Below are 72,089 nucleotides of genomic sequence, written 5' to 3'. Positions count from 1 at the left end.
CAGAACATCCAATTGTGTTGTTACTCTATGAACAATTGTAATTTTTAGATTGAAAAACAAAAACAAATCTAAAACAAGAAAAAATAAAACAGAGAAAACAATTAGGGATATAATCACACACACACATATATATATATATATTTTACCATCTTTGTCACGTTCTGACCATAGTTCTTTTGTGTTTTCCTTGTTTTAGTGTTGGTCAGGACGTGAGCTGGGTGGGCATTCTATGTTGTGTGTCTAGTTTGTCTATTTCTATGTTTGGCCTGATATGGTTCTCAATCAGAGGCAGGTGTTAGTCATTGTCTCTGATTGGGAACCATATTTAGGTAGCCTGTTTTGTGGGTGGTTGTTTCACAACACAGGACTGTTTCGGTTTTCACATTTATTGGGTTGTATTTTTGTAGTGTTCTCGTCTATATTAAAGATGTTTAACACTAACCACGCTGCATTTTGGTCCTCATCTCCTTCAGCGGAAGAAAACCGTTACAATCTTAGATGACAGATCACACAATCTCACAGTCTCTGGAAGAGTAGCAAGCCACAGAGCATTCCAAGATGGTGTAGCAGTCAGACGTCTTTGTCTTGTTTCGTCCCATGTATATATGTTTTTGTATCTTTTTCGTCGCATTCTTTTTAATATTTTGGCAACTTCAAAAGACTCTCCTGCAACCCGCCTTACCCAATGTGGCATGGATCTGTTTTTTTTCTAAAGTATTTCTATTTACCTCTGAATCTGGAATACCTCAACTGAAGCTAGCTAGCTAACTAGCTACCAGCTATCAGTCAGCTAACCTTTAGCTCGGAAAGCTCTCGCCAGTTCGTAGAACGCATTTCAAACCAGAGCATACCGGATGTATTTTTCTCTCCATATCCCCAGATTCCTATCGCAAACTCTGTACCCTTTCATCGGGATCATGGCAGCTAGCTAACCGCAAGCCAGGTTGACTACTCCTGGCAAACGTTTCCATCCTGGAGCAAGCACCAACTAGCCTGGGGCTAGCCCATGCTAGACCCATCTCCCGGCTAGGGCTCCTGGGCTACTCCTGTAGCCCACTCCTCAGCTACAATATCCGGACCCCTTCTACTGCCGGTACGGGGCACGGAACCCCGCCGATCCTTCAGGACTGGAATACCGACATAATCTGCCCGAGGATCCCAACAGGCCCCTCAGGTGCGACGTCCCCTGAAGGCTCATTCTGCTAACCCCGGCCTGCTAGCTATCTATAGCATATTGGACTTTTAGCTGATCCACTGGCCAGTTTCTTGGACCACTATACCCATTTTTCCAATTGGACCCCTCTGCTACTTGGAACCCTACTATTTCCATGACTTGTCTAACGACTTCACCGCACGAGGAGGCAAAAACAGACTTTTCCCCCATCGCGACGTCCCTCTAAGACCCTCATGCTAGCTTGCTAGCCCCAGCCTGCTAACTGCTAGCTTGCTAGCCCCAGCCTGCTAACTGCTAGCTTGCTTGCCCCGGCCTGCTAACTGTCTGAATCGCCGTGTCCCCAGCCAGCCCAACCACTGACTTAACCCATACAATCACTTTGCTACTCATGCCTTGTCCATTACTGTACTGGTTAGTGATTACTGTCTTCTTTCACTGTAGAGCCTATAGCCCTGCTCAATATGCCTTATGTTGTTCCACCTCCCACATATGCAATGACATCACCTGGTTTAAATGTCTCTAGAGACTATATCTCTCTTCATTACTCAATGCCTAGGTTTACCTCCAATGTACTCTCTTCCTACCATACCTTTGTCTGTACATTATGCCTTGAATCTATGCTGTCGTGCCCAGAAACCTGCTCATTTTACGCTCTGTTCCGAACGTGCTAGACAGCCAGTACTTATAGCCTTTAGCCGTAACCTTATCCTACTTCTCCTCTGTTCCTCTGGTGATGTGGAGGTTAATCCAGGACCTGCAGTGCCTAGCTTCACTCCTACTCCCCAGGTGCTCTCGTTTGCTGACTTCTGTAACCTTAACAGCCTTGGTTTCATGCATGTTAACACTAGAAGCCTACTCCCTAAGTTGGCTTTTTTCACTGCTTTAGCACATTCTGCCAACCCGGATGTCTTAGCCGTGTCTGAATCCTGGCTTAGAAAAAACACCAAAAACCCTGAGATTTCCATCCCTAACTATAACATTTTCTGACAAGATAGAACTGCTAAAGGGGGCGGTGTTGCAATCTACTACTACAGAGATAGAACTCTGCAGGTTATCTTACTATCCAGGTCTGTACAAAAACAATTTGAGCTTCTACTTCTAAAAATTCACCTTTCCAGAAACAAGTCTCTCACCATTGCCACTTGCTATAGACCACCCTCTGCCCTCAGCTGTGCCCTGGACACCATATGTGAATTGATTGCCCCCCATCTATCTTCTGAGCTTGTGCTGCTAGGTGACCTAAACTGGGACATGCTTAAAGTAGATAAGACACTTGACAGAGAATTGGTACAGGATTGATATGAATGGACACCCAAGGGAGAATTGGACATGTGGAGAATGAAAGGGGCGCTCCTACATGATGATGTCAGACATAAGGATAATTTACTAATCTTACCTAAGTCATTGTTTAGAGTAGGCAAGGTTGTTACCTGGGCAGAGTCAGGTATCAAAGGGGGGATGGGTAAATTATGGTCTAGGATAGGATGTGGCCTATTGGATAACAAACTAATACAAAAAATTTAGCTAACAAGTAGGCACAGACATTAATGTGTGAAAGTTAAATATTTAAAAAATATATTTTTGAATTTCCCGCGCCACCTTTTCAGCTGAATGGGGGGGGGGGGGGGGGGTTCCGTTAGAAAATTAACACCCCGGCCATCCTACAATCTAAGCTTGATGCACTCAATCTCACACAAATGATCAATTAATCTACCAGATACAACCATCCTAACTAACTCCCCTCCAAATACACCTCTGCCATTTTCAACCAAGGTCTCAGCGATCACTGCCTCATTGGCTGCATCCGTAATGGGTCTGTGGTCAAACGACCACTCCTCATCACTGTCAAACGCTCCCTAAAACACTTCTGCGAACAGGCGATTCTAATTGACCTGGCCGGGGTATCCTGGAATGACATTGACCTCATCCCGTCAGTAGAGGATGCCTGGTTATTCTTTAAAAGTGCCTTTCTCACCATCTTAAATAAGCATGCTCCATTCAAAACATTTAGAACTAGGAATAGATATGGCCCTTGGTTCACTCCAGACCTGTCTGCCCTTGACCAGCACAAAAAACATCCTGTGGCGTTCTGCAATAGCATCGAATAGCCCCCATGATATGCACCTTTTCAGGGAAATTAGGAACCAATATGCACAGGCAGTTAGGAAAGCTAAGGCTAGCTTTTTCGAACAGAAGTGTGCATCCTGTAGTACAAACTCAAAAAAGTTCTGAGACACTGTAAAGTCCGTGGAGAATAAGAGCACCTCCTCCCAGCTGCCCACTGTGCTGAGGCTAGGAAACACTGTCACTACCGATAAATCCACAATAATTTAGAATTTTAATAAACATTTTTCTATGGATGGCCATGCTTTCCATCTGGCTACCCCTACCCCGGCCAACAGCCCTGCGCTCCCCACAGCAACTTGCCCAAACCTCCCCAGCTTCTCCTTCACCCAAATCCAGATAACTGATGTTCTGAAAGAGCTGCAAAATCTGGACCCCTATAAATCAGCTGGGCTAGACAATCTGGACCCTCTCTTTCTAAAATGATCTGCCGAAATTATTGTAACCCCTATTACTAGCCTGTTCAACCTCTCTTTCGTATCGTCTGAGATTCCCATAGATTGGAAAGCTGCCACGGTTATCCCCCTCTTCAAAGGGGGAGACACTCTAGACCCAAACTGCTACAGACCTATATCTATTCTACCCTGCCTTTCTAAGGTCTTTGAAAACCAAGTTAACAAACAGATTACCGACCATTTCGAATCTCACCGTACCTTCTCTGCTCTGCAATCTGGTTTCAGAGCTGGTCATGGGTGCACCTCACAGACGACACCATTCTGTATATCTCTGGCCCTTCGTTGGACACTGTTAACTAACCTCCAGATGAGCTTCAATGCCATACAAATCTCCTTCCGTGGCCATCGACTGCTCTTAAATGCAAGTAAAACTAAATGCATGGTCTTCAACCGATCGCTGCCCGCACCTGGCCGCCCGTCCAGCATCACTAATCTGGACGGTTCTGACTTAGAATATGTGGACAAATACAAATACCTAGGTGTCTGGTTAGACTGTAATATCTCTCTCCAGACTCACATTAAAACATCTCCAAACCAAAATTAAATCTAGAATTGGCTTCCTATTTCGCAACAATGCATCCTTCACTCATGCTGCCAAACATACCCTTGTAAAACTGACCATCCTACCGATCCTCAACTTCGGCGATGTCATTTACAAAATAGCCTCCAACACTCTGCTCAACAAATTGGATGCAGTCTATCACAGTGCCATCCATTTTGTCACCAAAGCCCCGCATACTACCCACCACTGCGACCTGTATGATCACGTTGGCTGGCCCTCGCTTCATACTCGTCGCCAAACCCACTGGCTCCAGGTCATCTACAAGTCTCTGTTAGGTAACCTTATCTCAGCTCACTGGTCACCATAGCAGCACCCACCCATAGAACGCGCTCCAGCAGGTATATCTCACTGGTCACCCCCAAAGCCAATTATTCATTTGGCTGCCTCTCCTTCCAGTTCTCTGCTGCCAATGACTGGAATGAACTATAAAAATCTCTGAAGCTGGAGACTCTTACCTCCCTCACTAGCTTTAAGCACCAGCTGTCAGAGCAGCTGACAGATCACTGCACCTGTACATAGCTCATCTCTAAATAGCCCATCCAATCTACCTCATCACCATACTGTATTGATTTATCTTGCACCTTTGCACCCCAGTATCTTGCACATTCATCTTCTGTACATCCTACCTTTCCAGTGTTTAATTGCTATATTGTAATTACTTTGCCACCATGGGCTAATTATTGCCTTACCTCTCTTATCCTACGTCATTTGCACATGCTGTATATAGATTTTCTATCTATAGATATATGTATATAGATTTTTCTGTATTATTGATTGTATGTTTGTTTATTCCATGTGTAACTCTGTGTTGTTGTATGTGTCAAACTGCTATGCTTTATCTTGGCCAGGTCGCAGTTGGAAATGAGAACTTGTTCTCAACTAGCCTACTTGGTTGAAATAAAAAATAAAAAGAGAGAGAGGTTAAATGATACAATTACAAGCCGGGAATGATTTGCTGGCCATGGTAGCCCGACTAGATCACTTACTGTACACTTCAGCATGCAAATTACTAACAAATTGTCCCTGTGAATGCCAGTGGAGCAATGGACAACAGGCTGGGCAGTGAATAATCTCAGTCTGGTGTGTGTGGAAGCAGATCTCCAAACGGAGGCCTGGTGACTGGGAAGGCAGCTGCCAGGTCAGGAAAAGAGCATGGTCCAATAGAAAAGAGAATGCATATGTAGAAAAGTTTTTTAAAGACAAATTTCCAAAGGTTATCAGTTGAAGTACTCTGTTGCTATTGCAAAACAGAAACACTAACTTGTAATGTCCCTTTGTTCTTGTGTAACATTTTATAAGAAGCCCATTTTCTTTCTTAACTAAATAGTTTATCAGCTGAGAAAAACCTTGGTATGTCATTGTATTATTGGTGCTGGACTAGATTACTTTTACTAGAGTGAAATAAAAATTTGATGCAAAGTAACATTGAGATTTAATAGCTATACTAAAAACGTATTCGGGATCGGTGTCCCGTGAGTTATTGCAGAATCCTTATAATGTATAAATCAAAGAGCAACAACACCCTCATTATGACCACCAAACACCAAATGGAAGGCATTGCTACATCTTGTAAATAAAAGAGGTACAAGCATATACCTGCCTCCTCAAATCAAAGGCATTTTTGTCGAGGTATGAACGACTGATATTTTGTAAGCTCTGAAACTCTGCAGGGTGTATATGCATGAAAGCAAACAAAATATGTTAAGTATTCAGAGTTGCCTTTAAAACCACTGGTAAATATTCCAATAATTTGAATTGCCGTGGAAAAATGCATGCAGTCAGTATGTACATGCCAATAAATCGATCTCTTTCTATTACTTGGATGACCTTGAATACAACATAATGATTTGTGAATGCCTATCTTTGTGTTGTATAACAATGGTAACAATGTTACGTAAAGAAATGTGCATAACAATTTGTAAACATGTGTATAAAACACTATATAAAATACACTGCTCCAAAAAATAAAGGGAACACTAAAATAACACATCCTAGATCTGAATGAATGAAATATTCTTATGAAATACTTTTTTCTTTACATAGTTGAATGTGCTGACAATAAAATCACACAAAAATCATCAATGGAAATCAAATGTATCAACCCATGGAGGTCTGGATTTGGAGTCACACTGTGGAAAACCACACTACAGGCTGATCCAACTTTGATGTAATATCCTTAAAACAAGTCAAAATGAGGCTCAGTAGTGTGTGTGGCCTCCACGTGCCTGTATGACCTCCCTACAACACCTGGGCATGCTCCTGATGAGGTGGCGGATGGTCTCTTGAGGGATCACCTCCCAGACCTGGACTAAAGCATCCGCCAACTCCTGGACAGTCTGTGGTGCAACGTGGCGTTGGTGGATGGAGCGAGACATGATGTCCCAGATGTGCTCAATTGGATTCAGGTCTGGGGAACGGGCGGGCCAGTCCATAGCATCAATGCCTTCCTCTTGCAGGAACTGATGACACACTCCAGCCACATGAGATCTAGCATTGTCTTGCATTAGGAGGAACCCAGGGCCAACCGCACCAGCATATGGTCTCACAAGGGGTCTGAGGATCTCATCTCGGTACCTAATGGCAGTCAGGCTACCTCTGGCGAGCACATGGAGGGCTGTGTGGCCCCCCAAAGAAATGCCACCCCACACCATGACTGACCCACCGCCAAACCGGTCATGCTGGAGGATGTTGCAGAAAGCAGAACGTTCTCCACGGCGTCTCCAGACTGTCACGTCTGTCACATGTGCTCAGTGTGAACCTGCTTTCATCTGTGAAGAGCACAGGGCGCCAGTGGCGAATTTGCCAATCTTGGTGTTCTCTGGCAAATGCCAAACGTCCTGCACGGTGTTGGGATGTAAGCACAACCCCCACCTGTGGACGTCGGGCCCTCATACCACCCTCATGGAGTCTGTTTCTGACCGTTTGAGCAGACACATGCACATTTGTGGCCTGCTGGAGGTCATTTTGCAGGGCTCTGGCAGTGCTCCTCCTGCTCCTCCTTGCACAAAGGCGGAGGTAGCGGTCCTGCTGCTGGGTTGTTGCCCTCCTACGGCCTCCTCCATGTCTCCTGATGTACTGGCCTGTCTCCTGGTAGCGCCTCCATGCCCTGGACACTACGCTGACAGACACAGCAAACCTTCTTGCCACATCTCGCATTGATGAGCCATCCTGGATGAGCTGCACTACCTGAGCCACTTGTGTGGGTTGTAGACTCCGTCTCATGCTACCACTAGAGTGAAAGCATCGCCAGCATTCAAAAGTAACCAAAACATCAGCCAGGAAGCATAGGAACTGAGAAGTGGTCTGTGGTCCCCACCTGCAGAACCACTCCTTTATTGGGGGTGTCTTGCTAAATGCCTATAATTTTCACCTGTTGTCTATTCCATTTGCACAACAGCATGTGAAATTTATTGTCAATCAGTGTTGCTTCCTAAGTGGACAGTTTGATTTCACAGAAATGTGATTGACTTGGAGTTACATTGTGTTGTTTAAGTGTTCCCTTTATTTTTTGGAGCAGTGTATATGAATATATTGCAAAGGAAATCTGTAAACTCTTTGCCAGCGGCACTAGAACTAATTAGAAATTGTGGCTATGTATTTATGAGTAAGTTGAGTGAGCCTGTCTAAGCTATGTGAAAACTAACTCTCACACCATAACACATTAAATCTGCTCTGACCTTGACTGCTCTGGCAAACGTATAAGAAGGCAGTAGTCAAAATGTTGACAATGAACATGCTGTAAACATACTACAAATATTATTGTTTATTCAGGATCTGCTCGTTTTTTTCAAATTTTTGCCTAAAATGACATATCTAACTGCCTAACTCAGGTCCTGAAGCAAGGATATGCATATTATTGGTACCATTGGAAAGGAAATACTATGAAAATTGTGGAAATGTGAAAGGAATGTAGGAGAATAACACAATAGATCGTAAAAGATAATACAGAGAAAAAACTAACTAGATGGCCTCAGTGTATGTGCAACGTTTTAGACTGATCCAAGGAACCATTGCATTTCTGTTCAAATTGTTCTATCAAGACTGCCCAAATGTGCCTGATTTGTTTATTATTAACTTTCATGTTCAAAACTGTGCACTCTCCTCAAACAATAGCATGGTATGTTTTCACTGTAAATTGGACAGTGCAGTTAGATGAATAAGAATTTAAGCTTTCAGATATGCCTATGTCCGGGGAAAATGTTACTTACAACCTCATGCTAATCATATTAGCCTAGCTCACGGGACACCGATCCTGAAGAAGCTTTAGCGTCTTAGTGTCAAATCCCTCTAGCGGGATAAAATTCGACAACATCCGGTGAAATCGGAGCACGCCAAATTCAAAATACAAAATCGTAATATTAAACATTCATGAAAATACAAGTGTCCTACATCATTTAAAAGCTTAACTTCTTGTTAATATAGCCGCGTTGTCAGATTTTTAAAAAGCTTTACGGTGAAAGCATAGCATGCAATTATCTGAGGACAGCGCCCCGCATTCAAAAGCATTACAAACATTTTCCAAACAAGCAGAGGCCTCACGAAAGTCAGAAATAGCAATAAAATAAATCACTTACCTTTGAAGAGCTTCCTCTGTTTGCAATCCCAAGGGTCCCAGCTACATAATAAATGGTCCTTTTGTTCGATAAAGTCCTTCTTTATATCCCAAAAAAGTCACCTTTACCTAACAAGTTGGATTGTTGGGATTACCCAAACATGGGTTAACTTAAGCATCAGTTGGGTATTTTTTTACTCTCATGCTGGGTTGACCTAGTAGCTTGGTCTTTTTTAATGTCATCCTTAGGTTATTTTCAGGAGGCTTTGCTTATTAGGGTCAAGGCTTTCAGTTAGGAGACCTGTGAGAGTAAATGTAATTCCGGCTCATCATGTTAAGTTTACCTACTGAAAACTCAAACTTTCATTATATGTTTTTGCATTTCCACGTTCTTCTATAATATTAAGATAATTTATTACATATTGTTATAAGGTATACCAATGTCATTGTTTGACCTAAACAACAGAACACATTCACAGGAATAACATTTACTCGTATGGGTAGCTAAAAATAACTATCTGAAAACCACTACTAGACTATGCATCCAGTCTTCTGATCTGACCCGGTGGGTCATATCTCAATAACCCAGCACCAATAACCCAGTACCCAGCAGCAATAATCCAGCAACCCAACTAAGTGACCCAACACCTGCAACCCAGCATGTTTTTGTGTTTACTCTCCTTACTTCAGCCTAATTCCCACCCCTCCTCCTCCTCATCCACACCAGCCCAAGACCTCCACATCTGGCTTCTTCACCTGTGGGATTGTCTGAGACCAGCCTCCAGACAGCTTATGAAACTGAGGAGTATTTCTGTCTGTAATAAAGCCATTTTGTTGGGAATAACTCATTCTGATTGGCTGGGCCAGGCTCCCCAGTGGGTTGGCCTGGCTCCCAAGTGGGTGGGCCTATGCCCTCCCAGGCCCATCAATTCCTGCCCCCTGCCCAGTCATGTGAAAAAGTTAGTTGAATTAGTCTAAATATATTACCATAATCACAAGGTTTGGAGTGCTATTAGATATTAATGTCATAGCCGATAGCCAAGAATCAAATACATGAGGGACATGGAATCACTCCAACATAGACCACTTTTGCAGTTTCAAAATGACAAAAAAATATATATTTCCATGAGTGGAGGCTGGTGACTTGAAAAATTGAGGAGGATGGGACACTACCTGCAGCTACCTTATATAGGCACGTAACACACAGAAACTACAAAGTGTGTCTCAAAAATCATCAAAGACTAATTATTTTAACCTAAAGAATTTAATAAAGACATTTATAGTATCATATTATGGAGAATTGGAATGAGAGGGATACTTACACCGTGTTGGAAAGGGATCACAGCAGTGAAAGGCTGTACTGTACTGGTCAGAGGCTTGACCAGTACAGGACTGGACAGGATTTGACTGGGGAGACACAAAACAATAACACAACACACTACACAGTTAGACAAAAGACCTAAGAATTAGTTATTCCAAGCAAGGAGTAAAGCCATTGATGTGTAATAACGCGATTGACTTCACATACAGGAATGAGAGAAAATACGTATATAGGGGAACTCTATAAATTCAATGTGCCAGTGAATGAGCGGGCACATGAGACATGGCTTCAGTTCATCTCAGGAGAGAGTTGAGAAAGGTAGTGGAGTGGAGTAGTCATCCCCTCTTAATTAGGGAACAGGAGGGGACTTAGCTGTAAATACAAATAGGAGATGCATTCTATTACAGCTTCGCCATCGTAGGTTTGGAAAAAGAGTTTCTCTATGAACTTAAACTCAGACATCTCAAAATTCATAAAGTTAAACATAGACTGCACATCTCGCCCACTTGACACATCAAAGTATCCCAAGAAAAGTTCCTGAATAAAGCCCTGATCTGTCACATACCTGACGATAACTGACCACCGTAGGTCCCAGAGCGGTGGGGCAATTTTTACCCACTGGGGCCTGGAGTTTTTCCTTATATGTTAACCTAACTAGGACAACTCTGGACCCTATAAGGTATGACAGTGATTATTCAGTTGTAGAAAGGTTTATATGTGCTATGATGGGACCAGTTTTTCTAAATCAGGTCACATTATTTTTTTAAACTCCTGAAAGAACTCCTGGGGCTTTAAACCCTGTCAAACTGCAGCTACCTTATATTTGTTCATATAAACTAAATTAGGAGGGGGATTTCCTCTACCCAGACACATAGACAACAACTGATAGACAATAGAACTCACAGGGCTGAGTTTGCTTTATGCATGTTTGCATCATGCAGGCCTATGCAACTGTAGGCCTTACAAAACATTTACTCACATCGTCATCACTATTATGTTGATTCATTAATTAGACTTAATCATTATGGATTAAAAACATATATGCAGTTTAGCAAGCCCAAGTTTTTATGCAAACTAAATTTGATCACATTCACATTTTCTCCAGACACACAAATGGACTTTAAATACCTAACGTTACCAATTAGTTTACCCTGACCAGGTGGACAGGGCGCATAGGCTGTATGTAATTGCTCTTATTAGTAGCGTACAACTGATCAGGCTGAAAAATAGTATAGTTTTCATCTCATACAGCATGTCAGATTTTATAATGTTTATGTGTAGCCTAGGCTGCTGCAAGATTTATGTCATGAGTTTTTGCTTGTGTTTGTCCGGAGTAATTATGTGTTATCATCTTTGCTAAATAGATACCGGAGGAAAGGGGAAAAAATGTGCTGCGTCAAACTCTCTTTAATCTTTTAATGGATGATGGGATGGAAGTTATCAAATCATTCGGAATTGTTTTCGACATCCTAGAAAAGACAGTCGAAAGTTCGATATGTTCAGCAAGTAAAGCATCGTAACGTGCGATTACCGCTGCAAGTTTGTTGTAGTTGCCCTTGTCGGTGGAATCTTCCATCTTGTCGTGTCCTCTAAAAGCAAATTCTTGCACGCACAAAAACGCAGACAAGCCAGCAATACAGGCGGCTTGATGAATGGCTCCCTGTTAACCAGCTATACATTTGATACCAGGTGATATTGAATGCCCTCACATTTTCATCCTTCTTCATGAAACTGATCTCAGGCAGAGGTCAACCCTCGCGTTTAATTCACACCTTTCCGTGGACCCCAGAGAATGAAAGGGGTTCTTCAACAAGAACCCCCAATAATGCTCGGTGGTACAATCCCAAAACAACTCAATAGGATCGTTCCCTGATCCTAATTGTATGATTGGATGGACAACATGTCAGTTCATACTGCAAAAGCTTTGATTGGTTGGAGGACGTCCTCTGGAAGTGGTCATAATTACCATGTATGTCTATGGAAGGGGGTGAGGCCTACGAGCCTCCTAGGTTTTGTATTGAAGTCAATGTAGCCAGAAAAGGACGGAAGCAAGCTGTCCTCCGGCTACACCATGTTGTTAACATTGTTGCTACATAAGACTTTGGGTATTGCTTTCTTTGTGGGCTATACTCAGCCTTGTCTCAGGATGGTAAGTTGGTGGTTGAAGATATCCCTCTAGTCCTGTGGGGGCTGTGCTTTGGCAAAGTTGGTGGGGTTATATCCTGCCTGTTTGGCACTGTCCGGGAGTATCGTCGGACGGGGTCACGGTGTCTCCTGACCCCTCCTGTCTCAGCCTCCAGTATTTATGCTGCAATAGTTTGTGTCGGGGGGGCTATGGTCAGTCTGATATATCTGGACTATTTCTCCTATCTTATCCGGTGTCCTGTGTGAATTTATGTATGCTCTCTCTAATTCTTTCTTTCTCTCTCTCGGAGGACCTGAGCCCTAGGACCATGCCTCAGGACTACCTGGCCTGATGACTCCTTGCTGTCCCCAGTCCACCTGGCCATGCTGCTGCTCTAGTTTCAACTGTTCCACCTGCGGCTATGGAACCCTGACCTGTTCACCGGACGTGCTACCTGTCTCAGACCTTCTGTTTTCAACTCTCTAGAGACAGCAGGAGCGGTAGAAATACATTGAATGATTGGCTATGAAAAGCCAACTGACATTTACTCCTGAGGTGCTGACCTGTTGCACCCTTGACAACCACTGTGATTGTTGTTATTTGACCCTGCTGGTCATCTATGAACAATTGAACATCTTGGCCATGTTCTGTTATAATCTCCACCCGGCACAGCCAGAAGAGAACTGGCCACCCCTCATGGCCTGGTTCCTCTCTAGGTTTCTTCCTATGTTCTGGCCTTTCTAGGGAGTTTTCCTAGCCACCGTGCTTCTACACCTGTATTGCTTGCTGTTTGGGGTTTTAGGCTGGGTTTTCTGTACAGCACTTTGAGATATCAGCTGATGTAAGAAGTGCTTTGTAAATAAATGTGACTTGATTTATAATTACATAATAATGAAGTTATTACATAAGTGAAATAAGTATCATTCACTATTTAGTTGAAACTCTATATAAACCTCAAGTATTTGAAAAGATGGTATTTTCAAATAAACTGCAAAATGCTACTATTTTCTGCCCAGGTCTGTACAGCAGTGAGGGTACAATTTTAAGTCCTTAGTGATTTCGACCTTTTCAAGGGCATGTTGACAGAGTCATACAATAGTTGAGCGTCACAACGTATTTATACTTATCTGTACAAAATATCATTGGTTAACTGGTTTGACTTGATCATGTACGTCTGGGTCAATGGACATTCAGGAGAAAGGCCACTTACAGAATGTTCAGATAGAAATGCATTATGTAGATCAAATATGACTGCCAGCTCAAATGGACTCCTGAGTGGCACAGCGGTCTAAGGCACTGCATCTCAGTGCAAGAGGCGTCACTACAGACCCTGGTTCGATTCCAGGCTGTATCACATCTGGCCATGATTGGAAGTCCCATTGGGCTGTGCACAATTGGGCCAGCGTTGGGTTCGGCCGGGGTTGGCCGTCATTGATCCAATTAGAAGCCGGGAATGATTTGCTGGCCATGGTAGCCCGACTAGAAACAATAACTTACACTTCAGCATGCAACTCACTGATAAATTGTCCCTGTGAATGCCAGTGGAGCAACAGACAAGCGGTTGGGCAGTGAATAACTGTCGGTCTGATATGTGTGAAAGCAGATCTCCAAACAGAGGCCTGGTGATTGAGAAAGCCAGGTCAGGTAAAGAACATGGTCCAATAGAAAAGAGAATGCATTTGTAGAAACATTTTTTTTATATTTATATATATATATATTATTGTTTTTACAGATGTTCTCAGTTGAAGTACTCTGTTGCTTCCGCAAAATAGAAACACTTTCTTGTAATATCCCTTCGTTCTTTGGAAAAATAAATTTCTTTCTTAACTAAATAGTTTATCACCTGAGAAAAACCTTGGTATTTCAATGTATTTTTGGTGCTGGACTGGATTACTTTTACAAGAGTGAAGTAAAAATGTGATACAAAGTAACATTGTGATTTAGTAGCTTTACTTACTAAACAATCATGCTTGTAGTATGTTTACTTCATGTTCATTGTCAACATTTTGACTAATGTCTTCTTACACATGTTTGCCAGTGCAGCCAAGGTCAGAGCAGCTTTAATGTGTTATGGTGTGAGAGAGTTAGTTCACATAGCTTAGACACACTCACTCAATTTACTCATAAATACAGTGGGGCAAAAAAGTATTTAGTCAGCCACCAATTGTGTAAGTTCTCCCACTTAAAAAGATGAGAGACGCCCGATATTTTCATCATAGGTACACTTCAACTATGACAGACAAAATGAGAAAAAAAATCCTGAAAATCATATTGTAGGATTTTTAATGAATTTATTTGCAAATTATGGTGGAAAATAAGTATTTGGTCAATTACAAAAGTTTATCTCTAAACTTTGTTATATGCCCTTTGTTGGCAATGACAGAGGTCAAACGTTTTCTGTAAGTCTTCACAACGTTTTCACACACTGTTGCTGGTATTTTGGCCCATTCCTCCATGCAGATCACTGCTCTAGAGGAGATTTGCATGGAGGAATGGGCCAAAATACCAGCAATAGAAAAAAATAGAAAAAAACTGTAAGTGGGAGAACTTGCACAATTGGTGGCTGACTAAATACTTTTTTGCCCCACTGTACATAGCCACAAATTGTAATGCCTTATAATGCCACTGGCAAATATGTTATACATTTCCATTGCAATATATTCATATATTTAGTGTTGTGTTTTCTACACATATTTACAACATTTTTTTGCACAATAATTAAATACATTGTTGCCATGGTTATTCTAGACAAAGAGAGGCATCCTTGAACCATATTGTTTTATTCAAGTGCATCCATTTAATAGGAAGAGATAGATTTATTGGCATTTATATACTGACTGCATGCATTTTTTCATGGCAATTAAAAGTAATGGTATATTTCCCAGTGGTTTTAAAGGCAATTGGGGATATTTAACATCTGTTGATTGCACTCATGCATACAGACCCTGCAGCGTTTCAGAGCTCACATAATATCAACAAAAATGCCTTTGATTTTAAGGAACACATTCACACTATTATGGGTGGCTAAAAAGAACTATCTGGAAACCACATCCCTACTAAACTATGCCTCCAGTCTTCTGATCTGACCCGGTGGGTCATATCTCAATAACCCAGCAGCAAACCCCAGCTGTTTTTAAAGAAAGCAACCCAACTAAGGGATCCAACACCTGCAACCCAGCTGTTGGGTCAACCAAACAACCCAGCATATTATTGTTTACTCTCCTTTCTTCAGTCTAATTAATGTCCTCCTACTCCTCCTCCTCCGCCTCCTCCATGACCTTAGTCCCTCACTCCTTTTCTTGACCTCTCTCTACTTTCCCTTAACTCCTCTCTTTCTTTATCTTTGCCTGTGCCCGCCTGTAAAAAACACTTAGCAGAGGAATGTGTGAAGGAAGATAACAGAGCTTAATTGGTACATGGAGTGAAAAGAGTGAGCGAGAAAGAGAGAGCTTGTGTGTGTGTGTGTGTGTGTGTGTGTGTGTGTGTGTGTGTGTGTGTGTTTTCATGTGTATGTGCGCGTGTGTAGGAGCTAAGCCTGAAGCTTCTTTAGTCATACGAGTCCCATTTAGTATACAGATATTTATGACACCTCATGAGCTGTCCTAACCAGTTAAGAGTTACCAGCAGGTGTCTTGATAATAAGACGAGTCAGTTGTTCATGCTCCAATAGTTATGTTTTCATCCAATTGGTGACAGAATTTCATGTGAATATTCTAAAATCCTCATTAAGAAAATGTGCACATTTTTCCACCAGTGGTGTTTCCACCAAACAGACTTGTTGTGGATAAAATTCTTACTTCCGGCGCCGACAGAGATGGCCGCCTCGCTTCGCGTTCCTAGGAAACTATGCAGTTTTTTGTTTTTTTACGTGTTATTTCTTACATTAGTACCCCAGGTCATCTTAGGTTTCATTACATACAGTCGAGAAGAACTACTGAATATAAGATCAGCGTCAACTCACCATCAGTACGACCAAGAATATGTTTTTCGCGACGCGGATCCTGTGTTCTGCCTTACAAACAGGACAACGGAGTGGACCCTATGCAGCGACCCAAAAAAACGACTCAGAAAAAGAGGGAAACGAGGCGGTCTTCTGGTCAGACTCCGGAGACGGGCACATCGTGCACCACTCCCTAGCATTCTTCTTGCCAATGTCCAGTCTCTTGACAACAAGGTTGATGAAATCCGAGCAAGGGTAGCATTCCAGAGGGACATCAGAGACTGTAACGTCCTTTGCTTCACTGAAACATGGCTCACTTGGGAGACTATCCGAAGCGGTGCAGCCAACGGGTTTCTCCACGCATCGCGCTGACAGAAACAAACATCTTTCTGGTAAGAAGAGGGGCGGGGGCGTATGCCTCATGGCCAACGTGACATGGTGTGATGAAAGAAACATACAGGAACTCAAATCCTTCTGTTCACCTGATTTAGAATTCCTCACAATCAAATGTAGACCGCATTATCTACCAAGAGAATTCTCTTTGATTATAATCACAGCTGTATATATCCCCCCCCCCCCCAAGCAGACACATCGATGGCTCTGAACGAACTTTATTTAACTCTCTGCAAACTGGAAACGATTTATCCGGAGGCTGCATTCATTGTAGCTGGGGATTTTAACAAGGCTAATCTGAAAACAAGACTCCCTAAATTTTATCAGCATATCGATTGCGCAACCAGGGGTGGAAAGACCTTGGATCATTGTTACTCTAACTTCCGCGACGCATATAAGGCCCTGCCCCGCCCCCCTTTCGGAAAAGCTGACCACGACTCCATTTTGTTGATCCCTGCCTACAGACAGAAACTAAAACAAGAGGCTCCCAGGCTGAGGTCTGTCCAACGCTGGTCCGACCAAGCTGACTCCACACTCCAAGACTGCTACCATCACGTGGACTGGGAGATGTTTCGTATTGCGTCAGATAACATTGACGAATACGCTGATTCGGTGTGCGAGTTCATTAGAACGTGCGTTGAAGATGTCGTTCCCATAGCAACGATTAAAACATTCCGTAACCAGAAACCGTGGATTGATGGCAGCATTCGTGTGAAACTGAAAGCGCGAACCACTGCTTTTAATCAGGGCAAGGTGTCTGGTAACATGACCGAATACAAACAGTGCATTTATTCCCTCCGCAAGGCTATCAAACAAGCTAAGCGCCAGTACAGAGACAAAGTAGAATCTCAATTCAACGGCTCAGACACAAGAGGCATGTGGCAGGGTCTACAGTCAATCACGGACTACAGGAAGAAATCCAGCCCAGTCACGGACCAGGATGTCTTGCTCCCAGGCAGACTAAATGACTTTTTTGCCCGCTTTGAGGACAATACAGTGCCACTGACACGGCCTGCTACGAAAACATGCGGTCTCTCCTTCACTGCAGCCGAGGTGAGTAAGACATTTAAACGTGTTAACCCTCGCAAGGCTGCAGGCCCAGACGGCATCCCCAGCCGCGCCCTCAGAGCATGCGCAGACCAGCTGGCCGGTGTGTTTACGGACATATTCAATCAATCCCTATACCAGTCTGCTGTTCCCACATGCTTCAAGAGGGCCACCATTGTTCCTGTTCCCAAGAAAGCTAAGGTAACTGAGCTAAACGACTACCGCCCCGTAGCACACACATCCGTCATCATGAAGTGCTTTGAGAGACTAGTCAAGGACCATATAACCTCCACCCTACCTGACACCCTAGACCCACTCCAATTTGCTTACCGCCCAAATAGGTCCACAGACGATGCAATCTCAACCACACTGCACACTGCCCTAACCCATCTGGACAAGAGGAATACCTATGTGAGAATGCTGTTCATCGACTACAGCTTGGCATTCAACACCATAGTACCCTCCAAGCTCGTCATCAAGCTCGAGACCCTGGGTCTCGACCCCGCCCTGTGCAACTGGGTACTGGACTTCCTGACGGGCCGCCCCCAGGTGGTGAGGGTAGGCAACAACATCTCCTCCCCGCTGATCCTCAACGTTCTGAGCCCTCTCCTGTACTCCCTGTTCACCCACGACTGCGTGGCCACGCACGCCTCCAACTCAATCATCAAGTTTGCGGACGACACAACAGTGGTAGGCTTGATTACCAACAACGACGAGCCGGCCTACAGGGAGGAGGTGAGGGCCCTAGGAGTGTGGTGTCAGGAAAATAACCTCACACTCAACGTCAACAAAACTAAGGAGATGATTGTGGACTTCAGGAAACAGCAGAGGGAACACCCCCCTATCCACATCGATGGAACAGTAGTGGAGAGGGTAGCAAGTTTTAAGTTCCTCGGCATACACATCACAGACAAACTGAATTGGTCCACTCACACAGACAGCATCGTGAAGAAGGCGCAGCAGCGCCTCTTCAACCTCAGGAGGCTGAAGAAATTAGGCTTGTCACCAAAAGCACTCACAAACTTCTACAGATGCACAATCGAGAGCATCCTGGCGGGCTGTATCACCGCCTGGTATGGCAACTGCACCGCCCTCAACCGTAAGGCTCTCCAGAGGGTAGTGAGGTCTGCACAACGCATCACCGGGGGCAAACTACCTGCCCTCCAGGACACCTACACCACCCGATGTCACAGGAAGGCCATAAAGATCATCAAGGACATCAACCACCCGAGCCACTGCCTGTTCACCCCGCTATCATCCAGAAGGCGAGGTCAGTACGGGTGCATCAAAGCTGGGACCGAGAGACTGAAAAACAGCTTCTATCTCAAGGCCATCAGACTGTTAAACAGCCACCACTAACACTGAGTGGCTGCTGCCAACACACTGACACTGACTCAACTCCAGCCACTTTAATAATGGGAATTGATGGGAAATGAGGTAAATATATCACTAGCCACTTTAAACAATGCTACCTTATATAATGTTACTTACCCTACATTATTCATCTCATATGCATACGTATATACTGTACTCTATATCATCGACTGTATCCTTATGTAATACATGTATCACTAGCCACTTTAAACTATGCCACTTTGTTTACATACTCATCTCATTTGTACATACTGTACTCGATACCATCTACTGTATCTTGCCTATGCTGCTCTGTACCATCACTCATTCATATATCCTTATGTACATATTCTTTATCCCCTTACACTGTGTACAAGACAGTAGTTTTGGAATTGTTAGTTAGATTACTTGTTATTACTGCATTGTCGGAACTAGAAGCACAAGCATTTCGCTACACTCGCATTAACATCTGCTAACCATGTGTATGTGACAAATAACATTTGATTTGATTTGATTTGATTTAAAATTCAGTGCGTGATGACATAGTGGACACAAAATTTAGTTTTCATGTACAGAATAAAAATCTTAAATTCACTGTGTTTCATTTTCAACTCCACAAGTAGTATTGTGACAAACTGTTGCGTTAAATAGCAAATGTTCCTACTCTGGTCTTGGCACCTGCGCTCTAGCCAACAGCTTCGCAAATACAGAATGTGTAGGCTGTAAGGGTAGGCTGCTCTACATGATGAGTTCATTATTTGTCAAAATGGCAGTCAAGCATTAATCATCAAATCAGCAGAATAAGACCCTCAATATTTATTGGACAAGAGCATCAGATCACTGTGCAGAACACCCCCCTGTGAAGTTCATCAAAAAATGTATTTCATCTATAGGTTAATAAACTACAGGGTTTTCTTGAGTTGTAGTGTGAGGAGCACACCTTTGACCATTTTACTCCGATATGATGGTTATTATATCGATATTTGAGCATAAAGGAGTTTCCACCACCGTTTCGGACACAAAAAGATTCCACCATGTCGAACAAACACAGTTTCTGTTTCCTTCAAGGCTGATTTGATATGGTATACGGTTCGTTCGGTACGACTTTACTCACAGAAAATCGTTGGATGGAAACATTTCTATATGATCAACTCATAGATAATGTAGACCTACCTGTAACAGTAGACTATATCTTGTGTTTTTGGCAAGGATTTCATGAGGCCAAATTCACATTTTATGCCTAAATATTACTAGGCTAATACATAATCAAAAACATTTTATTTTATTATTTTATTAAACTCAGATCGGCTGATCCATTTTGAGCATAGTGGGCCTGTCTAACTTGAGTCAAACTTTTAAAAAAGGGTTGTTGTGCAGATCTCAATAAAAAACATGGTCTGGTTTGTTAGAAATGGCAGGGACTATTTTTGGTCCCAGTCCGCTCCTGATTAACCAACATCATGTGATTTCAAGTTATCCCTTTGGAGCACAATATCACATTGTTAAAAATGATGCCTACATTGGTTTGAGTTTGAGTGTATTTTTATTTTTACAGGGACAGTGCACATGAATCAACATTTCGGTAAAAGTGCCGGGTTTAGCCAGCCGGTTAATTTTCAATCGCAGTCGCTGGGCAGGTTATTAAAAACAATTACAATACAGACAATCATTGAGCAGTGAGCACACACAGAGCAACATATGACAAGCAAGACATAGCATGCAGACAGAGCAACATAGGACAAGCAAGACATAGCATGCAGACAGAGCAACATAGGACAAGCAAGACATAGCATGCAGACAGAGCAACATAGCACAAAAAAGTAATGGTTATAGGTTATGCCTATACTGAAGAAATAAATCCTTTAATAGTCAAGGTAAATTACTGTTCAAGAAACCGTGACATACTGTATAAACGGAATACAGTAGAGTACCGTAAATTACATTGCACTGTTGGGGAACAAATCTAAGTCCAGGAAATCTTTGACGTATTATGGACATTACTGTAAAAAAAAACGGAAAACACAGTAGCAGTTGACTCACTTTATTTGTGAATATTCACAATAGAATGCCACAACAGACAAAAAAACACACGGGCAACACAATCAAAGCACATCTTTTGAAACAGGAGAGAAAACATTATTAGCTTATTATTTTTATGTTATATTTTATTCTTAGTTAATTGGTACCTGTTCTGTTATGTTATATGCATTACTTTGTTTGTGGCAGTACTGTTTTATGTTTTAGAAAACACAATCAGAAAGGCACCTCATACAAATAAATCATTTTCCATTATAAACCAAACACACAAAATACTTGTGGAAATTACTCAAATTGCAACATCACATCCTGAATACAAACAAGGGTCCCTCATCCCTTACAATAAATTACAGTACCAGTAAGGGTACTGTCAATGGATTACAGTAACAGCATTGGTACTGTAAAACTGTTTTATTTGTGGTAACTTACTGGCAGCAAGTTACCTGTAAGTTACTGTAAAACAATAGATTTTTTGAAATGTTTTGTAATATCTGTGTTTTGCATGTACATCGATAGACTGATTAATCTTATGATACACAAAGATATTTAACATGCATATTTCTAAACTAATCAAATCCAAAAATGTTCAATCATTGCTGATATAGTTGTTCCAGTTTTAAATGGTTAGGTAGTCACCTCACAATGTTCCTAACCCTGACAGTCTTTCTGAATGCAGCTTGTGGTTTATAAATTGGTGCCAACAGATATGGCAGCTCTGCTTCTAGCTCTTGATGCAAATTTGCAATATTTTGTTTTTTTGTGTGTTATTTCTTACATAATTAGCCCAGAATTGTTTTGTGTCATTATCTACAGCCGGAAACAACTTTATGTTATCAGAGTAGCGGTAACCAGTATTACTACCAGGAATACGACTTTCCCCAATTGTTCGTAGCCCCCAGGGCAATTGAATGTATTCCTTATTCTGTAATGTTGTTTTAGAGAATTTGGTAGTACATCCAACTGGCATCACAACCTCAGACCACGTGTATGGCGTCGTGTGGGCGAGCAATTTACTGACGTCAACGTTTTGAACAGAGTGCCCCATCAAATCAAATCAAATTTATTTATATAGCCCTTCGTACATCAGCTGATATCTCAAAGTGCTGTACAGAAACCCAGCCTAAAACCCCAAACAGCAAGCAATGCAGGTGTAGAAGCACGGTGGCTAGGAAAAACTCCCTAGAAAGGCCAAAACCTAGGAAGAAACCTAGAGAGGAACCAGGCTATGTGGGGTGGCCAGTCCTCTTCTGGCTGTGCCGGGTGGAGATTATAACAGAACATGGTCAAGATGTTCAAATGTTCATAAATGACCAGCATGGTCGAATAATAATAAGGCAGAACATTTAAAACTGGAGCAGCAGCACAGTCAGGTGGACTGGGGACAGCAAGCAGTCATCATGTCAGGTATTCCTGGGGCATGGTCCTAGGGCTCAGGTCCTCCGAGAGAGAGAAAGAAAGAGAGAATTAGAGAGAGCATATGTGGGATGGCCAGTCCTCTTCTGAATGTGCCGGGTGGAGATTTTAACAGAACATGGCCAAGATGTTCAAATGTTCATAAATGACCAGCATGGTCGAATAATAATAAGGCAGAACAGTTGAAACTGGAGCAGCAGCACGGCCAGGTGGACTGGGGACAGCAAGGAGTCATCATGTCAGGTAGTCCTGCGGCATGGTCCTAGGGCTCAGGTCCTCCGAGAGAGAGAAAGAGAGAAGGAGAGAATTAGAGAACGCACACTTAGATTCACACAGGACACCGAATAGGACAGGAGAAGTACTCCAGATATAACAAACTGACCCTAGCCCGCCGACACAAACTACTGCAGCATAAATACTGATATTTATCAGTGGCGGTGGGGTTATGGCATATGCAGGAATAAGCTACAGACAACAAACACAATGGCATTTCATCGATGGCAATTGGAATGCACAGAAATACCATGAGAACCTGAGGCCCAATGTTGTGCTATTCATCCCCTTACCATCACCTCATGTTTCAGCATGATAATGCACTGCCCCATGTGGCAAGGATCTGTACACAATTCCTGGAAGCTGAAAATGCCCCAGTTCTTCCATGGCCTGCATACTCATCAGACATGTCAGCCGTTGAGCATGTTTGGGATACTTTGGATCGACGTGTACGGCAGCGTATATTGCCGGTGACACTGTCTGTGATTTATTTAGAATTCAAGGCACACTTAACCATTATAGCTTCTGCAGCGATTCAACATCCAATCTGGTTTGCGCATAGTGGGATTATCATTGGTTTTTCAACAGGACAATGACCCAACACACCTCCAGGCTGTGTAAAGGGCTATTTGACCAAGAAGGGGAGTGATGGAGTGCTACTACAGATGACCTGGCCTCAACAATACCCAACCTCAACCCAATTGAGATGATTTGGGATGAGTTGGACTGCAGAGTGATGGAAAAGTAGCCAACAAGTGCTCAGCATATGTAGGAACTCCTTCAAGAACGTTGGAAAACCATTCCAGGTGAAGCTGGTTGAGAGAATGAAAAGAGTGTGCAAAGCTGTCATCAAGGCTACTTTTAAGAATCTGAAATATAAAATATATTTTGATTTGTTTAACAATTTTTTGGTTACATGATTTCATATGTGTTATTTCATACTGTTGAAATAACACATACATTATTCTTCAATGTAGAAAATAGTACAAATAAAGAAGACTCCTTGAATGAGTAGTTGTGTCCAAACTTTTGACTGGTACTGTATATATTTAGAAAAAATATATATTGGGGATTGTAAATTATGCAGACAATTGGAAACTACAATATATCTGCAATATTAAAGCTGATTTACCCCCTAAATAAATAAAAATACACTGACATCATGGATAGTCAGTCTTTGCATCCATAGCTCATAATGTGAATTTGAGTGGTTACATTTTCCAGGCCCATCCCTCTGCTTGTAATCAAAACAGGGGTGGGAAAATCCTATAGAGGTTAAAGAAGTTGGCAATATCTGTTGGTTTTGTGATGAATGAGCCATTTGATTCAATGAATGATAGAGCTGAGTTTGCCTTTTTTCCCAAAATGTTATTGAATGTGCTCAAAAGCTTTTTATATAATTTATCTTTGTTTCATAGTTTAGTTTCTTCTTTTAATTCAGTTTAGTCACATGATTTCCCAATTTGCAATATGTTTGCCAATCAGTTGTGCAGCCAGACTTATTTGCCATTTATTTTGCCTCATCCCTCTCAACCATACAATTGTTCAATTCCTCATTTATCCACATGGATGTAACAGTTTTTACAGTCATTTTCTTAATGGGTGCATTCTTATTAGTAACTGGAATAAGCAATTTCATAAATGTGTCAAGTGCATTGTTTGTTTGATCCTCATTACACACCACGGGCCAAGAAATATTCAACAAAATAGAAATCACTACAAAATGCATTGTAGGACCTCTTATGCACTATATTAGGCCCAGCCACTGGAACTTTGGTTTTCCTAGATGTGGCTACTATATTGTGATCACTACATCCGATGGATGTGGATACTGCTTTCAAGCTAATTTCTGCAGCATTTGTAAAGATGTGATCAATAAATGTTGATGATTTCATTCCTGTGCTGTTTGTAACTACCATGGTAGGTTGACTGATAACCTGAGCCAGGCTGCAGGCAATGGTTACAGTTTGAAGCTTTTTCTTGAGTGGGCAGCTTGATGAAAGCCAGTCAATATTTAAATCCCCCAGAAAATATACCTCTGTTGGTATCACATACATTATCAAGCATTTCACACGTTATCCAGATACTGACTGTTAGCACTTGATGGTCTATAGCAGCTTCCCACAAGAATGGGCTTTAGGTGAGGAAGATGAACCTTTGACCATGTTACTTCAAGACTATTTAACATGAGATCCTCTCTAATCTTTCTGAATATAAGCAGCAACACCTCCACCATTGGCATTTCTATCTTTTCTGTAAATGCTATAACCTTGTATTGCTACCACTGTATCCTCAACGGTTTTATCTAAGTGAGTTTCAGAGATGGCCGGAATATGAATGTCATCTGTTACTAGCAAATTATTGATTTCATTAACCTTGTATGTTAACTTAGGCTATCTTAAGCACTTTTCTTCCAGGACGGTAACTTGTTTTCAACCCTTTACTTGGAAGCTTAGCAGAAGTAGATATGCTCATGTTATTTATGAAAGTGCAGGGTGAGCTGCACACGGTGGACTTCCTCCGGGGGCACACCGCCTCAGTGATAACAGTATAAATCTGGTTCATAGGCACATGATTACTACTGTAGGATCAGCAGAGGCTTTCAGGGCAGTTCGGGGGAAATAAATTAGGTTACTTACATTGTGTCTACCAAGGCCCCTTGTGTAATTTGTTGAAGCATTATGACAACTCTGCATCACAATGGTAGGGATTAGCTGAGCTGGGCTGATAAATCATTGTCTGAGAAAGGATCCAGGAACCCAAATGATTTGGGTGGATCCCATCCTCCTTATAAAATGTGTTTTGTTTCCAAAAGAGATTGGCACTCAGCGCTGGAAGGCCCTCATCAACAATAGCTCCATTGGAACAACTTCTCTCAAAGAAGCCATCCTCCCCAGTAGGCATAGGCACTGGCGAAAACATACTGTGACGCAGCCGAAATTTGGCTAAGCAGAGCCGGAACCCAGACACCCTCCGTGGGGACAGAAAAATCGCAATCTAGCTTGAGACCCAGAAATGGAATGCGCTGAGATGGAGTCAGACAGCTCTTTTTCTGGTTTCCTATGACGCCTAGAAACATAATACGGGACACTAGCATGGATGTGTGAAACACTATCACCAGTCAATCACTGTAATAGCCCAGCAGTGTGTGAGCATTCTGAGTTTGTAAACTCTGAGGTGCTTGTTGGGGGTACGTAGGTCTAATCACTTTTCATAACCAGGAATACCGGCTGTATCAGCCGTCCTGGATCTTCGACATAGGAATAACTCAGATTGCCTGCTTCTGGAGACAGGAGGATATTTCCTGAAGCCTTGCGAACTGTCAACGCGATGATGCTGCAGAAGCATGGGGCGCAGACAACAAATTGTATCCTGTTCCCTGACATCACTGTTCACATGATCCAGGGTGACACTGCGCATGCAAGACATTGGTCGGAATAGACATCGCAACTCCTTTGAAGTGCGAGCTGAAGGGTCGGGACGCCACGTTGCGGACTGGGTGAGATTGCTTCTTTTTCCATTTCCACCACAACCGTGTGTCCGAAAATGGAAAAGGGACACTTTTAATCGAACTCTCATGCGGGAGACAACACTTTTAACGCTTGTGAACAATGTGGAACCCGGGGTTCCAAGGTTTGCCTAAAGCCAGACCAACTCTGTGTACACAGGCTCTGGCTATTTGCCGTACCCTGATTGGCCATGCCACTTGAAGTTAATGTTGTCACAACGAGTTTAGGCGGTAAGATGTGTTCCGGGAACCGATTGGCACCCAGTGCTTGCCAAACGTGTTAATGAAGGGTCCGGTTCCACCTCGGTGATCCAGTCCTTCGTGAACTTTCGAGACAGGTCTAGCTAAACATGCGCTGCATACCGTGCTAGCCAGGTTGGCTCACTCCCTGAGGTGTGCTAGCTATGGCTAACTGTTCCTGCCTCCCCAAGATGGGGTTTCTGGGTAGCTCTCTTTTTTAGTATACGTAGCGTTAAGTCCCTTGGTTATTATAAATGGAACGTGCTGCAGTTAAAGAGTCTAGCTAGCCTAGCTTAGCCTAAAAAGCATCCTGGCTAACGTCGGCCCTATGAAGTGTCTAGTGATACAGGTTATGGGTTCTATAGGCAATTAGTTGTTGATAGCGGAGTCGAGAGAATGAGCAGGGTTGGACAATAACACGCTGTGCCCCCACGCATGGCAAATGGGTTACATGTTACACAATACATGTATGTTTTGTTTGATAAAGTTCATATTTATATAAAAAAAATCTGAGTTTACATTGGCGCGTTACATTCACTAGTTCCAAAAACATCCAGTGATTTTGCATAGACACATCAATTCAACAGAAATAATCATCATAAATGTAGATGATAATACAAGTTATACACATGGAATTATAGATATACCTGTCCTTAATGCAACCGCTGTGTCAGATTTCAAAATACTTTACGGAAAAAGCTATCCATTTAATAATCTGAGATGGCACTCAAAACAATCAAGTCAAATTAGCCGCCATGTTGTAGTCAACATAAACGATAAATTACATGCTAAATATTCCCTTGCCTTTGATGATCTTCATCAGAATGCACTCCCAGGAATCCCAGGTCCACAATAAATGCTTGATTTGTTCAATAATGTCCGTTATTTATGTCCAATTAGCTAGTTTTGTTATTGCGTTTGGTATACATATCCAAACACTCGCTCAGCTTTACGTCGGACAAAAACTTTATAAAAAAGTTATATTATAGGTCGACGAAACATTTCAAACTAAGTACAGAATCAATTATTAGGATGTTTTTATCATTAATCTTCAATAAAGTTCCAACCGGAGTATTCCTTTGTGTCTTGAGGAGCCATGGAACGCAGGTCGCTATCAAGTGAAATGCGCGTGACCTGGAAATGGCTGACTGCCAGACACCTGAATCATTCTGCTGTCATTCAGTCCCACAACACAGTAGAAGCCTCATTCAAATTTCTATAGACGGTTGACATCTAGTGGAAGCCCTAGGAAGTGCAATTTCATCAATATCTCAAGGAGATTTCAATGGGAACTGTGTTGAATGCATACCAACCTCAGATTTCTCACTTCCTGTTTTGATTTCTACTCAGTGTTTACTGAGTCTGCCAGATCAGAGGCAGTAGGGATGACAACGCATTATATTGATAGGTGTGTGAATTGGACCATATTGCTGTCCTGTCTGAGCATTCAAAACGTAACGAGTACTTTTGGGTGTCATGGAAAATGTATGGGAGTAAAAAGTACATATTTTCTTTTAGAATGTAGTGGAGTAAAAGTAAAAGTACAGATACCCCCCAAAAACGATTTAAGTAGTACTTTACACCACTAGTAATCGTAATGTATTAGATACCCTCTTGAAATAGTTGATCAGTAACAGTCACATTTACTGAATCAGTATAGCCCTTGACACAGTCTCTCTCAATCTCCCTCTAATCATAATGCCATATTGGCCCATTTATATTCTACTTTGTTCCCAGCTTTCTTTGCTGCCAGGGGGCTGAGTTCATTCTTTGGCTAATCCAGCCAAACACACACGTACGCGCTCACACACGCACGCATGCATGCACCACACACAATTTCTCTATTAGAACTCGAGTCTGACAGAACTATCATGAGGAATACCTGGAATATTCTCAAGTAATCAATGTGACAGGTGAGTGCTGGATTCCTAAATAATTCAAATTTTATGGTAATCCTAATGCGATTTTGTGGGAATGCAGAGGAAGTGTATTGCGAGTTATGGCAGCCAAAACATGGAAATCAAAGAGCAATTGAAAAGTGTTGTGAAGCAGAAACTGAGACAGAAAGCTAAATGAAGTGAGTTGAAAACAATATGAAGTTCATAGAATGAAACAAATCACACATCATAGTGTCTGTCATACTTTAGTTGAATGGATTTCGAACTTAATCCTTGGGTGGTGTTCGGGTCTGTGGCACCCATTTTCAATGTTTCCTAAAAGAGAAATGATACAATGAATTTTTTTTGAACTTGAGACTCATTAACCTTGGCTCATTTTCTGTAAAGAAACATTTGCATTGTGCACATTGTGCACCCCCCTACACATTTATACTACATATGTGATGTTCGGGTCCACTATTACCCGAGGGTAATCAAATTGTGGAAAAGTGTGTGTGTGTGTGTGTGTGTAGGTGTGTGTGTGTATGTGTGTGTGTGTGTGTGTGTGTGTGTGTGTGTGTGTGTGTGTGTGTAGGTGTGTGTGTAGGTGAAGACAAGTAAAAATGAAACAAAAAGGTTTGCTGTGTGCCTTCACTCTTCACTCTGTCTTCCTCCTCCCCGGGCCCTCTGTTTCAACATAGCACGAAGAACCTGTCTGTCTCACTGCCTGTCTCCTGCTTTTCTCGCACTCTTTACCCTTTGTAGTGTGTGAAACTGTACACAATGTCTTGTGGGAACCTACACAATGTTATTACAATATATTATTTTCAACCATTGTAAAAACAAATCTGTATTTTCCCACACTGTACCCCAGTCAGGTGCCAATTGGGGGAGGGACACAACAAATAAATAGCGTTGCATGTGTGGCTCCTTACCACAATCAATTAGTATGGCAAAAAAATTATCTCTGCTCAAAGGGCCTTTTTTGCAGAGAGAAAAGTTAGTGTGGAAGGAGCGTCTTCCACTTTGGAAGATATGAGGATAATGTCACTGTCAATTTGGAGTCTGACAGTGAGTTGGTTGAAGAGGGTGAGGTTGACCCTCAGCCAGCTCCAGGACCAGCCCGTCAGCAACCAGCTCATCAGCAGCCTGCAGGAGAAATGTAGATGTAAAAAAATTGTGAAATTTAATAGTCTTCTTGCCCAAGGAATGAACCACCCCACATGGCTGCCAATGTGATAAGGATGCAACCAGGGCCAACAAGGGTGGTGGTTACTCATGTGTAGGACATAAAGTCTTCTTTTGAACTATTCAACCCAGAAACCATCCAGAAAATCAATCTGGACTGCAATAATTTGGAGGGAAGGCATGTTTTTGGAGAGAGATGGAAAGGGATGGACCAAACTCATTTACATGCATACTTTGGAGTTCTTATCCTTGCTGGTGTTTTCAGATCCAATGGGGAATCCACAGAATCCCTGTGGGATGCAGAAACTGACAGATAACTTTTCTGTGCATCAATGTCTCTGGAAAACTTCCACATTATTTCCAGGATTATCCGCCTCGATAACCGAGACACCAGACCAGCTCGGTGGCAGAGAGACAAGCTAGCTGCAATCAGGTCAGTGTGGGACAAGTAGGTGGACCAGCTTCCCCTGTTTTACAACCCTGGGCCCAATGTTACTGTTGATGAGCAGCTCATGCCATTTAGGGGCCGCTGCCCCCTCAGGCAGTACATACCGTCCAAACCCACAAAATATGGAATCAAGATCTGGGCTGCCTGTGATGCTGCTTCATCATATGCGTCGAACTTGCAAGTGTGTACGAGGAAGCAAGATGGAGGAGCCCCTGAGATGAACCAAGTGATGCGGGTTGTCCTGGACGTGAAGCAGGGACTCCGTGGCCAAGACATAACAAGCAATAACTTTTGTACTTCGCACAAGCTGGGACAGGAGCTCCTCAAGAGGAAGCTAATGATGGTAGGAACAGTACGATATAACAAGCCAGAGCTCCCAACTCAACTGTTGATTACACGGAACAGGCCTATCGATTCCACTAAGTTTCGTGTTCATGGCCAACACGTCCCTAGTGTACTATGTGCCAAAGAAAGGCAAAAATGTGGTACTCATGGGTAAGCTCCATAGGGATGGGAGAATCTGTGGCCAGGAACATAAAAAACAGAAATCATAATGGACCTCAAAAAGGAGGGTTGGACAATTTAGACAAGCTCGTGACTGGCTACAGCTGCAAAAGAAGGACCCTACACTGGACACTTGGGATATTCTTCAGCATCCTGGACATCTCGGCGTACAATGCGTTTATCATCTGGATGGCATTGAACCCAGATTGGAAAAGAGGGAAAGCTCCAGAGGTGACGGCTCTTTCTTGAGGTGCTGGGCAAGACCTCAAATTTAACATATCCCAATGACGCCAGCTTCTGCAGCCATCGTGAGGAGGATTCAGGAAGAGGATGCTGGTGCCCCATCTGCCCGACCCACAGAACCAGCAACTCCAATACCAGAAGTAAGTGTGAGTGATGTTGTTGCATGTGTGTGTGTCTGACTCTCCTACCTGCTGTGACTATATGAGTGAGTGAGTGAGCGAGATGTTTGTAAAATTCCTAAGCTAAGTGTTTTCATCCGGTATCAAAAAGAAGAAGCGCTGCAATGTGTGTGGACCCAAGAAGAACAAGAAGACACAGTACACTTGCAAGTATATTTGCAACACACACCCAGTAAAACTCTGTGGTTTATAAACTGACCTTAATTTGTTTTCAACGGTTCTCATTTATCATTTCCATAAAATACTGTATGTAAAATTTGTTCAGTTCAAAGCAAAACATCAATAGCGATGGAAACCTTGCTTCATTTATATTTGTTCAAGACAAACATGATTTATTCCACCCATGTCTTCATTATAATTTAATTTATTGTGCTTTTTAATAAATGTGATCTAGCAGAGGTAAATGGAAAATATGAACAGTTAATGGTGTCTATATTGCTTGTAATTGATGTAAGTCAACATCTATGTATTAAGAATAAAGTATTTTTACATAAACTATTATGGCTGTGTGGTTTTGAAAACCAAATAATGTTGTAGGTTCATCAGACCCGCAAACATTGGGTGAATAACAAAAACTTGAACACCACACAAGGGTTAATGTCAAGCCCTTTGACTAGTGACCACAGGAGAATCTGGGGATAAGAGAACAGGTTTAGAGTTTAGCTTGAGAGTTCAGCTTTCACAACTCCATTAGGTAAAATACATAAAGCACATGTTTTTCCTAAGAGCTCAAAGTGTGTTATATTGAGAGAGGGGGAAATCACCTCATGCACTGCCATCCACTAAACTTCCAATGCCATCCATTTGTTTTCTGAAAGAGAATGAGAGAAGGGTTCTGTTTGGGTAGAGTTCCTTGTGCTGGTGACCTGGGTCATGTTCACGGGGGGAGATGTGTTGAAACAGATTTAGGTCATTCAGTGCAACCTTAACCCTCACTCTTACCCTAGTCCTTGGGGGGGATGCCTACGGTCACAAATAAAACATTTGGAAAGATGGGACATTTAGAAAAACCTAATGTTGAATAGTACATTTGAAACCTCTTCTAACCCATTGCAACACATTTGGGGTAGATAGGACGCTTAGAATAAGTGGGCAAAAATAAAAATAAATATTCATATTCATCCAAATATTCATCCAAAAATCTCATCCAGGATTCAGAAAGTACTCATACCCTTTGACTTACTCCATATTTTGTTGTGTTACAGCCTAAATAAGAAGTGTATGAAATAGATTATTTTTCTCACCCATCTACACACAATACCCCTTAATGACTATGTGAAAACATATTTTTTGAAATGTTAGCAAATGTATTGAAAATTAAATACATATATATCTAATTTACATAAGTATTTACACCACTGAGTCAATACTTTAGAATTACCTTTGGCAGCAATTACAGTTGTGAGGCTTTCTCTATGAGCTTTGCACAACTGGATTGTACACATTGTTATTTTTAAATTCTTCAAACTCAAGTTGGTAGACAACCATTATCTAGTCTTGCCATCAATTTTCAAGTCGATTTGACTCAAAACTGTAACTAGGCTACTCAGGAGCATGCAATGTCGTCTTCGTAAGCAACTTCAGTGCATATTTGCCATTTTATTTTATGTCCTGCTGAAAGGTGAATTTGTTTGCCAGTGTCTGTTGGAAAGCAGACTGAACCAAGTTTTCCTCTAGGAGTTTGCCTGTGCTTAGCTCTATTCCATTTTGTTCATCCTGAAAAACTCCCTAGTCCTTGCTGATGACAAGTATACCCATAACATAATGCAGCCACAACCATGCTTGGAAATATGAAGACTGGTACTCACTGATGTGTTGTGTTGGATTTTCCCCAAACCTAACGCTTTGTATTCTGCATATAAATATCATTTCCTTGCCAATTTGTTTGCAGTTTTACTTTATTGCCTAATTGCAAACAGGATTCATGTTTTGGAATATTTTTGTTCTGTAAGTGCTTCCTTCTTTTCACTCTGTCATTTATATTAGTATTGTGGAGTAACTACAATGTTGTTGATCCATCCTCAGTTTTCTCCTATCAAAGCCATTAAACTCTGTAACAGTTTTAAAGTCACCATTGGCCTTGTGGTGAAATCACTGAGCGGTTTCCTTCCTCTCCGGCAACTGAGTTAGGAAGGACGCCTGTGTCTTTCTAGTGACTTGGTGTATTGATACACCATCCAAAGTGTAATTAATAACTTCACCATGCTCAAATGGATATTCAATGTCTGCTTTTTACATTTTTACCCATTTAGGTGCCTTTTGCGAGGCCTTGGAAAACCTCCCTGGTCTTGAATCTGTGTTTGAAATTCACTGTTCGACTGAGGGACCTTACAGATAATTGTATGTGTGGGGTACAAAGAGGTAGTCGTTCAAAAATCATGTTTAGCACTATTGTTGCACACAGAGTTTGTCTACTCAACGTATTATGTGACTTGTTAAGGTCATTTGTACTCCTGAAATGATTTAGGCTTGTCATAACAAAGGGTTTCGATACTTATTGACTCAAGACATTTCAGCTTTTCATTTTAATTAATTTGTAAAATTTTATAAACACATAATTACACTTTGACATTATGGGTTATTGTGTGTAAGGCAGTTGCACAAAATATTAATTTAATCAATTTTAAATTCAGGCTGTAACACAACCAAAAGTTGAAAAAGTCAAGGGTTGTGAATACTTTCTGAAGGTACTGTAACTGGTGAAAAGGCTTGGATGTGGAGTTCCAGGTTAGAACCCGGCCGATTCCAGCCAAGGTAGAGCATCTCCTTTTGCAAAGTTAGTCCAAGAATCCTAGCAAACCTCTAACCCTAACCCTAACTCCCATATGGTGCCTTCTTTGTTGACATAAATTGGACGAAGCTGGATAGAACCATTTCGGGAAGGTGAATGTTTCTGATTGTTCTGGAATTTTTCATATAAACCATATAATCCTTGTGTTATTCAAACATTACATTGGTCTTTTGGCTAGCGTAATCAGGCCTTCAAAAAGACTAGAGGGGGGGGGTCTGGGAGAAGTAGGAATGTGTGCATGTGTGAGAGTTTGTACGTGTGTGTGTGTGTGTGTGTGGTGGGAGGGGGGGATTAGTAACAGCTGAGTACATGTTGACCTAAATGACCTTGCCTTCCCGCAAATGCACCCTTTTCTCCCCCCTCCCATGTACCTCTCCTGATAATGACCCATTATTTTGGCCACGTCCCTCACCAGCCAACTGAACAACAGGGGTCCATCCCTCCACTGGCTAACCCTGCTAGACCAGCACTCTAAAGGAGAAGACAATATAGGAGAGAGGAGGAGAGGGTATTATTTAACACTGCTGGACCAGCACTAAAGGAGATAACAGGAGAAGAGAGAGGATAAAAAGGGGATTAGTTAACTCCTGACACTGGTAAGTTCTATTTCATGACTACTACACAGTGTTTTTGGGTTTCTCTCTAAGCATACTCTTGTGCTGCTAAACCCCACTGTCACTAGAGAATGACTCAAGGGCCAATGGGGTTTGGTTTTATTAAGGGACTAATACAATAAACTGGTCATGTCAATCGGTACACATCATCATAAAGTGGTGTAATTCCACTTTTGTTAGTGTCATGTCCAAGAGTGTGATTTGGATATTTGTCTGATTGGCAACAACATTACTGTGATTTTGCTGACTCATTAAGTACAATATAATTTATATTTATGCACATGTTTAAGTCATTCAATTGACATCCCTTGAAACTCATCCCTGCTGTTTCTGTAGCTGTAGCTTGAGTAGTACAATATCAGCACTCAGTTTGTTGATAATATCAGTCATCTCAATATTCCATTCAATAGACCTTATTGGTCATCAAATAGTATAACTTCTGGTGCATAATCCTGTTTTGTGTATGACTTGTGTTAAGTTCTGTTGGCACCAGACAAACCCAAGGCCAGACTCACACACTCATGTCTGCTTTCAGAGCAAACATTCCATCTGCATTCTTACCAACAACTCAACAATACTCCCTTGGTTCCAAAGCAATAGGGATCCTAGATGTGACCTCTTGGCAACCTTAGGTCTGATCTGAGGTCAGATCTGAGGTGCAGAAACAAACACCAAAACATACAGGGTCACATTCGGAGAACAGGGAAATGTGGAGATCTAACCTAAAAAGACTGTACATCGTTTGAAATATCCAGTTGTATTTGCCCTTGGAGGCGGTTGTGTCTGAGACAGTGGACATCTGGAGTTGTGTGTGTGTGAATCTGTGTCTGTGTGTGCGTGTGTGTGAACCAATACATCTCCAGCTATACTTAGGCTAGACAGGCCGGAGGCAGTAGGGAGAGGTGGACCCTAGAGGTCATGCAAACATTGGACTAATGCCCTTGTTAAAAACAAAATAGAAGAGCCTGTAAAATAAAGATCAATTACCATGCAGATGGGGTTTACTAACCAAAAAATCTACCAGGTTACTATCGCTGATTGCGATCATACAGAATTAATTTACAACATTCGCTTTATCACAACTGTTTATCCTAAGAGGTGATATGGTTGTGATATGAATTGAAACCAAGTGCTGTATTTTTAAGATGATTTGGTACATTTTTAGATGCTAGCATTAGCACTAACCAAAGCTTACTGAATTTAACGCTTTGACTGACAATCTCTTATCACAGGTGTGTAGCCTGAGAATGGCCCTGCTGTGTGTGGTTGTGGCTTTTGCCCTGACTCTGCTAGGCCCCTGCCCCAGTGTGTGTGCCCCTCAGGGGGGGGCAGAGCCAGACGAACAGCCCTATGACCTGGATGACTTTGATATGAATGGAGAGACAGACTGGGAAAACTTGGACCTCAATGGAGAAAACTATGACTATGAAGACCTAGACCAAGAGGTGAGAAGGAGAGGAGGAGAGACGAGAGACTAGCAGAGGGTGAGAAAGAAGAGGAAGGAACAAGAGAGGAGAGGCAAGATAAAGAGAGAAGAAAAGTAATATAGGGATAGGTGTGAGATAGGGATAGGTGTGAGACGGAAGGGAGGAATGATGGGAGTGAAAGAAGGGAAACTAGAGAGAGTGGTTGAGAGAGGTGAATTGGTCAATCTACTAATGTACTCTTCTCTGTGAGAGCAGATCGAGGTGGGGACGGTGGCCCCCCCTGCTCCTGAGACCCCTCCTCCAGCCAACATGACCCCTCCCCCAGCCAACATGCCCCCTCCTGAGTATGAGGAGGAGATGACCCTGTCCCCCAGGCCGACCCCTCCCCTGGCTCCAGTAACTCTGGACTTCAAAGGACCAGGCCTGTTTGGACCCGACACTGGCCTGGGTGAGCCGTGTGTGTGTGTGTGTGTGTGTGTGTGTGTGTGTGTGTGTGTGTGTGTGTGTGTGTGTGTGTGTGTGTGTGTGTGTGTGTGTGTGTGTGTGTGAGCGTGTGTGCTAGTGTGCGTGCGCAAAATGTAATCTCTCTCTGTGCAGGTATGCCTACGTGTCTGCTGTGTGTATAATAATAATAATAATAATAATAATATGTCATTTAGCAGACACATACATTTTTGTACATGTTTTATTTCACCTTTATTTAACCAGGTAGGCCAGCTAAGAACAAGTCAAGTTCTCAGTTACATCTGTGACCTGGCCAAGATAAAGCAGAGCAGTTCGACAAAAACAACAACACAGAGTTACACATAAACAAATGTACAAAAGGAAAGAAAAATAGAAAAATCTATTTACAGTGTGTGCAAATGTAGAAGAGTAGGGAGGTAGGCAATAAATAGGCCCTAGAGGTGAACATAATTTCAATTTAGCATTAACACCGGAGTGATAGATGTGCAGATTATTATGTGCATGTAGAGATACTGGGGTGCAAAAGAGCAAGAGGGTAATTATATGTGTAATAATAGTATTAATAATATTTATCCAAAGTGACTTACAGTCATGCCTGCATACCAGTAGGAGTGTGTGTGTAATGTTCTCTCTGTCTCTGTGCAGGTATGCCTACATGTTTGCTGTGTGTGTGCATCAGTGGAAGTGTGTATTGTGATGATGCTAACCTGGAGCAGATTCCTCCACTGCCTAAAGATACCACACACTTCTATGGACGCTTCAACAGTATCAGACACGTCAAGAACACTGACTTCATCAACCTCAGTAAGATATATGCAGGCACGCGCACACTCACAGGCACGGAGGCATGCACACACACACACACACTCACACACACACACACACACACACACACACACAAATCACCCTGCAAGTAGTGAGGGTGATTACACAGGCTGCTGCGGCTATTTGATCATAATGTAGACCTACCAGAGTGGCCTGCAATGGATAAAAGTGGAAAACAATGGATAAAAATGCATCTCATAAATTTTTAACATAGAAATAGCTGTTCTATCATTCGGCCTACAGCAGCAGAAAAGGTTTGGTGTTCAATGTAGGCCTACAATCCATAATACTTTTGGAAAAAAAACGTACACGGCTTGACATTAACCTGTTTATCCACTTGTCCTTCAGACAAGGCAGTGGCTGAAAATGTTGTGTTGTTTGATGCAAGAAACCACTTTACAAAGTAAAACTCATTATTATTCCCACACCATTATTACAGAGAATAAGACAAATTATGCTACCCTCTGCCTATTGGCTGCTTAGCTTATTAAAGACAGTCTCAAAATACAACACTGCCCCTTGACGAGACAGAGGAGCTGGCCGTTTACAATGGGCACCTTTTCATCCAAGCTACTCAATACTGCCCCTGCAGCCATAAGAAGTTAACACAGTCCAGGTCAAAATGAATGGCACAGATCCAGATATGGCAATAGTTATTTGCATATAGTCCTACTGCAGTTCTGATTGGTTATGGTACACCGGTCTGTGTAGAGTCGGTCCATGAGTCCTGCATGTCAATGCAATAGAATCTCTTGCACAGTTTGTTTTGCAAAATAAGTCTTGCATAGTTTGTTTTGTTTCAGTTTGTTACATTGAAAGTGGATAATATTGTGTTGATTTGAGCACAATTCCCACAGTAGAGCGAAACGTTGATAGTGTTAACTAAAGGGGGAAAGTTCAATCTTTTGCTTCCCTGCACTTTTTCTTCGGTATCCAATGACTTGATAAAAATAATAATTTACTACTATAGCCCATACAAATGCATACATTTTTAGACAGTCTAAAAATACCTCTTAAGGAATAAGGATTTGAAGTGTATGGCCTATATCTAGGAGATATAGTGTATGGCCTAAATCTACAGTAACTTCAGAAAGTATTCATACCCCTTTACTTATTCCATATTTGTTGTGTTACAGCCTAAATTCAAAATGAATTAAATAAATGCCCATCTACAAACATTATCCCATAATGGCAAAGTGAAAATATGTTTTTAGAAATGTATTGAAATTAATCTACTAGAGAACCATTTTTGTCTCCCAAACTAATATTCATTATATAATTAGTCACGTCTAATTTTGTCTGGCTTAGGATTCCAAATAAAGTGAAATAAATTTTGTTCATATGATTTAAAAAACGAGTCGTCTGGAGTAGTTAGTAAGTAAGTAAACTGTGATAGGAACAAAGAGTTAATCAATGAGATTTTTCAACAAACAGACAAGTAATTTCCTCTGCATGGTAGCAGAATCGTATCAATTTTTGCAAACCTTCTATTGAAATTGATTGTGATAAATTAATAAATATTTTTTGAGATGTGAATACCAAGTATGTCTACTACACCATCTGCCCATTTTATTGGTAAACCACAAGGTACAGTATAATTAGGTTTTATTCTAGAGAGGCTAGATAAGTGATCAAAATCTTCAATGAGACTGTGCAGGGATCCAGATTGTGGACTTGAGTCATCGGCATACACTGACACTTTTGTTTTATCTCTGGATTTCTCACCCTTTGATGTTGTTGCTGGACCTAATTTTAATAGCTAGCATTTCAATGACCATTATAAATAGATATGGAGACAATGGACAGCCCTGTTTTACTCCTCTTAAAAGCTCAATACTTTGAGAAGTAACTATTATTGACTATTTTACATATGGGGTTGCTGTACATAACTTTAACCCAATGCAGAAGAGATTCACCAAAGTGAAAGTACCCAGGCATTTTTATATCAATTACAGTCATACTTTATCAAATGTCTTTTCAAAATTTGCTCTGAAAACCAGGCCTGGTATCTTTGATGTTTCATAATATTTAATTCTTTCAAGTAATTGTCGTATATTATCTAAAATATTTTGTCCATGTAAAAGATGGATAACACTGAATTTGGTATTGATAGCTAAAAAAAAATACAAGGAAACTATTAACAACTCATTCTTAGCATATGTAACGCTAACGCTCAAAACCATATGCATTTAAATGTACTCATTACACTTTGAATACTTGGCTGGACAGGGAAAATGGTCAAATTCACACACTAATCAAGATAACAACGCTGGTCATCCCTATTGCCTCTGATCCGGTGTACTACTAAACACAAATGCATCATTTTTCAATTAATGTCTAAGGGCTGGAGTGTGCCCATGGGTATCCGTAAATAAATGTAATTTTTTTGTTGTTGTCTGGTTTGCTTAATATATGGAATTTGAAATGATTTATACTTTTACGTTTGATACTTAAGTGTATTTTAGCAATTGCATTTAATTTTGAACCTTAAGTATATTTAAAACCAAAAACTTTTAGACTTTTACTCAAATAGTATTTTACTGGATGACTTTCACTTTACTTGAGTACTTTTCTATTAAGTATGACAATTGGGTATGTTTTCCAACACCAAGGAACCATAAGTCAGATTCATTCCAGATGTTGTCTTTAAACTCATTGCATCATTCTAGACAAGGCGACAGGTAGCCTAGCAGTTAACCTTTTTGGGATAGGGGGCAGCATTTTTACTTTTGGATGAATAGTGTGCCCAGAGTGAACTGCCTCCTACTCTGTCCCAGATGCTAATATATGCATATTATTATTAGTATTGGATAGAAAACACTCTGAAGTTTCTAAAACTGTTTGAATGATGTCTGTGAGTATAACAGAACTCGTATGGCAGGCGAAAACCTGAGAAAAATCCAACTAGGAAGTGGGACATCTGAGGTTTGTAGTTTTTCAAAGCTTGGTGTCTATGGTGTCTATGGAGTCAAGTTGCACTTCCTACGGCTTCCTACGGCTTCCACGGCTTCCACTAGATGTCAACCATCTTTAGAAACTTGAATGAGGATTCTACTATAAAGGAGGGGCTCATGAGACCTTTGAGTCAGTGGTCTGGCAGAGTGCCTTGATCTCATGACGTGCATTCCCGACAGAGTTACCTCTTGTTCCAGTGCTTTTCTGAAGACATAGGAATTCTCCGGTTGGAACATTATTGATGTTTTATGTTAAAAACATCCTAACGATTGATTCCATACATCGTTTGACATGTTTCTAAAGGACCGTAACGGAACTTTTCGGGCTGAACAAGCTGACAACAAGTGGCTATTTGGACATAAATGATGGACTTTATGGCACTTTATGGAACAAATCAGTAATTTATTGTCAAACTGGGATTCCTGGGAGTGCCTTCTGATGAAGATCATCAAAGGTAAGTGAATATTTATGGTGTTATTTCTAACTTCTGTTGACTCCAAAATGGTGGATATTTCTCTGGCTGTTTTGGGCTCTGAGCGCCGTTCTCAGATTATGCCAATTTGCCATAAATGCGGAAGACACATTTTGGCTGGATGCAGTTGTGCAAATGACTAGGTATTTATGGTTTTGATTTGAAAAAATCCTGCATTCAAATATGGTCACACTGTACCTATAGATGCACATATGCTAATTCTAAAAATACTTTAAAAATCTTCTCATGAACCGTAAGTCCAATTGTCTTAGTCAGAATGGCACCGGAGAGAATGGCTGACGTTTTACAGTCTCCTAACCAATTGTGCTATTGTGTGTGTTTTTTCACGTTATTTGTAACTTATTTTGGATATAATGTTTCTGCCACCGTCTCTTATGACCGAAAAGAGCTTCTAGAAATCAGGACAGAGATTACTCACCTCGTATTGAAAGACAATTATTTTCTTTAACGAGTCGAAGGAGGGAGATTTACTCCAGACACTCGATAAGGCCCTCATCCCCGTCATTCACAGAAGAAAGAGACAGAGATATCGAGGACGAAGGTTGGGGTGCCTTTTGAGGATCAAGCGGCGAGTGGGTAATTTGCCTTTACGATCAGTCCTATTAGCCAACGTACAATAATTGGATAATAAAATAGACAAACTACAAGCACATATATACTACCAACGGGACATTAAAAACTGTAATATCTTATGTTTCACTGAGTCGTTGCTGAACGACAACATTAATAAGATACAGCTGGTGGGTTATACACTATATAAGCAGGACAGAATAGTAGCCTCTGGTAAAGACAAGGGGTGGAGGTCTATGTATATTTGTAAACAACTGCTGGTGCACGACATCTAAGGAAGTCTCGAGGTTTTGCTCACCTCGAAGCAACGAGTATGTTAAATGTGCAACCAGAGGGAAAAAAACTCTAGACCACCTTCACTCCACACACAGAGACGCATACAAAGCTCTCCTTCACCCTCCATTTGGCAAATCAGACCATAATTCTATCCTGATTCCTGCTTACAAGCTAAAACTAAAGCAGGAAGCACCAGTAACTCAGTCAATAAAAAAGTGGTCAAATGAAGCAGATGCTAAGCTACAGGTGTAAGGTATCTGGGTGTAGCATGTAAGGCGGCGTCAGAGGCAGGACACAGAGATGAGTAATTCACGTAACTTTACTCAAAACAACAACAAATATCACCTATGCCTTAGGTGAAACAAGCGTTCCCCTGCCGCTCTACCCTCAGGCGGATGGTCGAAAACCGCCCGAAGCGGCGGGTGAAATCCTCATAGTGGTCCAACACGATCCATGGCTGTGCCGAGACTATGCAACATGGTCGAGTGCTGCTGGACACGCTCCTCTACTAACAAAGGAGGGCTTTGTGCACCTGCTGACTCCATTTTAAGGTGCGTGTTTCTGTAAGGCGTCTAGGTATAGCAGGTAAGGCGGAGTCAGGCGCAGGACACAGAGATGAGTAATTCACGTAACTTTACTCAAAACATCAAATATTCCAAGAAGGAAAATAATCAAGGTCAGAAATACAGACCAATTTACAACGAACAAACATGCACAAAACCATGGGGGAACCAGAGGGTTAAATAAGGAACATATAATTATGGGAATGGAAACCAAGTGTGTACAATGACGACAAAACAAATGGAAAATGAACAGTGGCGGTGGCGGCTAGAAAACCGGTGACGTCGACCGCCGATCGCTGCCCGAACAAGGAGAGGGGCCAACTTCGGCGGAAGTCGTGACAACAGGACTATTTTGCTAGCACAGACTTGAATATGTTCCGGGATTCTTCCGATGGCATTGAGTAGTACACGTATGTACGTATGTACCCCAAACAGAAGCCATGGATTACAGGCAGCATTTGCACTGAGCTAAAGGCTAGATCTGCCACTGTCAAGGAGGGGGACTCTAACCCGGAAGCTTATAAGAAATCCCGCTATGCCCTCTGACGAACCATCAAACAGGCAATACAGGACTAAGATTGGATCTGGATCTTGGACTTCCTGACGGGCCTATAGGGAGGAGATCAGAGACCTGGTTGTGTGGTGCAAGGACAACAACTTCTCCCTCAACATGATCAAGACAAAATAGATGATTGTGGACTACAGGAAAAGGAGGACCGAGCACGCCCCCATTCTCATCGACGGGGCTGCAGGGGAGCAGGTTGAGAGCTTCAAGTCCTTTGGTGTCCACATCAACACCAAACTAACATAGGCCAAACACACTAAGACAGTCGTGAAGAGGGCCCAACAAAACCTATTCCCCCTCAGGAGACTGAAAATATTTGGCATGGGTCCTCAGATCCTCAAAAAGTTCTACAGCTGCACCATCGTAGTATGGCAACTGCTCGGCCTCTGACCGCAAGACACTACAGATGGTAGTGCGTACGGCCCAGTACATCACTGGTGCCAAGCTTCCTGCCATCCAGAACCTCGATACCAGGCGGCTTCAGAGGAAGGTCCTAAAAATTGTCAAAGACTCCTTCCACCCTAGTCATAGACTGTTCTCTCTGCTACTGCAATGTAAAGCGGTTACTTTTCTTTCTTATTTTATACTTATCTATTTTACTCTTATACTTGTCTATTTTTTACTTAACACGTATTTGTCTTAAAACTGCATTGTTGGTTAAGGGCTTGTAAGTAAGTATTTCACTGTTCGGTAATTCAGCTCATGTGACAAATACATTTTGATTTGATTTGAAATTGACTCCATGTGGTATTTGAACTCAACGAATTAGCTTCTAATGAATTTGAGAATAATTCGCTACTGAATTCAAAGTAATGCTGAACATATTACACAAATATTAACAGAAACCATTAGTCAAATTGACCCCAGAATTGGAATATAAACTCAATACATTAAGCATTGACTTTAAGAATGATTACCTGCTGCATTCAAAGATAACCAACCTAAAGCACTAGACTAAACTTGCGTCATCCTTGTGGTATAGACAAGTACACATAGTAATGCTTTCACTGATTGTACATATTTGAAGATAGTTCATACATGATAGAGTGCTCGTTTTGTTATCCTACACTTCCTGTGTCCTTTCTGTCATCCTGTGAACCCCAGGTCCTACTGCTCATAGCTATATTTTGTTGAACTTTTTCCCCAAATAACTGCCAGGTGTGTGTTTGAAGAGAGTAGTGGGTTGTCTGTGTTTACATGTCTATACCACTGGCTTTTATGATCTGATTGTCTGTATTTTAGCCAATGAGGCACAATGTGTCCAGCTAAACAAATGCACTGCCAGGGATAATTGTTACTTCGGCCTGTGGGGAGGTGGAGACACAGCAGCAGTTGTAGTATGGACGGTAGGGGAAGTCAGGATTTTGCAATTTAGTTTTATTTGTCTATATAAGGGCCATGTAAGTTTGGTGCTGACCAATGGCATTATGCTGGAGATAAGCAACCGGGCTCAGGTGACTGTCCCACCGTCAGAGTCATGCAATAACTTGATTTTAGATGTGCTGCAGCAAAACGAAATAAACAAAAACAAAATAAGAGAGTGTTTCATCTTCCTAAAAGATGCTAGAGTCAGGATATACTTTTTTTGTAGGAGATTGTGATGAAGATGACAGTGTCGCTGTGTTGGAATGTGCTCGGGAGACAGACTCTGTTGTAGAGGAGTTAGATTGGGAACTTGGTGGTAGGAGGAGCCTGGAAAAGGAGTGTGAGCGTCTCAGGGAGGAGAGAGGCTGTACAAGGAAAGGATAGATGAGGCTGAAGCTGTTACACAGATGCTGTTAGAGAGGTATGTATGGATTTTATCACTACCATGTGTGTTGTTTCAGTAAAAGCAGCACTGGTTGTCAAGGTTGTTTTGGAAAAACTTGGTGGGTCACAGGTTGACAGGTGACCAGGTCCAATATTCTGCATGTACATGGTTTTGGAGGCATGACAGGTTTCAATGTGACATCTGGAGGATGCTTTGAATAAGCTCACCCTTTGCACTGATGCTACTAGTAAGTTTGGACACAAGTATGGCACTGCAGGCATACTTCTAAAGGATGGCACCAAGTTTGATTTAGATTTGAAAGAGCAGGAATCCATCTCTACCAAGTGCACCTTTGACACAGTGCGTGCTAAGGTTTACGATGGGGTCAGTAGTGGTGGTGGAGACATTGATGCTCTTTGTATGACTAATCCATTACAGTCTAGGGGGGGGGGGGGGGGTTCTACTAAGCTATATGGTATTGTTTTAGGTAGGTCATAGCAAGGATAATTTTGCTACTGAATTTAGATCTTTGTTTTTATATACATTGCATTCTGAAAGTATTCGGACCTCTTCCCTTTTTACAAATTGTGTTACATTACAGCCTAGTACCAAAACAAATTAAATCACTTGTTTATCTCATTAATCTACACACAATACCCCATAATGACAAAGAGCAAGCAGATGTATTACAAATAAAATCAGAATTATTTATCTACATAAGTATTCAGACCCCTTGACATGAGACACAAAATAAATTGAGCTCAGGTGCATCCTGTTTCCATTGATCATCCATGAAATGTTTCTACAACTTCTGGTAAATTTAATTAATTTGACATGATTTGGAAAGGCACACAGCTGTCTATATAAAATCCCACAGTTGACAGTGCATGTCAGAGCAAAAACCAAGCCATGAGGTGGAAGGAAATGTTATTAGAGATCCAAGACAGGATTCTGTAGAGGCACAAATCTGGGGAAGGGTACAACAAAATTTCTTCAGCATTGAAGGTCCCCAAGAACACAGTGGCATCCATCATTCTTAAATGGAAGAGGTTTGGAACCACCAAGACTCTACCCAGAGCTACCCACTAGGCCAAACTGAGAAATCGGGGAGAAGGGCCTTAGAAGGGCCTTGGTCAGAGAGGTGACCAAGAACCCGATGGTCACTCTGGCAGAGCTTCAGAGTCCCTCTGTGGAGATGGGTGAACCTTCCAGAAGGACAACCTCCTCTGCAGCACACCACCAATCAGGCCTTTATGGTAGTAGCCAGATGGAAGCCACTCCTCAGTAAAAGGTACATGACAGCCCCCTTGGAGTTTGCCAAAGGGAATCTTAAGGACTCTAGGACGATGAGAAACAAGATTCTCTGGTCTGATGAAACCAAGATTGAACTCCTTGGCCTGTATGCCAAGCATCACGTGTAGAGGAAAACTGGCACCATCCCTACGGTGAAGCATGGTGGTAGAAGCATCGTGCTGTGGGGATGTTTTTCAATGGCAGGGTCTGGGAGACTAGTCAGGATCGAGGGAAAGATGAACAGAACAGATCAGAAAGTACAGAGAGATCCTTGATGAAAACCTTCTCCAGAGTGCTCAGGACCTCAGACTGGGACGAAGGTTCACCTTCCAACAGGATAACAGCCCTAAGCACACAGCCAAGACAACACAAGAGTGGTATTGGGACAAGTGTCTGAATGTCCTTGAGTGGCCCAACCAGAGCCCGGACTTGAACCCGATCGAACAGCTCTGGAGGTACCTGAAAATAGCTGTGCAGCGAAACTCCCCATCCAACCTGACAGAGCTTGAGAGGATCTGCAGAGAAGAATGGGAGAAACTCCCCAAATACAGGTGTGCCAAGCTTGTAGTGTCATACCGAAGAAGACTGGCTGTAATCGCTACCAAAGGTGCTTCCAAAAGTACTGAGTAAATGGTCTTAATACTTATGTAAATGTGATTTTTTTCGGGGGGGGTTTGTTATACATTTGCTAACAAAAATAGCATCAAATACCAGTTTTTTTCTTTCTCATTATGGGGTGTTGTGTGTAGATTGATTACGGGAAAAAACAATTGAATATATTTTCTAATAAGGCAGTGACGTAACAAAATGTGGAAAAAGTCAAGGGATCTGAATACTTTGATGCACTGTATAAAAAATATTTGATGAAAATTTTTATTGGCCTTACTGCTATTAGTCGTTACAAACATAGCACAACAGATAGTCCCAAAATAAAATCAAAAGGAAGTTTGCCCTGAAGTGTCTGTCCTATATCTGAGTGATACCATGAATGGGATCATTTACAAAGTGTGAGATCTATCACTATGAACGTTTGCTTGAGCGTGTGCATAAATTACTCACAGCCATGATCATGACGCACAGTGCCAATTGGTGGAATAGGGGGACTGCTTGTCAAGCATAGCCTAGTGAATGGGGAAAATGTATGTTGAACATGTGTGAAATTGTGAGAGTAAATCATTTTACATTTTTAAATAATAATCCATGTAAAGTACAGCAACTTCTTAAATTAGAGGCACGTGTGAAAGTTAATTTATTGTTGAAATATTATAAAAGACTGAGATAATGGGGCATTGAATGAGAGATGGCTGATCTTTCTCTGTTGGAAGATTTTGGACATATTGTATTTAGCAGAGAGCCCATTTTTAGAGAAAGGTGGGATTGGCTCATCAGATATCGTTTCCCAAAACCAATATTTTTTTGCGAGGATTTAAAACCTACTTTAGAAAGACAAACATGCATGCCATTCCGGTGCACATCTAAGTGCTATATCCACCCTCAGGTTTTTGTCAACAGGCACTTTTCAGCTGGAACTTGACGATGGGTATTTCACAGCCCTCGATGAGCCAATGTTTTGGATGCAATCATCAGCAAAATGAACAGTTACATACAATTTCCATAGACCATCGCAAAACAGGTTGAAGTGAAGAGAGGTTTCCTGGCCATCAATCAGCCTGGTCTAATAGAGAGACCAGGCCATCAATCAGTCTGGTCTCATAGACTAGACATGACATAGTAAATGTAAATTTATGACACTCAAGTTAGTATGATGTTACCTTTGGTTTAGTTACATAAGACAGAAGGTTACTTAAAGCGCAAACTAAAGTAGGGTGGTTAGTCAGGGTGGATGGTTAGGTGTACAGTTGTGGTCAAAAGTTTTGAGAATGACACAAATATTAATTTCCACAAAATTTGCTGCCTGTGTCTTTAGATATTTTTGTCAGATGTTACTATGGAATACTGAAGTATAATTAACAGCATTTCATAAGTTTCAAAGTATTTTATTGACAATTACATGAAGTTGATGCAAAGAGTTTGCAGTGTTGACCCTTCTTTTTTAAGACCTCTGCAATCCGGCCTGGCATGCTGTCAATTAACTTCTGGTCCACACTGATGCCAGCCCATTCTTGCATAATCAATGCTTGGAGTTTGTCAGAATTTGTGGGGTTTTGTTAGTCCAGCCGCCTCTTGAGGATTGACCACAAGTTCTCAATGGGATTAAGGTCTGGGGAGTTTCCTGGCCATGGACCCAAAATATCAATGTTTTGTTCCCCGAGCCACTTAGTTATCACTTTTCCTTATGGCAAGGTGCTCCATCATGCTAGAAAAGGCATTGTTCGTCACCAAACTGTTACTGGATGGTTGGGAGAAGTTGCTCTCAGAAGATGTGTTGGTACCATTCTTTATTCATGGCTGTGTTCTTAGGCAAAATTGTGAGTGAGCCCACTCCCTTGGCTGAGACGCAACCCCACACATGAATGGTCTCAGGATGCTTTACTGTTGGCATGACACAGGACTGAACCTTTGGCCACGACTGTATAACGCAAACGTCTAGCAACTCAAAGGTTGCCTGTTTGAATCTCATCATGGACCATTTTAGAATATTAACAACTTGCAACAATTTACTACTTTTTAGCTACTTTTCAACAACTTAGCATGTTAGCTAACCCTTCCCCAAACCTTAACCATTTAACCTAACTCCTGACCCAAATCTTAACCTTAACCTTAATCGATTTCCCTGTTTGTGGATCTACATTTATAAGTGCCATTGCATGGAAATTACAAATGTAATGGCTGTGCTCAATGCAATGGCACTTATAAATGTAGATCCTTCAAACACCCACAAACAGGGAAATTGATCCCAATAAAAGGTGTTATTACGTGCTCCACTAAGGCAGTTATTCATTTCATAACTTGTCCTTGTGGTAAAAATTATGTAGGTAAAACAAAGCGCGAATTAAAAGTACGTATCTCAGAGCATCGTAGCACCATTAGGTGTAAAAACTTTACTTATCCAGTTGCGGCCCACTTCTTGGAGGCAGGCCACTCGATTTCATCTCTGCGTTATATTGGCATCGAACATGTCACCCTCCCTAGGAGAGGGGGTGACCTTGATCATTTATTGTTAAAACGAGAGGCTGCCTGGATCTTTCATTTAAAGACCCTTGCGGCCTTCGGTCTCAACGTAGACTTTGATCTGAAGCCATTCTTGTGATTATTGTGACTTTGCCATTGTAATTGTTTGTAAACTTGTGTAGTCAAATTAATCTATGATCGTATGCTATCCATTTGTTGTTTGTATGCTGTTCTTTGTATGACATTTTAATATTTGATTATTAACCAATGATATTAGGCCACTCTTGGCCATGATTACAGACACCTGTGTCTTTTGACACTATATAAACGAGTCATCCCGCAGAACACCCCCCTATCCACATCGATGGAACAGTAGTGGAGAGGGTAGTAAGTTTTAAGTTCCTCGGCGTACACATCACAGACAAACTGAATTGGTCCACCCACACAGACAGCATCGTGAAGAAGGCGCAGCAGCGCCTCTTCAAGCTCAGGAGGCTGAAGAAATTCGGCTTGTCACCAAAAGCACTCACAAACTTCTACAGATGCACAATCGAGAGCATCCTGTCGGGCTGTATCACCGCCTGGTACGGCAACTGCTCCGCCCACAACCGTAAGGCTCTCCAGAGGGTAGTGAGGTCTGCACAACGCATCACCTGCCCTCCAGGACACCTACACCACCCGATGTCACAGGAAGGCCATAAAGATCATCAAGGACAACAACCACCCGAGCCACTGCCTGTTCACCCCGCTATCATCCAGAAGGCGAGGTCAGTACAGGTGCATCAAAGCTGGGACCGAGAGACTGAAAAACAGCTTCTATCTCAAGGCCATCAGACTGTTAAACAGCCACCACTAACATTGAGTGGCTGCTGCCAACACACTGACTCAACTCCAGCCACTTTAATAATGGGAATTGATGGGAAATGATGTAAAATATATCACTAGCCACTTTAAACAATGCTACCTAATATAATGTTTACATACCCTACATTATTCATCTCATATGTATATGTTTAAACTGTACTCTATATCATCTACTGCATCTTTATGTAATACATATATCACTAGCCACTTTAACTATGCCACTTTGTTTACACACTCATCTCATATGTATATACTGCACTCAATACCATCTACTGTATCTTGCCTATGCCGCTCTGTACCATCACTCATTCATATATCTTTATGTACATATTCTTTATCCCCTTACACTTGTGTCTATAAGGTAGTAGTTTTGGAATTGTTAGCTAGATTACTCGTTGGTTATTACTGCATTGTCGGAACTAGAAGCACAAGCATTTCGCTACACTAACATCTGCTAACCATGTGTATGTGACAAATAAAATTTGATTTTATTTGATTTTATACCCTAATGAAGACAGCTTGGCTGTCGAAACGTTGGTATTACATTTTTGCATCTGAGCTCCTAGAGTGTTTTATTTTCAAGACAATTACTTGATACACACGGGAAACAGTTGAGTGCAAAAAAAACAGCAGCGTTGAAATTCTTGACACAAACCGGTGCGCCTGGCACCTACTATCATACCCCGTTCAAAGGCACTTAAATATTTTATCTTGCCCATTCACCCTCCAATAGCACACATACACAACCCATGTCTCAAGGCTTAAAACTCTTTCTTTAACCTGTCTCCTCTACTTCATATATACTGATCTAAGTGGATTTAACAAGTGACATCAATATGGGATCATAGCCTTCACCTGCAATCCCCTAGTCAGTCTGTGTCATCGAAAGCAGGTTTTCTTACTGTTTTGTACAATCAGTGTAGGTTCACACTTATGTTGAGAATATTGGGCTGTAGAGAGAGAAATGTTCTGCCTGTCTCAGCTAAAGTGGGGTGGAAAATACTCAGTAGGGTCTCTACTGACCAAATATGTGTCGTTTTGGAGAGGGACTGTGTCGTATATATCCAGTAGCACTTAATTCTCCACCCTCTCCATAGCCACCAATGGACTGTACATGGGATACAAATTGGCTTGTAGTGTTAATAATTATATTTTCCAATATTTATTCCCTATTGGAATTTGGCCTCTAGGTACCCTCTCTCAGGCCAGAGGTCACCGTAAAGCAGGCCTCAGTAACTGGTATATGGGCCCCTGAGTCATAAAATCAGCCGTAGGTGTCCTTAAGCAATTATGTTTCAAATGTATAGTCTATTCAACCCCAAGATCTCAGCCTTGATTTAATGCTTTGGCACCAGGCACAAAAGGGTGAAACAGCAAACAGCGAAGGCAAGAGTATTTAGGTCAGCCCTGCCAGCTGGAGGGGGAGAGATTTGCTGTGAACAAATCTCTTAGAGGAATGTGTCTGTCTTCCAATACATCTGTCTACGTCTGTCCATGTCTGTATTTGTCTTTCTACGTCTGTCCAAATTGTTGTGGTAAACCGTGGGGGTTTGGGTTGTGCCTGCAGAGATCAACACAGAGAAAGGGAGGTTCTAGTCAGAAAACACGACTTTACAAGGCAACAAAATAAACATCACAAAATAACGTGGGTTTGGCTCGGTCCTTCTTCTCAAGTTCTGCTCTGTCTGTCTCTCTGTCCCTCCTCGCGGTGTGCCACGGTGCTCCCTTTATGTGGCTCTCCCCTAATTACCTCTACATGGAGCCATCCGCGTTGGGGTGCCCAGCCCGTGTACTCCCAGCAGAAGGAGCCAACGTCGCGGCATGTACCTTCCCTCTATCACCAACCCCTAGGGTAGACTTCCCGGGATACTATACTGTCTATGTCTGTCTGTATTTGTCTGTCTCTGTCTGTATTTGTCTATTAAACATTTAAATATAGAAGTTGTTTGCCTTATATTTCGCATCTAGCATTTCTCCACACCTAGACCAGGTTTTCAATTCCAAACAGTATAGTGTAAACTTTTCTATCTGTCTTAGCTAAAGTGGGGTGGAAAATACTAAGTAGGGTCTCTACTAACCAAATATGTGTTGTTTTGGAGAGGGACTGTGTCGCATATGTCCAGCAGATATGAACGATACACATATCCCCATGTGCAGTTGCAAAAAAATTCTTTTTTTATGGCAGTTTTGGAGCAGTGGCTTCTTCTTTGCTGAGCGGCCTTTCAGGATATGTCGATATAGGACTCGTTTTACTGTGGATATAGATACTTTTGTACTTCCTCCAGCATCTTCACAAGGTCCTTTGCTGTTGTTCTGGGATTGATTTGCACTTTTCGCACCAAAGTACATTCATCTCTAGGAGACAGAACGCGTCTCCTTCATGAGCGATATGACGGCTGCGTGGTCCCATGGTGTTTATACTTGCGTACTCTTGTTTGTACAGATGAACGTGGTACCTTCAGGCATTTGGAAATTGCACCCAAGGATGAACCAGACTTGTGGAGGTCTACAATTTGTTTTCTGAGGTCTTGGCTGATTTCTTTTGATTTTCCAATGATGTCAAGCAAAGAGGCACTGAGTTTGAAGGTAGGCCTTGAAATACTTCCACAGGAACACCTCCGATTGACTCAAATGATGTACATTTGCCTATCAGAAGCTTCTAAAGCCATGACATAATTTTCTGGAATTTTCCAAGCTGTTAACAGGCACAGTCAACTTAGTGTATGTAAACTTCTGACCCACTGGAATTGTGATATAGTGAATTATAAGCGAAATAATCTGTCTGTAAACAATTGTTGGAAAAATTACTTGTGTCATGCACAAAGTATATGTCCTAATCGACTTGCCAAAACTATAGTTTGTTTGTGGAGTGGTTGAAAAACGAGTATTAATTTCTCCAACAAAAGTGGATTTAAACTTCCGACTTCAACTGTACATACATACTGTATGCGCTTACAGTAGAAACGAGAACACGATATACAGAAAATAAGGAAAACAACAAGGAAGGGAAAGCGAGCACCAGCAAGAACATTTTCAAATCCTTGCAAAACTGCGCAATTATTTGCATACTTGATCTGTGCAAACGTGTGAAGTTTGGTGTGTTCTCCTAGAAGAGAGAATTTTATCTGGCTCAGTAAAGCCTAAAACATAAATGACCCGCGACGCTGAAATGGGCTACTTCTATGTGAATTAATGAGACGGCGGAACACACCTCAATTCAAACTGTTGTTCGAAAATACAATTTGTTAGAAAATAATTTGAAATTGACAAGTTGAAACATAGCCTATAGATAATTAGCAGGCAGCGCTGTCCTGTTGCGAAATAATCATATTTTGGAACGGTGAGTGCATTCTGACATGTGAATAAAACAACTCAAGCTGGGGCGACCGTTAGAGATATTTGGAACTCACACGTGAAAAGGTCAATTTGACAGATTCTTATGGAGATTTTTGTATTATGCTAATTAGGCTCTGGACCTCGTAGGGTAAGAGCTGAGTACCCCTGCTGTAGCCTGTCTTTTGACATGTGTGGAGTGGGAACAGTAGTTATTCTTGGAAACAGTGATATTTTGAAATAGAGCTCATCTCTTCACTTTTGAGAGTTATTTGACAATGGCAAGTATTTTGGAAACCTTATCCTCTGATCTTTCGGATACTATATGTACAAATCAAATATACAGAAATCAAAACTTCTTACCTGCATGTGACTCTGTAGAAAGATTTGAAAAAGTAATTTTTTGGCACTCAGGGAAAATAATGTCCTCTTAAGACTGCTTATACCACAGATTCTGTTTGTGATGTCGAAATTCTAACATACATTTGTTAAACAGACTTAGGAAAAGTCAAAGAAGGAGGTGAGCATGTGTGTGGGGGGGCATAATGCAAGTAATCCAAAAGTAACTGAAAGTAATCAGATTATGTTACCGAGTATGGGTAATCCAAAAATGACATTACTGATTACAATTTTGAACAGGTAACTAGTAACTGTATCGGATTACATTCAGAACGTAACCTACCCAACACTGTGTGTGATACAGTATATGTTCACCTCAACCCCCTGGTCTGTACGTTCCAGACAAGCTGAAGAGCATCGACTTAACAGGGAACCAGATCTCTGGTGTGGATGAAGATGCGTTCCGACCCCTATCACAGCTCCAGGACATCCTATTGGCTGATAACAACCTGCAGGCGTTGCCAGAACTCCCACCCACCCTCAGATACATTGATGTGCGCAACAACAGACTGATCAGCAATGGACTACATACAGATGGGTTTAAGGTGCACACACACACATTTGCACACACACACATAAATACATTTACATGCGCACACACACTCTAGCTATAATTTTGATTAATTCTTTGATGTAAATGCCAGAAGAAATTCCTTTTGACAACATCATCGAACAGTAAATACCAAAGTAGCTGAAGCAGTATTGTAGGATACAGTTCCTCTTGACTGAATAGAGATCGAGCTCCCTCTGGTGGCTTTTATTGATGTTTTACATTGTTGTTTTACTCCATCTGGCCTAAACAGGAGATGAGCCTGCTCGAGTTCCTGTATCTGTCTGATAACAAGCTGGACTACATCCCTGTCCCACTACCTGAGAGCCTCCGAGTACTACACCTGCAGGTATCAACATGCATGATACACCTCACATACCTCACACACCGCTCATACTCCTCATATACCTCACTCACACCCCTCACACAGCTCACACACACTGCACACACCTCTCATACACTCCTCATGCATCCCACACACACCGCCCATACACCTCACACGCCCCACATAGAAAATACTACAGGTTACTATAGAATATTATTGTACTTACTCTATCATTCTATTGCATTTTGTAGTAAACTCTAGTAAACTTTAAAATCCTCAACAACAAAAAAGGACCCCTCGATCACATGTAGTACTTGCTGTAGCATTTTGAAGAATACTGTAGAATACTCTACACTGTAGTATACTGTAGTATCCCTCAATTGTGTAGTACTTACTATATAAAAGTTGTAATATATTGTAGAATAATATACTACAAATCAAATTGTATTTGTCACATGCGCCAAATACAACAGGTTTAGACCTTACAGTGAAATAATTGCTTGCGAGCCCCCAACCAGCAATGCAGTTTCCAAACAACATGGACAAGAATAAGAGATAAAAGTAACAAGTAATTAAAGAGCAGCAGTAAAACAACAATAGCGAGACTATATACAGGGGGGTACCGGTACAGAGTCAATGTATGGCGGCACCGGTTAGTTGAGGTTGTATGTACATGTAGATAGAGTTATTGAAGTGACTATGCATAGATGACAGCGGTGTAAAGCGGGGTGGGGGGAGCAATGCAAATAATCTGGGTAACCATTTGATTAGATGTTCAGGAGTCTTATGGCTTGGGGGTAGAAACTGTTTAGAAGCCTCTTGGACCTAGACTTGGCGCTCCGGTACCTCTTGCTGTGCGGTAGCAGAGAGAATAGTCTATGACTAGGGTGGCTGGAGTCTTTGACAATTTTTATAGGGCCTCCCTTTGACACCGCCTGATATAGAGGTCATAGATGGCAGGAAGCTTTGCCCAAGTGATGTACTGGGCCATTCACACTCTCCTCTGTAGTGCCTTGCGGTCGGAAGCCGAGCAGTTCCCATTCCAGGCAGTGATGCAACCTGTCAGGATAATCTCAATGGTGCAGCTGTAGAACCTTTTGAGGATCTGAGGACCCATGCCAAAACTTCTCAGTTTCCTGGGGGGGAATAGGCTTTGTTGTGCCCTCTTCACGACTGTCTTGGTGTATTTGGACCATGTTACTTTGTTGGTGACGTAGCCACCAAGGAACTTGAAGCTCTCAACCTGCTCCACTACATCCCCGTCGATGAGAATGGGGGCGTGCTTGGTCCTCTTTTTCCTCTAGTCCACAATCATCTCCTTTGTCTTGATCATGTTAAGGGAGAGGTTGTTGTGCTGGCACCACGTGGCCAGGTCTCTGACCTCCTCACTATAGGCTGTCTCGTCGTTGTCGTGATCAGGTCTACCACTGTTGAGTCATCGGCAAATGTAATGATGGTGTTGGAGTCGTGCCTGGCCGTGCAGTCATGAGTAAACAGGAAGTAAAGGAGGGGACTGAACACGCACCACTGACTGCACCCCTGACTGAACACGCACCCCTGAGGGGCCCCTGTGTTGAGTGCAAATTAGATTCCATCATCTGTGGATATGTTGGGGCGGTATGCACATTTTTGTGGGTCTAGGGTTTCTGTTATAATAGTGTTGATGTGAGCCATGACCAGCCGTTCAAAGCACTTCATGGCTACAGATATGCTAATATTTCATTAGCATATACCCTGCCCATTCCCCTGCCCATATCCCAATTTTTGCTGTATCAGCTGGTGGAGAGTCTGGGGAATGTCCTTATCCAGGTATGGGAGGATACCATCTCTCTAACTACCATCAGGCTACCAAAACAACAAATCCCACCTTACCTTGTCCAAATATAATTAAGGAGAAAATACATCAAGACCAGATTCCCCCCCACACCAAATCATAAATAAACCAGCTTCAGAAACATATCAAATAACAATTTACCCTGTTTACCCTGCAGAACCAGAATACCTGGACCTCATTCTAGAAACAGTTTGGCAAAGACTCCAACCCATGCATCTCTGGCAGACAATAAAGAGTCTTAATGGAAATACAAAGGACAACACAATCCCGACACTGAGGTCACAGGGTCAACCCATAGAGAATGACTAAGAAAAGGCCGTACTGTTAAAAAAAAAAATCTGCAAACTCCAGCGACCCCCGCACCTCAATGCACACTTAATACCAAGCCTTGAGTCAACCACGCCCTCCTTGCCCCTGCCTGCCTTGCCTCCTCCTCTCATCCCATGAGATGAAATGGATAGAAAAGAGCAGAAGCTTTGAACTATCCAATCAGGCTCTAGTCCTACCTACCTACAGATTACTGAAAGGAGCAGCCGTTCAGTTCCCAATTCTAACTCCTTACAGGTTATGGACAATTTTCTATTTTTGTATTTGTTCAGTAGGTTTCACTCAAGGACAAATCCCCCAAAAGATAGCAAAAAAAATAGTACTGTCCTACAGTATTCTGCAATAATGTCTGCAAAAATACTACTGTAAGTACTACAGCAATGTCTTCAAAAAAAACACAGTAAACACTACAATATACTAGTCATATCTGTAAAAACACTAAATTAAATACTACAGTATTCACTTTAGTGTTTTTGTACAAAAATACTGCGCAAAAACACTAGAGTGAATAGTATAATATATAAATATAGTAATTCCAGTACTGTATACTTCATTTTTTTTTCCTGTGGTACTCCCCACACCCAGCACAACCAGACTAGCGTACACATTTCTGCAGACTCTGTCTCAAACCTAGTATTCTCTGAGGGCTGAAAATAGAGGAGACTAACTTTTCACCCCACACATCTCTACAGCAATCCTCACGCTGTCCCCCATACTGTTTCAGATCCAGTATAACCTGGCTTTTCGATTCCCACTAAGTGGCCAAGCTGCAAAGTCGTCATGACTTCTGAAAACAAACATTTGCTTTCTGGTCTTAATTTAGGAAGGCATAAGGTTAACAGTGTGGTTAAGATTTGGGTTAGAGTTAGGTTTAAAATCATAATTTAAAAAGAGAAATTGTAGAACAAGGAGGAGCTTCCGACATTGCAACTTGGTCAGATAGTGACGACCTGGCTTCTCTCTCCTCTCCTCTGTAGTCATGGATTCACAACGGGCACAGAGTCAAATTGGAGCAGCTCTCCAGATTAAATTAATTACTCTAATGACGTCTGCCATCATGTCTCTGCTTCATCCAGTTTAATTTCCTCCTCAAAGTAACACATAACCCCCCCACACACACACACAGCCCCGTCTCTCTGTTTGTCCGTCTGTCTGTCTTTCTCTGTTTCTCTGTCTCACTCTCTCCTCCTCTCCTCTCCCCACCAGAACAACAACATCCAGAATCTTCATGTGGACACATTCTGTAACAGCCACGACCGTAACTACATACGTCGCTCCCTGGAGGACATCAGGCTGGATGGAAACCCTGTCAACATCAACCTGTTTGCCTCGTCCTACATCTGCCTGCCTCGCCTGCCTATCGGGAGTCACTGAGGGGAGCATTGAGGGGGCCAGGGAGGGGCTCTGCAGAGAGGGAGGCAGGGATGGGTCTACAAAGGCGGTGGTAGGGAGGGTGAGGGAGGAAAAGGAAAGAGAAAATGTTCATTTTTAAAAAGCAAATCAAAGACAGAGATGAGCGTGAGGGGTGGGGAAAGGAAGGATGGAAAGGGGGAGTTGTTAATTAATTAATTCTATTCTGGTTCGCTATCTCTTTAATATTAGCTGCTAACTCAATCCTGAGACACCTGTGATGTCACGCCAGTAAGAGACTGAATGATTGATTGGCAGATGGCCAGAAAAATGAGGGGCTGTTTGCTTGCATCTGACAGATATCAATCACGCTGAAATCCAACCTGGGCAGAGGAAAACAGCTGCCACTGCATCGACTGTCTGTATGTCTGCCTGTCTGACTGCTACTTTTGACCAACTGAAACATGTGTGTCACCTCACAATGAGATCGTCATTCTTTATTATAGGTTGACCATAATAAAAACAACTGTGATTCACTTAGTTTGGTTGTTAATCGACAATGTAAATTCATCAATTAAAGTATAAACACTGCTCCATTATTGTCACTTCCCGTGTATTAATATAATTTAAAGGTAGAGTAGCCAGATCAACATGATATTTTGTTTATTTTCAATTCCATTTATTATCTCATCACTGGGTTGTGATCAGTAAAACAGCAGTGAAGTCAGAGAGAAACATCTACCAATCGCAAATTGAACCCTATAGCCCCTGTCCCTTATGCATTTGTGTAGATCTGTGGGGAGCGATTACAATTTAGTGTTGGTCCACTTTCCCTACTGATTGGCTAGGTGTAATTTCCGCCAAAGTGCTTTTACCTCCCCAATATTCTCAGATCTCCACAAGTGCATAGTGTGTAGAGGGCTAGCTATGCAAAGAGACTGATGACATAGATATGAATTGAATGCAAACTATGTGGAGATCAGATCTTTACAGCGGTGGATCTCTTTGGATTTCCATATGAACTAACTGTGGTGAAAAGGCCTCGATTAACATTTGAAAGTGCAGTGCCAAGCCTTGTTTAAGGTACATTATGCCCACAGAAGCCTTCACAGTCACCTACTCATGTAGTCAACAAAATAATGATTCTAAGTCAGATTACACACTTCGATTTTCTTTTCCTCACAGTCTTTCAATACAGTGCCTTCAGAAAGTATTCATACCCCTTGACTTATTTCACGTTTTGCTGTGTTACAACCTCAATTCAAAACTGATTAAATATATGTTTTCTCACCCATCTACACACAATACGCCATAATCACAAAGTGAAAACATGTTTTATGAAATGTTGTCAAATATATTGAAAATTAAATACATAAATATAAGTATTTGCACACCCCTTGGACAATACATGTTACAATCACCTTTGGCAGCGATTACAATGGCAAGTCCTTTTGGGAAAGTCTATTTTTAAAACTCTTCAAGTATTGTCAAGTTGGTTGTTGATCATTGCTGGAAAGCCATTTTCAAGTCTTGCCATAGATTGTCAAGCAAATTTAAGTCACAATTGTTAATAGGCCACTGAGGAACATTCAATGTTGTCTTGGTAAGCAACTCCAGTGTATATTTGGCCTGGTGTTGTAGGTTTTTTTCCTGCTGAAAGCTGATTGTGTCTGTTGGAAAGCAGACTGAACTACGTCTTCCTCTAGGATTTTGCCTGTGCTTAGCTCTATTCCATTTATTTGTATCCTAAAAGCCTCCCTAGCCCTTGCCAATGACAAGCATACCCATAACATGATGAAGCCATAGCACCATGCTTGAAAATATGAAGAGTAGTACTCAGTGACGTGTTGTGTTGGATTTGCCCCAAACATAATGCTTTGCATTCAGGCTATCAAGTTAATTTCTTTGCCACATGTTTTGTATTATTACTTTAATGTCTTATTGCAAACAGAACACAAGTTTTGGAATATTTTTATTCTGTACAGACTTCCTTCTTTTCACTCTGTCATTTAGGTTAGTATTGTGGAACAACAGCCATTCAACTTTGTAACTGTTTTAAAGTCACCATTGGTGTCATGGTGGAATCCCTGAGCAGTTTCCTTCCTCTCCAGCAACTGAGTTAGGAAGGACGCCTGTAAACATATCTAAAAATATAATTCCACTTTGACATTATGGGGTATTGTGTAGGCTATTGACGCAAAATCTCAATTTATTTTATATTCAATCTGTAGCACAACAAAACGTGGAAAAAACAAAGGAGTGTGAATACTTTCTGAATGCACTGTACATTTGGAGCTTCGCTCAAAATGCATGCATCTAGTGTAGTGGCTTCTTAAATTACTCTTTACATATTGATCAATGGAGATAATTTGTTGCGCCACCAAGTTAAAACTTTGGCAGCGATATAATTTAAATTGTGATGGTGAGAAAAAAACTCACATTTTAACATTCCATCATAAAGAGAAAATGTTAAACTAAATTTCATTTTTTGATATGTTTTCCCATCTCAAGAGGTAAAAAAAAAGTCTATAGTAAGTGCCTTTCTTCAGCTTAGTTAAATAAGGAGAGATCGGGCACTAGGATGTTCTTCTTGTTATTCATTTTTTAAATACATTTAAACAAATGCTATACATTCTACAATGCTCCACAATATGTTAAAGTGAAGCTCTATGTCTTATGCTTCCAATGAGTTGTATTATAAGGCTCTACAGTGGATGGTTAGCGGTGTCATGGTGCGATCGTAACAAAGATTTAAATATTTTGCATGTATCCTAAAAAATGCATCGAAAAATATATTGTGAATGTTGTTTTCTTTTCAAATGAGTAAGTGCAGACAAAAGATATCAAGGATCTGGAAGGTTTCTGTATGGAGGAATGGTCTAAGATCCCTCCGACTCATGAAACATTTAAAAGAAAGGCTCAGTGCTGTTATCCTCGCAAGGTGAGGTATTGAAAGGTATTGAAAAAAAAGTGTGTCCATGATTTTTGACTCCTACATTTTTTAGAATAAAAAAATACTGTTAAACAAAATCTCTATCTGAGCAATAGTCTACACAGTGGACATTTCATAATACCCATAATACCTAGTGACAAAACCTGATAATGATTCCAATCGTTTTTTCAAGGATGAGCATAAGAGCATTAAAAGGGGAGAAGACCAATATAAGTCTGGCCATGTGGAGCAGTGCAGCTATAGTGAATGGGGCAACTTGCCGGTTTGGTCAGGGCCAGCATGAGGAATAAAGTTTATCCCGTGTCTGTAGTTATTAAGTTAAGTTTGAGCATCATAATAAAACATATACAATACATGTTCTATACAGCTATCAACTTTCTACAAAGAAAGAGCCACTTAATAATTTACATAATCATTAAACAGATTTCCCCGTATACCAGACGTGGATGAGAGATAACTCAGTTCTAGAATGTTGTCAATGAGGAGAATGAATTTAAATTCATAATTGGCATTCATAATTGACTTTGTCGAGACATCCATCCTGTATTGTAGGTTCATGACCAGAGACAAATCTTCAAAGGCAGTATTGTTTATTCATGGTGGTACATGCATTCACACAGCCTTGATTTATATGATCCTTCCCACTACCTCAAGTGATAAAATCCCAAATGAGCAATTAAAAGTCATATGAAAAGTACAGTTGATTACATATTCTACAGCTGTAATGTCATCAATTAAATCAAACTTTATTCATGTAGCACATTTCTTACAACAAATGCATTTCAAGGTGTTCAAAGTCATAGATTGAAAGGCATGTGGCTCTTAACAGGTATCATCTATAGGTGACCAGGGGATTCTCTCTACCACATGTGAATGCCTCCGTGGAGTTCATAAGTGTAGCCATGCAGCTGCATTGGCTATTTTTTTGCAGTTCACAATATCGACTGTACTTAAGTGGAATGCTAGTGGAGGAAGCCAGCCGTGCCAAACCAGGTGCAGTCAATGGAGGACCTGTACCCGGCCAAAGACTACAACCATCTGTCCACAGAGGAGGATCTTCAGTGGCTAAGGAACCATCTCTGGGGCAGGTTCAGTGGAATGGCGTGGCTCCTGGAACCTGAGCCAGAACAACGCTGCCCTCTCTGTCATCCCTGTCTGTACTGGACATTGTTGAAAAACAAGCGTACAATGAATAAAGATCATAGACAAACAATAGATTCCTAGAATAGGTTATATTACATTAAACGTTTGGTCAAAGCAGCCAACTAAAGTAATATAGTTAGCATAAGTTCAATCACAAAGGCTGGTCTGAGAGCATCTCCTCACAGTTTTATTCAGGAGTATGTAAAAATTCACATAACATTTTATCATGGTCACAGTGGGAATGTATATCTGTGATGTTTGAATTATGTCTTACCCCAGAGTGAGAGAGATAGTACATCACTTCCAGCAGATCTGGATTCAGCACGGGCTGGCATTGATCATGCACTGCTTTTCATGGGGTGAGCCTGATGTTCCGCATGTCACGCCTCATGTTTAAAACATGGGGGAAAAGGAAACAAAGTCAAATTCTACAAATGCAATTTTTTACACAATATTGTATCATATTTGATGAGTTTGTGTTTTGCATGGGGGAAAAAATGGATCCCAAATCAAATCAAATTGTATTTGCCATATACACATGTTTATCAGATGTTATTTTGTGGGTGTAGCAAAATGCTTGTGTTTCTAGCCCCAACAGTGCAGTAATATCTAACAATTCACCACAATACACACAATACACAAAACCTAAAAGTAAAATAATGTCATTAAGGAATATATAAATATAAGGATGAGCAATGTCGGAGTGGCATAGACTAAATACAGTAGAATAGAATACAGTGTGTACATATGAGATACAGTGCCTTGCGAAAGTATTCGGCCCCCTTGAACTTTGCGACCTTTTGCCACATTTCAGGCTTCAAACATAAAGATATAAAACTGTATTTTTTTGTGAAGAATCAACAACAAGTGGGACACAATCATGAAGTGGAACGACATTTATTGGATTTTTCAAACTTTTTTAACAAATCAAAAACTGAAAAATTGGGCGTGCAAAATTATTCAGCCCCCTTAAGTTAATACTTTGTAGCGCCACCTTTTATTCAGCCCCTTTACTTTCAGTGCAGCAAACTCTCTCCAGAAGTTCAGTGAGGATCTCTGAATGATCCAATGTTGACCTAAATGACTAATGATGATAAATACAATCCACCTGTGTAATCAAGTCTCCGTATAAATGCACCTGCACTGTGATAGTCTCAGAGGTCCGTTAAAAGCGCAGAGAGCATCATGAAGAACAAGGAACACACCAGGCAGGTCCGAGATACTGTTGTGAAGAAGTTTAAAGCCAGATTTGGATACAAAAAGATTTCCCAAGCTTTAAACATCCCAAGGAGCACTGTGCAAGCGATAATATTGAAATGGAAGGAGTATCAGACCACTGCAAATCTACCAAGACCTGGCCGTCCCTCTAAACTTTCAGCTCATACAAGGAGAAGACTGATCAGAGATGCAGCCAAGAGGCCCATGATCACTCTGGATGAACTGCAGAGATCTACAGCTGAGGTGGGAGACTCTGTCCATAGGACAACAATCAGTCGTATATTGCACAAATCTGGCCTTTATGGAAGAGTGGCAAGAAGAAAGCCATTTCTTAAAGATATCCATAAAAAGTGTTGTTTAAAGTTTGCCACAAGCCACCTGGGAGACACACCAAACATGTGGAAGAAGGTGCTCTGGTCAGATGAAACCAACATTGAACTTTTTGGCAACAATGCAAAACGTTATGTTTGGCGTAAAAGCAACACAGCTGAACACACCATCCCCACTGTCAAACATGGTGGTGGCAGCATCATGGTTTGGGCCTGCTTTTCTTCAGCAGGGACAGGGAAGATGGTTAAAATTTATGGGAAGATGGATGGAGCCAAATACAGGACCATTCTGGAAGAAAACCTGATGGAGTCTGCAAAAGACCTGAGACTGGGACGGAGATTTGTCTTCCAACAAGACAATGATCCAAAACATAAAGCAAAATCTACAATGGAATGGTTCAAAAATAAACATATCCAGGTGTTAGAATGGCCAAGTCAAAGTCCAGACCTGAATCCAATCGAGAATCTGTGGAAAGAACTGAAAACTGCTGTTCACAAATGCTCTCCATCCAACCTCACTGAGCTCGAGCTGTTTTGCAAGGAGGAATGGGAAAAAATGTCAGTCTCTCGATGTGCAAAACTGATAGAGACATACCCCAAGCGACTTACAGCTGTAATCGCAGCCAAAGGTGGCGCTACAAAATATTAACTAAAAAAAATTATTGGAAGTTCAGGACCCAGTTTCACAGGGCGGGGTTCAGACCCAGGGCTTGTTAGTGATGAGCTTGGAGGGTACTTTGGTGTTGAATGCTGAGCTATAGTCAATGAAAAGCATTCTTTCATAGGTATTCCTCTTATCCAGATGGGATAGGGCAGTGTGCAGTGCGATGGCAATTGTATCGTCTGTGGATCTATTGGGGCAGTAAGCAAATTGAAGTGTGTCTAGGGTGTCAGGTAAGGTAGAGGTGATATGATCCTTAACTAGCCTTTCAAAGCACTTCATGATGGCGGAAGTGGGTGCTACGGGGCGATTGTCATTTAGTCCAGGTACCATTGCATTCTGTGTTTAGCTTGTCTGGAAGCAAGAAGTCAGTTTTGTAGTCCGTGATTGTCAGTAGGCCCTGCCACATAGTGGTTCCTCCTTTAAAAATGGTGGTTCTTTCACCCTGGGACTTAGAGGTACCCAGCATCACGGCAGCGTCATTGCTGCAGACCACCCCAAGGGATAGTTAGAGCACTCATTATGCATTTGGGTCCAAAGGCTTTTGTATGACCAATCATATTGAGTGGTTCCATTGACAAATTTAACGCGAGCCACCCGTCCCTGGTGACATTCTTCAGCAAAGATGGCTGACAAAACATTACGGTGGAAGCAAATGTAAGTGTACTATTGAGAGGAATATGTTAGTTAATGTAGAGACAAACGATTGTGCATATTTTTTGGTCATAAAGTTCATTTACGAAAATCGCTATTTAGCAAGTTAGCTGACTAGCTAACATTAGCCAGCTGGTGTTATGACATGAGTATGAATTTGTAATTTGTGTTGTTTTATGTTTTAGGGACTCCTGAGAAAACCAGCAAACCAGGCTTTTATCTTGCGAAACAGTGGATGTAAATAATCTAGCTAGCTAAAGCATTTACTGCCAATTGAATGTACAGTTGCGTAAGCTTGCCTTGCAATGCAGCTGAAGTAATGTAGCTAGCTAACTATTTACTTTCTTATTGTGTAGTGGAGGATAAAAATAACTGTATGCCTATGGATGTGTAGCTAGCTACAGTATGTAGGTTCTAAACTAATATTCATACCAATCTATGAACCTCAGCTATCATAGTTGTATCAACTGAATGGCATTAATGAAGCCTGTGGTTAGAGTAGAATATAATAACTTTGATGTGCCAAGGATGCAAGTCCTTTAATACATGTACTGTAGTTATTACCACCAATGAGATCCCCACATTGTAGCCTGTATATGTCACGTTCTGACCTTTATTTCCGTTGTTTTGTATTTATTTAGTATGGTCAGGGCGTGAGTTGGGTGGGCAGTCTGTTTGTTTTTCTATGTTTTGGGGCATTTCTATGTTTTGGGCCTAGTATGGTTCTCAATCAGAGGCAGGTGTCATTAGTTGTCTCTGATTGAGAATCATACTTAGGTAGCCTGGGTTGCACTGTTTGTTTGTGGGTGATTGTCTATGTTGATGGCTTGTTTCAGCACAGTCCATATGATTAGCTTCACGGTTGTTATTTTGTTTACTGGTTTTGTATAGTTTTCAGTGTTCACTACTTTCTTTATTAAAGATTGACCATGGACACTTACCACGCCGCGTATTGGTCCTCAGATCCATCTCGCCTCTCCTCTTCAGATGAAGAGGAGGACGGCCGTGACAGAATCACCCACCAACCAAGGCCCAAGCGGCGTGGTAGAAAGCAGCGACGACAGCAGCAGCAGCAGCAACAACAGCGGCCGGTATCACAGGACTCCTGGACATGGGAGGAGATACTGAACGGAGAGGGACCCTGGGCACAGGCTGGGGAATATTGCCGCCCCAAAGCAGAGCTGGAGGCAGCGAAAGCTGAGCGGCGGCGATATGAGGAGGCAGCACGGCAGTGCGACAGGTACGAGAGACAGCCCCAAAAATGTTTTGGGGGGGGGGCACACGAGGGGTGGAGCTAAGCCAGGTAGCAGACCTGCGCTCAGTCCTCGTGCTTATTATAAGCAGCGCGATACTGGGCAGGCACCGTGTTATGCGGTTAAGCGCACGGTGTCGCCAGTACGTGGCCATAGCCCGGTGCGCTATAGGACAGCCCCCCGAGAGTGTCATGCGAGTGCGGGCATCGAGCCAGGGCGTATGGTGCCTGCTCAGCGGGTCTGGTCGCCGGTACGCAGTTTTGGTCCAGGGTATCCTGCGCCGGCTCTGCGTGCTGTGTCTCCGGGGCGCTGGGAGGGTGCAGTGCTTCCTCTGCCTGCGCTCCGCTCGTGCCGGGCGAATGTGGGAATGGAGCCTAAGGGAGAGGTGCGTGTAGTAAGCACTAGATCCCCCGTGCTTACCCACAGCCCGGTTCAACCTGTGCCTGCACTCTGGAGGGTCCGGGCTAGAGTGGTTATCCAGCCTGGGGAAGTGGTGCCAAGGTTGCGCACCAGAGCTCCAGTGCTCCCCCACAGCCCGGTCCTTCAGGTGCCTCCTCCTAACCCCAAGCCTCCTGAAGGTCTCCCCAGCCTGGTGGTTCCTGTGGCAGCCCCACGCACCAGGCTGTCTCTCTGTCTCCTCCCTGCAGGTGGTCCTGTCTGTCCGGCGCCGCTGCCGGAGTCTCCCGCCTGTCCGGCGCCGCTGCCGGAGTCTCCCGCCTGTCCGGCGCCGCTGCCGGAGTCTCCCGCCTGTCCGGCGCCGCTGCCGGAGTCTCCCGCCTGTCCGGCGCCTCTGCCGGAGTCTCCCGCCTGTCCGGCGCCTCTGCCGGAGTCTCCCGCCTGTCCGGCGCCTCTGCCGGAGTCTCCCGCCTGTCCGGCGCCTCTGCCGGAGTCTCCCGCCTGTCCGGCGCCTCTGCCGGAGCCTCCCGCCTGTCCGGCGCCTCTGCCGGAGCCTCCCGCCAGTCTGGCGCCTCTGCCGGAGCCTCCCGCCAGTCCGGCGCCTCTGCCGGAGCCTCCCGCCAGTCCGGCGCCTCTGCCGGAGCCTCCCGCCAGTCCGGCGCCTCTGCCGGAGCCTCCCGCCTGTCCGGCGCCTCTGCCGGAGCCTCCCGCCTGTCCGGCGCCGCTGCCGGAGCCTCCCGCCTGTCCGGCGCCGCTGCCGGAGCCTCCCGCCTGTCCGGCGCCGCTGCCGGAGCCCCTCTGTCCCGAGCAGCTGCCCCTCTGTCCCGAGCAGCTGCCCCACCTCTGTCCCGAGCTGCCCCTCTGTCCCAAGCAGCCCCTCTGTCCAGTGGGGTCATTAAGTAGGGTGGCCATGGTGAGGAAGCCACGGAGGCGGATAATAAGGCGGACTAAGACAATGATGAAGTGGAGTCCGCGTCCGCGCCAGAGCCGCCACCGCGGACAGACGCCCACCCAGACCCTCCCCTATAGGTCAAGGTTTTGCGGCCGGAGTCCGCACCTTTGGGGGGGGGGGGGTACTGTCACGTTCTGACCTTTATTTCCGTTGTTTTGTATTTATTTAGTATGGTCAGGGCGTGAGTTGGGTGGGCAGTCTATGTTTGTTTTTCTATGTTTTGGGGCATTTCTATGTTTTCGGCCTAGTATGGTTCTCAATCAGAGGCAGGTGTCATTAGTTGTCTCTGATTGAGAATCATACTTAGGTAGCCTGGGTTGCACTGTTTGTTTGTGGGTGATTGTCTATGTTGATGGCTTGTTTCAGCACAGTCCATATGATTAGCTTCACGGTTGTTATTTTGTTTACTGGTTTTGTATAGTTTTCAGTGTTCACTACTTTCTTTATTAAAGATTGACCATGGACACTTACCACGCCGCGTATTGGTCCTCAGATCCATCTCGCCTCTCCTCTTCGGATGAAGAGGAAGACGGCCGTGACATTATATTGAATATATTCACTGATCATGTACTCTTCTTTGGCAAATAAAGTTGCAGTTATAAATCTCTGTGAAACATTATTTTTATCCAATACCGGGTGTATCAAACTCCATTCTTTGAATGATGCTTTGTCTGCATGTACAGTGGGGAGAACAAGTATTTGATAAACTGCCGATTTTGCAGGTTTTCCTACTTACAAAGCATGTAGAAGTCTGTAATTTTTATCATAGGTACACTTCCACTGTGAGAGAAGGAATCTAAAACAAAAATCCAGAAAATCACATTGTATGGTTTTAAAGTAATTAATTTGCATTTTATTGCATGACATAAGTATTTGATCACCTACCAACCAGTAAGAATTCCGGTTCTCACAGACCTGTTAGTTTTTCTTTAAGAAAAACTGTTTCTGTTCCTGTTCTCCACTCCTTACCTGTATTAACTGCACCTGTTTGAACTCATTACCTGTATAAAAGACACCAGTCCACACACTCAATCAAACAGACTCCAACATCTACACAATGGCCAAGACCAGAGAGCTGTGTCAGGACATTAGGGATACAATTGTAGACCTGCACAAGGCTGGGATGGAATACAGGACAATAGGCAAGCAGCTTGGTGAGAAGGCAACAACTGTTGGCGCAATTACTAGAACATGGAAGAAGTTCAAGATGACGGTCAATCACCCTGGGTCTGGTGCTCCATGCAAGATCTCACCTCGTGGGGCATCAATGATCATGAGGAAGGTGAGGGATCAGCCCAGAACTACACGGCAGGACCTGGTCAATGACCTGAAGAGAGATGGGACCACAGTCTCAAAGAAAATCATTAGTAACACACTACGTCGTCATGGATTAAAATCCTGCAGCACACGCAAGGTCCGCCTGCTCAAGCCAGCGCATGTCCAGGCCCGTCTGAAGTTTGCCAATGACCATCTGGATGATCCAGAGGAGGAATGGGAGGTCACGTGGTCTGGTTCGCCTCTGTACTTAATAAAGGGTGAATATTCCAACTCTGTGAAATGCTGCAGATCTGCCCGCAGACGAGGTAGGAACACATATCCCAAACAGAAGAGGTGGATAGAATTTGACAGGTCAAGGCATCCTTCTTCCTCCAAACTGTGCATGTGAGACAGGTTCCATGTACAACAAGACAGGCAGAGAGGAAGAGAGAAAAAAACACAGAACAGTTTAATTACCTCTGATTATGGACACTTTTGCCAGCAATAAAGCTGACAGTGAACATCTGCCAATATCTACATTTTGACCCCTTGATCAGCTCGCACTCTGAAAGTAAAGAAAATAGCTTATTTTTTGTAGATATGAAAACAATAACTGAGATATGACCGTTACAATTTAAAGCAGCAGATATCATTTTCAGGATACGTCAATAGAGCACAGAAAGCTTAACACCAGACTGGTATTGTGATTGCATATTTCCCATCACCTAATGAACAATATGTATACAAAATAATATACTTACCTTCCTTGAAAATCCATCTATACCACCAAAGATGACAATGTTGTATCTTGGAAAAAAGCACTGGAATTAAAGTGAAATGTTTAATTTCTTGGTGACAGGGGGCAGTATTTTCACATCCGGATGAAATGCATGCCCAAATTCAAATGCCTGCTACTCATCCCCAGAAGATAATATCTGCATATTATTAGTAGATTTGGATAGAAAACACTCTGAAGTTTCTAAAACTGTTTGAATCATGTCTGTGAGTATAAAATAACTTATTTAGCAGGTGAAACCCAGAGGACAAACCATTCAGATTTCCAGATTTCTAAGGGACCTTCTTGCAGTTCCTACTGCTTCCACTGGATTTCACCAGTCTTTAGAAATTGGTTGAGGTTTTTCCTTTGTGTAATGAAGAAGTAGCCCTGTTCAAAACGAGGGTCACTTCAAGTGTACTGTTAGATAGAGGCGTGTGACCAGAAAGCTAGCTAAAGTTTGTTTTCCTCCGGTATTGAACACAGATCATTCCGTCTTCAATTTTATCAATTATTTACGTTAAAATAAGAAGCTCGTCAAAGGCATGATTTATAGTTGTATTTTGGCGTTTTGTGTCGCGTCTGCAGGGTTGAAATATGCTTTCTCTCTTTGTTTAAGGAGGTGCTACCCTCAGATAATAGCAATGTTTGCTTTCGCCGAAAAGCTTTTTGAAAATCTGACATGTTGGCTGGATTCACAACAAGTGTAGCTTTAATTTGGTATCTTACACGTGTGATTTCAAGAAAGTTTGATTTTTAAAGTAATTTATTTGAATTTGGCACTCTGCATTTTCACTGGCTTTTGGCCAGGTGTCCCACATATCCCAGAGAGGTTAACCTATTAACTTGCTTCATTATTACCAAGATCCAAGATGGCGTAGCAGTAGGACGTGTTGTCGTGTCCCTTGTATATATCGTTTGTTTTCGTTTCGTTTTCGTTTTTTTTCTTCACATATCTTTAAAACTTTTTGCTGAACCTCAACTTCTTCTAAATACTCTCCTGCAACCCGCCTCACCCAACGTAGCTTTTTTTTCCTAAAGTATTTATATTTACTTCGGATCTGGAACCCCTCAACTGAAGCTAGCCAACTAGCCAACTAACTACCAGCTTCAGCAAAACATTGCTAGCGGTCTTCAGCTAACCGGTCAGCTAACCGGTCATCAGCTAACCTTTAGCTCGGAAAGCTCTCGCCAGTTCGAACAACGCGACTCTAACCAGAGCATAACGGACCTATCTATTATTTTATTTTTATTTTTCACCCCCGGATTCCCATCGCAAACGGAACATTTTGAGCTCCTGGGCTACAATATCCAGACCCACGACCGGTCCATTGATGTCACCGCATGAAGAGGAATAAACAGACTCCCCCCATCGCGACGTCCCCAAAGGCTAACTCTCTAGCCCTTGCTATCTCCTTGCTTGCAAATTCGGCCTGCTAACTGCTAGCTTGTTTAGCCCGGTCCGCTAACTGCTACCGTGTTTAGCACCGTCTACTAACTGTTAGCTTGTTAGCACAGGCCTGCTAACCATCTGAATCGCCGCGTCCCAAACACTCACTGAACCCATATTTACTTTCTATCCCTTTTCGATTTTTAATTTGTTTATACCTTCCGGTAACCTGCCTCACCCAATGTGATACGGAACCGCTATTATCTTTACATTTTTAGAACACACTCAAGAACCTTCAGAAGCTAACCAGCTAACTGGCTACAAGCTATTTAGTCATTGTTAGTTTTCTAACCTGGATAACACTTGCCAGTCCAGCTTCCCTGCCCCATCCACCGCTGCCCCTTGGACACTGATCACTTGGCTACATAGCTGATGCATGCTGGACTGTCCATTAATTCACGGTAATCCATTCTGCTTGTTTATGTTTTATCTGTCGGCCCCAGCCGCACTTAGGCTCTGTGTGTAGTTAATCCGACCCTCTCTGCCTAATCAATCGCCATTCTACCTGCTGTTGTTGTGCTAGCTGATTAGCTGTTGTTGTCTCACCTACTGTTTTAGCTAGCTCTCCCAATTCAACACCTGTGATTACTGTATGCCTTGCTGTATGTCTCTCTCAAATGTCAATATGCCTTGTATACTGTTGTGCAGGTTAGTTATCATTGTTTTAGTTTACAATGGAGCCCCTAGTTCCACTCTTTATACCCCTGATACCTCCTTTGTCCGACCCCCCACACATGCGGTGACCTCACCCAATACAACCAGCATGTCCAGAGATACAACCTCTCTCATCATCACCCAGTGCCTGGGCTTACCTCCGCTGTACCCGCACCCCACCATACCCCTGTTTGCGCATTATGCCCTGAATATATTCTACCATACCCAGAAACCTGCTCCTCTTATTCTCTGTCCCCAACGCCCTAGGCGACCAGTTTTGATAGCCTTCAGCCGCACCCTCATACTACTCCTTCTCTGTTCCGCGGGTGATGTGGAGGTAAACCCAGGCCCTGCATGTCCCCAGGCACCCTCATTTGTTGACTTCTGTGATCGAAAAAGCCTTGGTTTCATGCATGTCAACATCAGAAGCCTCCTCCCTAAGTGTGTCTTACTCACTGCTCTAGCACACTCTGCTAACCCTGATGTCCTTGCCGTGTCTGAATCCTGGCTCAGGAAGGCCACCAAAAATTCTGAGATTTCCATACCCAACTATAACATCTTCCGTCAAGATAGAACTGCCAAAGGGGGAGGAGTTGCAGTCTACTGCAGAGATAGCCTGCAAAGTAATGTCATACTCTCCAGGTCCATACCCAAACAGTTCGAACTACTAATTTTGAAAATTACTCTCTCCAGAAATAAGTCTCTCACTGTTGCCGCCTGCTACCGACCCCCCTCAGCTCCCAGCTGTGCCCTGGACACCATTTGTGAATTGATCGCCCCCCATCTAGCTTCAGAGT

General features: G+C 42.3%; 1 protein-coding gene across 1 annotated transcript; it reads left to right on the top strand.

Moving 5' to 3' along the window:
• Window positions 1-28,291: 28,291 nt before the first annotated feature.
• On the top strand, window positions 28,292-58,193 carry optc (opticin). Its single transcript, XM_036950062.1, has 8 exons — window positions 28,292-28,430; window positions 34,163-34,343; window positions 35,594-35,806; window positions 36,044-36,236; window positions 36,899-37,057; window positions 53,554-53,756; window positions 54,015-54,110; window positions 57,454-58,193. The coding sequence occupies exons 3-8, from the start codon at window positions 35,609-35,611 to the stop codon at window positions 57,619-57,621; spliced, it is 1,017 nt and encodes a 338-aa protein (XP_036805957.1). The 5' UTR covers window positions 28,292-28,430; window positions 34,163-34,343; window positions 35,594-35,608; the 3' UTR covers window positions 57,622-58,193.
• Window positions 58,194-72,089: the final 13,896 nt, after the last annotated feature.

The sequence above is a fragment of the Oncorhynchus mykiss genome, chromosome 17 (assembly GCF_013265735.2).
Source record: "Oncorhynchus mykiss isolate Arlee chromosome 17, USDA_OmykA_1.1, whole genome shotgun sequence".
Lineage (NCBI taxonomy): Eukaryota > Metazoa > Chordata > Actinopteri > Salmoniformes > Salmonidae > Oncorhynchus > Oncorhynchus mykiss.
Note: the sequence above shows the minus strand (reverse complement) of the source record. Positions and strands in the feature narration are given on the sequence as shown.

What these genes read in the sequence shown, in the direction of transcription:
- optc (XM_036950062.1), top strand. Translation starts at nt 35,609, where the DNA reads ATGGCCCTGCTGTGTGTGGTTGTGGCTTTTGCCCTGACTCTGCTAGGC. An exon ending in TACATACAGATGGGTTTAAG is followed by an intron (nt 53,757 to 54,014) that starts GTGCACACACAC and finishes TGGCCTAAACAG; the next exon opens with GAGATGAGCCTGCTCGAGTT. An exon ending in TCCGAGTACTACACCTGCAG is followed by an intron (nt 54,111 to 57,453) that starts GTATCAACATGC and finishes TCTCCCCACCAG; the next exon opens with AACAACAACATCCAGAATCT.